This window comes from Erythrolamprus reginae, chromosome 4 (assembly GCF_031021105.1).
Source record: "Erythrolamprus reginae isolate rEryReg1 chromosome 4, rEryReg1.hap1, whole genome shotgun sequence".
NCBI classification, from domain to species: domain Eukaryota; kingdom Metazoa; phylum Chordata; class Lepidosauria; order Squamata; family Dipsadidae; genus Erythrolamprus; species Erythrolamprus reginae.
Window position 1 is genome coordinate 34382547 of NC_091953.1, and position 60948 is coordinate 34443494.

Sequence of the window (60948 nt, forward strand, 5' to 3'; positions counted from 1 at the left end):
ACCTAACTGATCTTTTCTGCAACCTGCACCCATTTTGAACAATATTATAAAAGTTGCTAATGTGACAGGCTGATGTTTTATTGAATTGCAGGAGGAGAATTCTGTGAGTTGGGAGACTTGCACATGTTACTATAACATTAAAAAGATAGAAAGGCCTTTGTGGGAATCTGATTACAAACTCTGAGATTTTCTGAGCAGAATGGACATTTTATGCCGACATCCTGCTAAGAAAGAAGGGGATCTGGAATCCAATCATGCTAACATTTTCCTTTAAATTATGAAATAAATTATATAACAGATAAATTAGTAAGGAAAGCATCGTTCCTGACTCCTCCTTCATTTTGAGTTTTTGCAGTAATTTCTTAATGTCTTGCAGTTCTCTGAGTTCCCACAAGGTGTCCCAGTGGATCACAAAGAAGCAGTCAACATTCTTGAAAAGTGAAGATCAAAACAGACAAAGCTTTATAAGCTGAAACCATTGCACTGAATTTTTCATTATGGAAACTAAAGCGTGAAATGGAAACTGTGACTAAACAAATTGCTCAGCTTGATATAGTTATTTATATCCTGTTTTCAATACAAACAATAAGGATTTCTTCTAGGAAATACTTATAAAACCATATGTAATAATAATATATGACCCTGCCTAAAAATATATAAAGTAATATTTGGAAATCAAACAATAAGATTTATTTTATACACAATACTGGCATAATACCTACATTCCAGAGCACTTTGCTGAAGCATATCACAATCACCTATCTGTTTTTCTGTATTATACCAAGTTTTGAAAAGTAGATATAAAATGTAGAATTTGTAATGCCGATAAGTATTTCGTGCAACCTGATGTGAAGTGAAAACAAATTGGGTTCCTCTTGTATCTAATTAATGAAGCTTGTTTTGCAAATTTTCCTGATCTTTAGTATCAAACGATAAATGCAGGTCATCTGTCAAAGAACTTGCACAAATGTCAGTTTGCAAAATGCTTGATCTCTTAAGATAAGTAGTCAAAACCGACATACAGAAAAAATACTGTCTCTGTACTACATGTACACAAACTTCTGTGTTCATTGCAATCATCGCGTTAATATGCATAAATATCATAAATTTCTTTTAAATGAAAGTTGTCCAGCAGCAGCTGCAGCCCATGCAGTACAGGTGAGTTTGTTTGTTTGTTTGTTTGTTTGTTTGATTGATTGATTGATTGATTGATTGATTGATTGATTGATTGACTGACTGACTGATTTCTATGCCACCCTTCTCCTGAAACTCAGGGCAGCTTGCAATAAAGATGTAAGAGTTGATTAGCTTTCCAAGCAGCAGCCAGAGGCAGGGAAGTTCCCACGCATTATTATTATTATTTTTATTATTTATTAGATTTGTATGCCGCCCCTCTCCGTAGACTCGGGGCGGCTCACAACAACAATAGAACAATTCAAGACAAATCTAATAATTTAAAAACATTTTTAAAACAACGTTAATAAAGCAGACATACACACAAACATTTGCCACCTCTTGTGCGAGCACCCTGCAAACACGTTTTCCCCAAAATAAGCCCTAGTGCTTATTTTGGAGCTCCAAAAATATAAGACTGGATCTTATTTTGGGGGGGAAATACTGTATTGCCGCAGAAAAGCTACTTCACCCCATACACATGTCCACATTTCTTCCCAAAACATGGAACTATAATTGTTTCCGCTTGCAAGAGCAAGTGGGTTGAATAAAGGATGGGATCGTGAAGATGGACTGAAGCAAAAAGAGCTGACAAAAATCCAACTGACTCCAACCCGGCGGCAGCAAAGAACAGTGGCCATCTTGTGCGACAACTTTGAATCACAGAAGCTGCTGGCCTTCCACCTGCTTATGTCCTTCAATCCAGCAAAAGAAACCTGGATGTTATGTCCTGCCCAGAGATTAGTAAAAGCAAGCTTGGAGACAAGTTGTTTATTGGGTGAACCCAGGTTACTGTTATTGGTTGATTGTCGCCGTTGCAAGGGCGGCAAAAGTTATGTTACCCAATTGGTGGTTGCCTCAGCCGGCAGGGGATATATAACACCTGTCATCAGCTCATGGTTGATGATTATCTTATGTAATGCCTTTCCGACCTCTTCATTAAAGTACTGTTGACCAATACTAGCTTCTGCCATCCCATCCTCGTCGCCAGTGAAATAGTCGGAAGCTAGTATCAGTCAACAGTACTTTAATGAAGAAGTCGGGAAGGCATTACATAAGATAATCAGCAACCATGAGCTGATGACAGGTTTTATATACCCTGTGCCGGCTGAGGCAACCACCAATTGGGTAACATAACTTTTGCCGCCCTTGCAACGGCGACAATCAACCAATAACAGTAACCTGGGTTCACCCAATAAACAACTTGTCTCCAAGCTTGCTTTTACTAATCTCTGGGCAGGACGTAACACTGGAGGTCCTATATAACCCAGTTCGACCGCTTCCTAGAGGCCAACAACCTCTAGGAACCTCTTGGTTTTCAGAGGGCGCTTTTCCTCAGCCGCTGTGGGCATGAAGTATTCGACATGGACAAGTCCCTGTCACAGCCAACACCAGTGCAGATGGTTCTTTGACAGGTACTTGCTGAAGACACACTAAGTCCTGATACCATCCAAGGTTGTGCAGCAACATGAATTCCACTGCCAGCAGTTTGGCAGTTCGAATCTAACAGGCTCAAGGTTGACTCAGCTTTCCGTCTTTCCAAGGTCAGTAAAATCAGGAGCCCGAGTGTTGGGGGCAATATGCTGACTCTGTAAACCACTTAAAGAGAGCTATGGCATCGGACCAGAATATCTCCGAGACCGCCTTCTGCCGCATGAATCCCAGCGACCGATTAGGTCCCACAGAGTGGGCCTTCTCCGGGTCCCGTCAACTAAACAATGTCGGTTGGCAGGCCCCAGGGGAAGAGCCTTCTCTGTGGTGGCCCCGGCTCTCTGGAACCAGCTCTCCCCCCCAGAGATTAGAACTGCCCCTACCCTCCTCGCCTTTTGTAAACTCCTTAAAACCCACCTTTGTCGTCAGGCATGGGGGGACTGAGATATCTCCCCCGGGCCTATACAATTTATGTATGGTATGCTTGTATGTATGTCTGTTTAATAATGGATTATTAGATTTGTTATGAACTGTTTTTATTGTGTTGTGAGCCGCCCCGAGTCTACAGAAAGGGGCGGCATACAAATCTAATAAATAATAATAATAATAATAATAATAATAATAATAATAATAATAATAATATAAAGCATTGTGAAGTAGGCATATAAGTCTCAGTGCTCTTGCTATCCAGATCTAAATGCTGTCCTCTTGATATCTATTCACTGAAACACCGAGGACAGGCAAGGATTCAATGAACACATGGATTCCCAAACTTAAAGTCTGATATAGACTGCAGTCCAGCTGACTTCCAGCAAAAATGAAATAGGCCCACCTGAAGCTCAGGTTAGACATTTACTTCATATTAATCTCAATGGTTCACTCGTCAACTTCTCTGAGTTTGTTATTGCATGTATGTAAAAAAATACATGCTAAGAAAATATAGAAACATAGAAACATAGAAGACTGATGGCAGAAAAAGACCTCATGGTCCATCTAGTCTGCCCTTATACTATTTCCTGTATTTCATCTTACAATGGATATATGTTTATCTCAGGCATGTTTAAATTCAGTTACTGTGGATTTACCAACCACGTCTGCTGGAAGTTTGTTCCAAGGATCTACTACTCTTTCAGTGAAATAATATTTTCTCACGTTGCTTTTGATCTTTTCCCCAACTAACTTCAGATTGTGTCCCCTTGTTCTTGTGTTCACTTTCCTATTAAAAACACTTCCCTCCTGGACCTTATTTAACCCTTTAACATATTTAAATGTTTCGATCATGCCCCCCCCCCTTTTCCTTCTGTCCTCCAGACTATACAGATTGAATTCATTAAGTCTTTCCTGATACGTTTTATGCTTAAGACCTTCCACCATTCTTGTAGCCCGTCTTTGGACCCGTTCTATTTTGTCAATATCTTTTTGTAGGTGAGGTCTCCAGAACTGACAAAAAGATATTGACAAAATTGAACGGGTCCAAAGACGGGCTACAAGAATGGTGGAAGGTCTTAAGCATAAAACGTATACTTGGGGTATTTTTACTTGGGGTATTTTTAAAAATTAAGTTTGCAGAACATTTGGCTACATGCATTGATGCTTCTACAACAGCATGGATCAATACTGGCATTTGCTGTTTTATAGTTTGTAATTTGAAACCTGAATAAAGGCAAACAGCAAACAACATCTACTTAACAAACAAAGTGCTTTTCACATATCTCCCCTGTTGTACATTCTTTTATGCAATCCAATTTCAATTTGGTTAATATGTGTTAATTTGTTGTCTTATATGGAGAGCAACAAGTAACTTTAATGATGCATTATTATTCATGCTGAGTTACTTTGATCTATTCTATAGTGAACAGTTGGGAAATTGTATCCCAAATTAATGATCGTAGTTGCTGATACGGCTGCCTATAGAGTTACTAAACATTTTTATAACCATATTTTTCACAAAGTATTTAGAATTGGCTGAGGACAAAAATTCTGCATAGCCTGAACAAATACTGTTACTTTTCATTATAGTCTTTTAATGAAAGATTTTGATCTTTATTACCAAATAGGAAACAGCTTAAATATTCGATTTTTATTTTATTTTATTTATAAAATGTATTTGCCACCCATCTCATATCCAACGACTTTGGGCAGCTTACATAATAAAAAACATTGAAAAACATTAAAACCAAATCGGTTAGTTGAATGCTCTGCTTTGAGTAGTCAAATTTGCTCTTCTAATATATTTTAGATTACGGTACTTCTCTCCAGCAGTTTTATGTAATAAAAATGTATCTTTATTGTAAGATTTTTCAAAAGCTTGGGAAGAGTGCTATGGCTAAGAGATAATTGCTGCAGTTACATATTAAGCACACATTTAATAAAATACCTATACAGGTAACAATAGCTACTCTGGACAATGGGACTGTCTCCCAAAATAACTGGCAAGGAGGAAAGTTGTTGGAGATGACAACTTTCAAACCTACTATGGCAGGTTCCCATTATTATTTTTTTATAATTTTACACCATGTTGTGGTTGGCTCTGGCCCAGCTCCTGCCCCAGGGAATGGGAAGGTGGATGCAGGGGAAAATTCAACATGTCACAGGCCTGTGTTATTGCCGACAGAATCAGTGCAGAGTTTAGTTTCCTCGGACGAAGAAGAAGGTGGGAGCGACTCGGCAGAGGAGGGCTTGGCACACAGCCAAGGCAGTCAATCTTCCTTATCTTCTATAGCTTCAGATGATGACATTTTGGATCCACGCAAGCGCAGAATTATGTGAAGAAGAGACCAAGTAAGAACATATTACAGGAAATAAGGGAGGCCACCTGTGTTTGGGTGGGGCTCCAGTAATTAGGGCTGCTGCTATAAATAGCAGCATGTGAGTTTGGCTATTGTGGAAGAATATCTGTTGCAGTTTCGTCAGGAATCTTGTGTGCTGGACTTCGTTGCTTTTTCACGCCTTTGAAACCAAAGCAGAGCAGCGTGTGTGTGTGTCTTCCTTCGTTGGAAGAAGAAGGGGTGTGAAGTTTCTCCCCAGCTGCGGACTAAGTACTTAATGACAGCTTAAGGGACTACCTGGTTGTTTTGGGAAGAGTGCTCTTTGTAATACAAAAAGAGTGCTTAGTTTATTTTGACTTTTATGATAAAGAACATTGTTTTGAATTTTCAAATGTGTGTGTGTCTGAAATTTGTATCCTTGAATTTTCGGGAGGCTCCTATCAGAGAGCCCATCAGAACAGACCATAGGAATAGTATTATGTCCTTCATATCCATATAATTATTACCAGTGAAGGGCTACCAAAATTTTTACTACCACACTGTGGGCGTGGCTTATGCAGGACGCCCTGCATTTTCTTTCAACATCTTTCCATACAAATTGGGTACTCTGGGTTGGAGCTCCATTTTTGCTACCCTACTACATCCCCCCCCCCCTGTCCGAGCAGCAGCCCACCCCTGATTATTACTCATAGCTATAGTGACAAGTTAGAGGACATGGTGGCTCAGTGGCTAAGACGCTGAGCTTGTTGATCAGAAGGTCGGCAGTTCAGAGGTGCAAATCTCTAGTGCTGCGTAACAGGGTGAGCTCCCATTACTTGCCCCAGCTTCTGCCAACTTAGCAGTTTGAAAGCACATTTAAAATGCATGTAGAAAAATAGGGACCACTTTGGTGGGCAGGTAATAGTGCTCTGAGTCTGCCACATGATCATGGAGATGTCTTTGGACAGTGCTGGCTCTTTGGCTTAGAAACTGAGATGAGCTCTGCCTCTAGAGCCGGAAATGACTAGCACACATGTATGGGAAACCTTTACATTTTACGTATTGTGACAAATTAAAATGGAACTGTATAATTATAAAAATTGTATTAAATGAGCATTCTTACTTCAGTAATGTTCTGTCGGGCTCTCCGGTAGAATCCTCCCAAAAATGCACAGATACAATTTCAGACACACACACGTTTGAAAATTCAAAACAATGTTCTTTATAATGAAAATTCACTTAAACCAATCCCTCTTTTGGTATAGCAAAGAGCACTCGTCTCCAAACAAACTGGTAATTTGTACAAGTCCCTTATCAGTTCTGTGATACTTAGCTTGCAGCTGTGAGGCAATTCACAGTCCTTCTTCTTTCACAAAGTGACACACACTTTGCTCTGGTTTAGTTTCAAAGTGGGGAAAAATCAGCACACAAAAGGTCCAAGTCAGTAAAGCAGTCACGAAACACAACGATCAGATAATCCTCCACAATGGCCAAACCCACAGGCTGCTCTTTATAGCAGCCTCACTAATTACCACAGCCCCACCCAACCACAGGTGGCCTCATATTCTTTGATAATAATTTCTCAGTTGTTGTTGCCTATGCATCGCTCTCCACATGCGTGGCTGTATCATTAACTCTTGTTCTGAATCCAAGGAGGAGCTAGATAATTGATCTCCTTCTGAGCTGTCTGCCACACTCTCCTCCTCCCTGTCACTCATGTCTTCTTGGTCAGAGGAGCCTTCATCAGCAGATTCCACCGGGGGCAAAACAGGTCTGCAGCATCTGGATGCCTCCCCCACATCCACAGTCCTTGGGGCAGGAGCTGGGCCAGAGCTAACCACAACAAGTAAGGAGGTAGAAGAGTGTTCTCTGTAGTGGCTTCAGCCCTCTGGATCATCTTACTTCTTGAGATGAGATCTACCTTCCAGAAGAACCTTAAAATCTGACTCTGCTGGTTGGTTTGAAGTCCCAATGGGAAGGCACTAGGCTGGAGGTAGTTGGTTGAGTGATAGGAACAAATGTATCTCCACATTGTCTGTACTCTTGATTTAAACTTTTATTTAATTGTTGCTCATCTTAATTATACTTGTGTTTCATTTTATTGTAAGCTATCCAGAATCAATCAGGACAGTGAGATGGATGACATGTAAATTTATAATATAAATTTATTTCAACAAACAAGAAAAAACAACAACAAACAAACATTTTGGGATCACCATCACTGTCAAAAAACTAGACAACACAAGCATCCCACTGCAAGAGGGAACAGTAGGTTTGCTGGGAAGAGTGGAGGACATTTTTCAGCAATCCATCACGCCTCTCTGTTCTGTGCACAGCCCTCGAAGCGACCCCCCGACTCAAAAGTCTGTTATGGTAAAAATCTCACTCTTTATTGATAAAAGCACATACAGTGAAAAGATTTAAATGACAAGGACCCTGTTATTTTTCTCTCTGGAATGAAGCCTCAACAAAGTCTGAGAAAGGTGCCAAACTCAGCGTAAATGGCATTCCTTTTATCCATTTATTAGTCCATTTATCATTCAAGAATATAAATCAGCTCACCAAAGTCCCGGGCAAAAGTCACCCAGCAGCGAATGTCTTTTTCTGAGGCAGAAATCATGGTTTTTGTTGTGGTTCAGCCTGAGCCAGATGAAAGACCAGCTGCGTCTCTGCTGGCTCCATGCCCGGGGGAGGCTGAGAGTGGAGAGGAGAGTTCTTGGCAGTCAGACAGCAGTCACGAAAGTGATGCTGATGAAAGGCCTGGGAGCCCTGGGGAAGGGCTCTCTCCAGCAAGTAGCTTTGATTCTCTGGAGTCCCTGGATGACGACGCACAAGCTATCATTAGTATGCGACAGAGACGCATAGATCAAAGGAGAAATCAACTGAATAGATATTATTAGCGTTGAATGAGGAACACCAGTGGGTTGGGTGTGGTCCTCATTAGCAGGGAAGGGTTTATAAGGCAGGCAAATCCTTTCGGCAGCGTGGAGTGTTATCAAAGGGGAGTTGGAGTTATCTGCCTTTTCTCTCAGCGTTTTTGTTCCTGGCTCGTGGCCCAGCAGCCTTGAAGGCTGGTGGGAGGTGTGTGTGTGTGTTTGTTAGCTGAACAGCCTCGTCTGGCAGTAAGAATCCTGTGTTCCTGTATGAACAATTGCCTTCGTGTATCTATTTGGAGTTCCAGTGTTTTCCTGATCTGTAAGGACATTTTCTGTTGGCTTCTTTTCTCTTTATCATTATAAAACTGTGTTTGGATTCAACTGGTGTGTCTGGCTTATCTTTTTGGGTTGGTCATAGCCTCCGGAGTGACCCAGACAGAACAGTTTTGAAACCTTTTTCAAGCATACCCTTACTCTAAAACTTCTTCCACTGAACAGCATTGAAACCCCATACCCAATTACTCCCAAACCTTTACTTTTATACTGCTAGGAAGTGACATCACACCCCAAAGAGGCTAAGGTTGTAAGCTAATACCTTTTGCTATGCAAGTCCTCTTGCCTTCTCCTATATCGAGAATCTATCCACGGACTATCCACTCTAATATCTTTCTCATCCTCTGACTGGTACCACTCCCCCATTGTCTTATCAGCCCCCTCTAGTGCTTCCTCAGGTTCACTCAGCTCACTTTCTCCTTCACTCTAACTCTCTGCATCAGCTGGCAACTCCCCTGGCCCAGGGTATCCAGAAGGGCCTGGCTCATCCTCCTTAGAATCTGACATGACCTGAGGTGGATAAGGGGCACTCAGAACACTCTCATAGATTTCAAATTACAGTCCCAATTTTATTCAAAAGAATAGATTGCTATCTTAATTTTTTTCAACTTCCCTTCCTGCAAATAGTCTTGTTTTTTTTCACAAAAGTATCTTGAAGACAGAAGGAAGTATAATATTGGTTATATCTTCCCATTAAATGGGAACAAAGGGTTTCTTTTTGAATAACCTCATGAAGAAGCAACTCAAGACAATCCTTTATTGTTAGAGATAGCAAATGTGCATTGATTTTCGAGGTTGTTCTGTGTGCTCAGCTATTACTCAGAATGGCAAGACCCGGTTGGCCAACAATTCTCTGAGAACTTGATTCATCCACTTACAATTATGTCCATGTCCATGATGTCCCAATATCTGAAGATAAAACAATCCCCCCTGCTGCCTTCATGGTGATTAAATGGCCAGTGTTTGGACAACGTTGCCAACTGTAGAATTCCACCATTCATGGCCAACAGCAAGGCAAGAAAAATTCCTTGGCACCATTTCATCTCCCAGCACTTCAGATATTTGGAGAGGGGAAGTGAGGACTTGCTATGAGAATGAGGAAAGAAAGTGATGGAATGAAGTGAAGTGCAGACGAGAAGATGCTGCTGAGGAAAGGAAGGTGAAGGAGAAGAGAAAAGAGCAGAAGAACGGGAAAGTGGGAGTAGTAATGTAGATTTTGCTAAGAGAGGAAGGAGGAAGAGTGAGAAGAGAAGGAAGAAAGAAGAGTTATGGGTGTCCAATTGTCCCCATAGTGCTATAGCTTGGAGAAGAACAACAATCTCTGTATAGGTTTGTCCATGTTATCCATGAACCTGGACCTGTTTTAGAGGTGAAAAGGTCTAATATAAAATGTTTTGTTTTTATTTTCCTCAAACAGGCATCCTGAATTCATATCTTATGGGAAGGAAAAGAAGGCTTGTAGAAGGCTGTCCCTGGAGTAGAACCATCCTCCTCCCGAAACAGACCATGTGTGTGTCTCTGTGAATAGGAGCCCAAGACTAGCAATTAAACTGCAAAAAAAGCAGAAGTGGGTATATGTGTACATAATAAACGGCTTAATGTCTCATACTTTTCTGCGCTAAGTTAAAAACAATGGTGCACTCACAAAAAAATTGCAGGTAGGTCAATGGGAGAAAAAAGGAGCCTTGCTATAGGTTTGCCAACCTGATCCAATGCTTGCCAAGAGAAGAGAGCTGACTTTCAGAGGAAAGATCCTTCTACAGAAGAATGTGGCGCACTTGTTCTTTTATGTTGTTGTATTCAGGGATATACTGGGAATGTTCCCCATTCTCCACTAACCAATCTTTTGGATGGTACACGATGGAGGAGATGAGACTGCAAGAATTTATTATTCTTAGTCAGTTTGATGATAGAGAACTGATTTTGGAAGTTTTTACTAAGTGGAACAAAAGTCTTTGCACTTGTTTCGTTGTGAGAAAGTAAACAGATGAGTGCAAATATCTTTCAACAACCAACTCTTCCTCAAGTCCAAAGTGAGGAACATAAGGAAGGACATGGCTTTAGAATACTATTTCTCCTAATGTGAAAATGATTAGAAACATCCATTCATGTGTCTGGCTCGCTTTGATGAAGAGCGTTGAAAGACATCTGTGTCTTTAAAGGACCCTAAGGAAACATTTTTGAGTGTGAGCCAGAGGGTTTATGAGAAGTTTCTAACAAATAGAGTACCAAATCACGTTTCACATTTCATCAGATGCAAGAAATAGGCCTACTTCTTGCATCTTCTGGGGTATGAAGTCTTAGAGGATTCTGTAGTTGATGTTCCTGCTTATCTATCCACAACTTAACTGGTTCTAAAGTTAAATTTAAAGTTTCCAATTTTAGATTCTTCCTTGCTTACCTGAAAATGAGCCTTGCATTATGCCAAGATGATCTTTTTTCAGCTAATATCTCCAAAACAATTTTTGTTGTTCTCTAATGAGTTCCAAACTATTTACTTGGGATGTTACAGAGGAAGAGTCTGTTGGTTGGTTAGGGTACTCATGTTTCTTTTTTGTCTGCTACCTGCCTGTCACATGTCCAAAAGGGTTTTGCCCAATGGCAAATAAATTCACATGGGCAGGATGTGTGAACTATATGAATCAACCAGTTCATTGCATGTACATCAACTGACAACTCAGATAACAGGAATACTACATAGATACATTAAAAAATACCCTTGTAGTGATTATAGAAGTTACTAGCTTGCAAGAAGTTTTTGGTGGGCCAAAGGGGAAGATGGAGAAACAACTACTGGATTTGGGGCAAATTTTCCATTGCTTCTCTAGTTAGATTTCCCTCTTCCCAATGTGTCTTCGTTAATGAAGAATGGACACTGAGATTTGAAAACTGCCCATACGTGTTTCACTTTGTAACTAAAGCCAGTCTTCCTTGTTGTGCTCACTATGAAAAGCTGCATTGCTCTACTACTGGCTTTTTCACAAGTAAAGAGTCTGAAAACTTTCCAGGAATCTTCTGAGTTTAGTCTAATTTGGTGACTTCCTTCTTTTTTTCTGTCGTATTTCTTCTCTTGCTGTCTTCCAAGATTTCACAAAGATTCCTCTTCTTGAGTAACGGCAGTCAGATTAGATCAGAAACTAGAAAAGCAGCCCAACCCGATCCCTTCCTAAGAGTTATGCAAAGAATTTGCTACATTAGGACACGGATGGTAGACACGCTGGTGCACTTATGCACGCCCCTTACTGGCCTCTTAGGAATTGGGTGAGGTCAACAGTGGATAGTCTAAGGGTTAAGTTTGGGGGTTTGGGTGATGAAAGTACAGAGTCAGGTAGTAAGTTCCATGCCTTAAGTACTTGGTGGCTGAAGTCGTTTTTTCTACAGTCAAGTTTGGAGCAGTTTATTTCGGTTTTGTATCTATTGTGTGCTTGTGCTTTGTTGTGGGTGAAGCTGAAGTAGTCATTGACAGGAAGGACGTTGTAGCAGATGATTTTATGAGTTATGTTTAGGTCGTGCCGAAGGCGACATAGTTCTAAGCTTTCCAAGCCTAGGATTTTAAGTCTGGTTGTGTAAGATATTCTTTTGTGAGTAGAGGAATGGAGGGGTCTTCTCATGAAGTATCTCTGGACACTTTCTAATGTATTTATGTATGAAATGCGGTGCGGGTTAGAAACATAGAAACATAGAAGACTGACGGCAGAAAAAGACCTCATGGTCCATCTAGTCTGCCCTTATACTATTTCCTGTATTTTATCTTACAATGGATATATGTTTATCCCAGGCATGTTTAAATTCGGTTACTGTGGATTTACCGACCACGTCTGCTGGAAGTTTGTTCCAAGGATCTACTACTCTTTCAGTAAAATAATATTTTCTCATGTTGCCCTTGATCTTTCCCCCAACTAACCTCAGATTGTGTCCCCTTGTTCTTGTGTTCACTTTCCTATTAAAAACACTTCCCTCCTGGACCCTATTTAACCCTTTGACATATTTAAATGTTTCGATCATGTCCCCCCTTTTCCTTCTGTCTTCCAGACTATACAGATTGAGTTCATTTAGTCTTTCCTGATACGTTTTATACTTAAGACCTTCCACCATTCTTGTAGCCCGTCTTTGGACCCGTTCAATTTTGTCAATATCTTTTTGTAGATGAGGTCTCCAGAACTGAGTTCCAGACAGATGGGCTGTATTCAAAGATTGGTCTGGCAAAAGTTTGTATGCTCTGGTTAGTAGTGTGATATTACTGGGGAAGCTACGTAAAATTAGGTTAATTAATTATTATTAAAATTAGACTTCTCAGGCGCTCAACTACTGTCAGGCTGTGGGTGGCATACAACATATAGAATAGAATAGAATAGAATAGAATAGAATAGAATAGAATAGAATTTTTTATTAGCCAAGTGTGATTGGACACACAAGGAATTTGTCTTGATGCATATGCTCTCAGTGTGGTACAACATGCAATGATTGTCATAGGGGTCAAATAAGCAATGAAGAAACAATCAATATTAATAAAAATCTTAGGATACAAGCAAAAAGTTACAGTCATTCCTAAGTGGGAGGAAAATAATAAATAATAATATAATAAACAATATAAAAACAATCTAAAACCCATAGAAAACCAATCATCTCATTTAAAGGCCAGAACAGGTGTTATCAATTCACTCCACAGCCCCAGACCTGCCGGCAAAGCCAGGTCTTCATGGCCTTCTGGAAGGCCAGTAGAGTGGGAGCAGTATGGACCTTGGGAGCAGCTGGTTCCAGAGAACCAACACCATCACAGAGAAGGCCCTCCCCTATGACCCCGCCAACCGACACTGTCTGGCCAATGGGAACTGGAGAAGGCCAACCCTGTGGGGTCTAATAAGTGGTCACTGGGAGCTGTACGGCAGGCGGCGGTCCCAAAGATAGTCTGGCCCTAAGCCATGTAGGACTTTATAGATGAAAACCAACATAGATGATTAGGTGATTAATAACTCTTGAAGCCTTTTTGGTGATGTAGTTGCAGTGGGCTTTGGCACTTAGATCATTTGATATGAGTATTCCAAGGTCTTTTACAGAGTGAGGATTGTCTGCAAGGTCTTGTCTATTCAGCTGTGTTATAATTCTTTTTGCCAATGTATGGGACAGAGCATTTCTTGGTTGAGATTTGGAGTTGCCAGCTGTTTGACCATTCTGACACAAAGTCAAGGTCTTTTTAGAGGGTAGCAGCGTTATTGGTGGTGTTGAAGAGTTTTATATCATCGGTGAAGAGAACGCAGTTGTTTGTAATGTGATCGCAAAGGTCATTTAGAATATGAAGAGTGTTTGTCCCATTACACTGTCTTGGGTCACACAGCTGTTAAGAGGAACAGGATTAGATAGAGCGCTCCCTATTTTAACATTTCTGTTTGATAGGAACGCAGTTATCCAATCATGTAGAGGTCTAGTTGTCTTGGTGTGCAGTGTTCTATAGCATTGTTTTGAGGATAGGAGTTGAAACAATTTATATCCCGGATGTGGGGGGGTCAATAAATATTTCCTCTTTTTGACTTGTGCAGTATACAAGTCCTCAAAGAAAGGTAGATTGGCAGTAATTGGTTTTTTTCCTGCAGTTCTGATAGGATTTCCTATTCTTGAAATTCTGTTTGCTCCTTCCTTCCCAATTCCACAAGGGTAGCAGGATAACCAGAGAACAAAAATACTTTTGGAAGCTCCAGCTCTCTGAGTGATTAGACTTGCAATCTTCTGACCATCTACTCGGGCTCTAAAGCCTGAGAAACCTAATAAATTGCAATCCAAATCCATTTATTCCAATTCCTTTTCCTTATTTTTTTGCCCCCACCAACTTTTTCTGCTGATGTTCTGTCTTTTTGTTCTCTCTATCACAACAGGTTTTCCTTTCCCCCCAAAACACCTTTTTAAAAGCTGTACAACTTCCTGGACATTTATCTAAGGTCATGTTCTCCAATGTTCTCTTCTTCTATCCCTTGCCTGATATTTACTACTACACGTTTTTATTCTCTTTAACTTTCAATTTGTATTGGACGGACTAACTAACTAAGTAACCAACCAACCAACCAACCAACCAACCAAACAAACAAACAAACAAACAAACAAACAAACAAACAAATAAATAAATAAATAAATAAATAAATAAATTCCTGATCATTTGCAAGGAACAGCCATATGCAAATTGTCCCAAGTGTGTCATGCTTGCAGAGCACATATCAGGGCAAACATTAGATTGTTCTGAACAACGAGCAAGTGTGTGCAGCCTGATCACAAGTAGAGGAACTTGTGTGTTTCCCATCAGACCAAAGAGACTCTTCCTGCCCGGATGGGACAAAGGTTCAGGAGAGTCTTTGTTTGTCCTCCGTCTCTCCTAGAAGCAGAGAGTTTCTGGAAGGGCAGCAAACAGAGATCATTGTACAAAGAAAGGTGTCTAGAGAGTTGACTTCTTCCTGGACTGACTTCCCAGGAGAGTCACACTGAGCACAGAGGCCAATTAGCTTTAATGAGCTGGACAATCCCAGGGCTGGCTGGCTCCAGAAGACCAGGGTTGCTGCAAGAATTGCCACTGTCCCCCAGGGCCGACAGGTCCAGCCTCTCCTTTGGGCCCTAATTTGATAGAGAAAACTTTTCTGGATGTTTGTGAGACAAGTTGGCTCTCTGACTTGCACCTACCCCGTTTGAGTCCCAGCTGATATTTCCCCTCTGGCTTTTGCTAAAAGTCTGTTAAAGTTTACTATGAGTCAAGAGAGCTCCTGGTGCAGGCTACTGTTGTGGTTAGCTCTGGCCCAGCTCCTGCCCCAAGGACTGTGGATGTGGGGGAGACATCCACATGCCGCAGTCCTGTTTTACTCCTGGTGGAATCTGATGATGAAGGCTCCTCTGACCAAGAAGACATGAGTGACAGGGAGGAGGAGAGTGTGGCAGACAGCTCAGAAGGAGATCAATTATCTAGTTCCTCCTTGGATTTGGAACAAGAGTTAATGATACAGCCATGCATGCCGAGAGCGATGCATAGGCAGCAACAACTGAGAGATTATTATCAAAGAAAATGAGGCCACCTGTGGTGGGGTGGGGCTGTGGTAATTAGTGAGGCTGCTATAAATAGCAGCCTGTGGGTTTGGCTATTGTGGAGGATTATCTGATCGTTGTGTTTTGTGCCTGCCTTGCTGACTTCGACCTTTGTGTGCTGATTTTTCTCTGCTTTGAAACTAAAGTGTGTTTCACTTTGTGAAAGAAGAAGGACTGCGAATTGCCTCAGAGCTGCAAGCTAAGTATCTCAGAACTGATAAGGGACTTGTGCAAATTACCAGTTTGTTTGGAGATGAGTGCTCTTTGCTGTACAAAACGAGTGCTTAGTTTATTTGAATTTTCAGTATAAAGAACATTGTTTTGAATTTTCAAATGTGTGTGTGTCTGAAATTTGTATCTGTGAATTTTCGGGAGGAGTCTACCAGAGAGCTAGATGGAACAGCTACCATGGAAAGTAGGACTTTGAAGCAGATGGAGAGGAGGGAGAACTTTTCTAGGGGCAAATTCCAGGCACAGATGTGTGAAAACAGCAAACAAAAAACCTTGAAGATCAAGAAACCATCTCACCCTTTCATTTGGTGAACATCAATGGATCTTCATTGGCCATTATGTTCTCCATTTATCCAATTTACTTCCATCACTCTTTCTGCATCCATTTGCAAAATGTTTCCCTAAAGCTCAGATGCCTTTGGGGACATGTTTTCCCCCAGATGAACGTTTTGTGGAAGCATGTCCTCTCCTTCTCTCTCCAAGACTTAGCAGGGAATTTGACGCTTTTTAGAAAAGGAACAGATCTTATGATGTTCCTATCTTATTTTCTTCTAGACAAGCTTTAGAATTTCTTACTTTTGATGCTTTTTGGACTGCTAGTGCAAAACACGGATGGCTATTATAGAATATCCTGTTTTCCCAAAAATTAGACAGCGTCTTATACTAATGTTTGCTCCCAAAGATGTGCTACATCTTACTTTCAGGGAATGTCTTATTTTTTTTCAATGAAGAAAAAAAGCAGCTTAGAGGGAACAGTGTCGCTGATGCGTGTTTTATACCATATTTATCTTTCTGATCCTTTCTAAGAATTGACATGTCCATTCTTAATCCGAAAGACACAGCAGACCCCCTACAGTATTCAAAACTGTGGTATACAGTAGGGTGTTATCCTGCTGTAGGAAAAACGCATCCAAACACACAGCCGTATGTGTTTTAAATCTGATTGATGCAGCATTTTGGGATGCAATTCATGGACAGCAGTGGTATATATGTTCTGTTTGGGAATGCTGCGAAACGAAACGTCTCCTACGTCTTACTTTCGGGGGATCTCGTATATTAGGCAATTCTTCAAAACTTCTCCTATGTCTTACTTTCGGGGGTGACTTATTTTGGGGGAAACAGAGTAGTCATTTAGTCACTGTTTGAAGTGATGATGAATCTAACAAAAGATATTTTGCAATCTGATTTCAAAGTTATGTTGGCTGCACACACATAAACACATGCACAAACACACTACAGTCATGTGATTGCATTTTAGCTGCTTGGTAACAAGATCATGTTTGATCTTGCAATTTGCGGTGTTCCGCAGTCACATGACTGCAATTTTTAATGTTTTTGCCTGTTCCTGATTCCACCAAAAGCTGCCATTGCTTATAATGGATTTGTTTAACACTGCAATTTTTTTTTAAAAGTCAAAAAGTCTAGTCCTGTCATTTAGTGACCCACTTAATATCCATAATGACAACTATCATTCTATTTTCAGTTACTCATCTATTTTGGGGGATTGTCATTTCACACATTCCACAGCCAGGTTAACATTAATCCAGATTTAATGTATGTATGCCCAGGTTCGCCTGGTGCACCAGTTGCGGCCCTATTTGGACCGGGACTCACTGCTCACAGTCACGCCCTCATCACCTCGAGGCTCGACTACTGTAACGCTCTCTACATGGGGCTACCTTTGAAAAATGTTCGGAAACTTCAGATCGTGCAGAATGCAGCTGCGAGAGCAATCATGGGCTTTCCCAAATATGCCCATGTCACACCAACACTCCGCAGTCTGCATTGGTTGCCGATCAATTTCCGGACACAATTCAAAGTGTTGGTTATGACCTATAAAGCCCTTCATGGCATCGGACCAGAATACCTGCGAGACCGCCTTCTGCTGCACGAATCCCAATGAACGATTAGGTCCCACAGAGTCGGCCTCCTCCGGGTCCCGTCAACTAAACAATGTTGGTTGGCGGGGCCCAGGGGAAGAGCCTTCTCTGTGGCGGCCCCGACTCTCTGGAACCAGCTCCCCCCAGAGATTAGAACTGCCCCTACCCTCCTTGCCTTTCGTAAACTTCTCAAAACCCACCTTTGCTGTCAGGCATGGGGGAATTGAAACATCTCCCCCAGGCCTATATAATTTATGTATGGTATGTTTGTAGGTATGTCTGCTTAAAAATGGGGTTTTTAAACTATTTTAAATTTTAAATTGTATATTATTAGATTTGTTATGAATTGTTTTATTGTGTTGTGAGCCGCCCCGAGTCCAAGGAAAGGGGCGGCATACAAATCTAATAAATAAATAAATGTATAAATGTGTTTTAGGAGCACAGACAATATACCTGTCTGAAAATGCTTATGTATAAATATACTGTATTATATGGAACACACATATAAATAAAGTGATCTCATCTGCAGGAGTTTATCCAATGGTTTTAAAAAATGATTTAAATAAAATCCACGAGGTGGCAGTATGGCTCATTTACCAAGATTCCAGTACAAAATACATAATCTGTTTTTTTAAAAATATCAGATTTATTGTACATTATATTTAATTTGAATCACCTAATGCCGCCACCATTTTACACCAGTTATTTAGTCTCTCTCTCTATCAAGTTTCTCTATTATTGCTGCATGTTTTCACAACACACTTCAGTATTAAAACCTAACCTCAAATTTCTGTATATTATCCTTGCCTTTGTGGTCTCTCCTGATATATATATATATCTCAGGAGAGATATATATATATCTCCATCCCTCTTCCCAATCCTCTTCTCTCAGAGAGAGGGATAGAATTATTCTTCGTTGAATTTATCACCATCTTGGTCAAGTCATGATTTAAATAAATATATATCTCTCGCTGCAGTTAAAGATGGCTAGGAAATTATTCAAATCATTGACTGGCTCTTCAGCCATTCAAACCATTCATTTGAACGCCACCATTCTGCTAAACAAATAATTCCCTCAACACTGTCAAACTATTTACTAAGTTTACATTTCTATTACTACTAGTTTTTTCTCATCATTCCTATCACCATTTCCTCCCACTTATGACTGTATGACTGTAAATTGTTGCTTGTATCCTTAAGATTTTTATTAATATTGATTTTTTTCTTCATTGCTTATTTGACCCCTATGACAATAATTAAGTGTTGTACCTCATGATTCTTGACAAATGTATCTTTTATTTTATGTACACTGAGAGCAAATGCACCAAAGACAAATTCCTTGTGCGGCCAAAAAAGAAATCTATTATTCTATTCTGTTCTGTTCTGTTCTACTTTACTGTATACTATTCTATTATATTCTATTAAGACAGCAGGATATGTTGTAATTCAAAATGATATCTTTTGATCTTTTAGAAAAATGAATACATGGCTTTTTCCTCAGGCTCAGGGACTCATGTTCCAGAACTGAAGGCTGAAGGCGCATAGATCTCTCCTTCCCTGATGCAACTCCCAGCTCTCTTGGCTGCCTTCTCTTGGCCACCAGAATGGGTTGCATCACCCAGTCAAGAAGAACAAACACAGCTGGTCCAAAGGCCTGACTGGTATCTTCCTAGCACGCTGCCAAGGAAGCCACAGCTCTGGATTTGCTTCCAGGCTGGATGTGGGCAGCCCCAAGCATGGAGGTACAGCTGGAAGGCTCATTTATCAGTCACAAGGCAGAGTTATTCCAGACTTGCTGCGTTCCTCAATTGTCCTCATAGCTGTGGTCCAGGACTGCAGGGCCAACTGTGAGAGAAGAGAGCGTATGCAGAAAACTCTGAAAGGGACCCAGAATGCTAAACACATAAATAAATAAAAGTCCCTTGTGACATACCTTCCCAATCAGATTGTTTCCAAAGGAATTCTGCAGCCAGCTGTGCATGGCAGTTTTACAGGCTAGAAACCCCAGAAGATCTGGAGAGCCAGCCAAGTATGGGACAATTTATGGGGAAGTTGTCCCGGACAGGCCTGGCTGGGCCCACTTTGCCTTCTTCAGGACACTCCCTCCCATAGTTTCATTATGTGTTTCTGTTGGGATTGGAAGAATCTCTTGACCACACCATCTTCTGCCCCAGCTGTTTGCTTGAGGATCAATTCAAGCAAGGCAGCTTTTGCGGTTTTGATGAGGAAATACTTCTGGGCTCTTTCTAATCTCTCTAAGGTCTTGCACTAACTACTGGGTGAAAGCTGTGAAGCTGCTTGCTCCCATATTTTTTACGTTAATCATATTCATATGCATGCTCCATCTATGAAGCCTCTGTACTATAATCCTTTTTCTCCTTCACTCTGTGTGTGTGTGTGTGTGTGCGTGTGTGTGAATCATGACAAATGCATGGTGGTTAGCAGCCATCTCCCTCCTTAAACCAACGTGACCAGAGGTCCCGCTTTTGGCAGAATAGTCCTGATTTTTAACTATTTGTCCCATGGCGTTTTTAAAAAGTCCCAATTTTTAGAAAGAATGCAGTACAAGCTAGGGAACTTCTCCCACCGGCGAGAGAAAGGAAGCGCTTTATTTGCTCTGGGCAGTCCAGAGGAAATAAAGAGTTTCCTTTCTCTGGGCACTGGGAGAGGGAATAAACTTCTCCCAGCGCTGAGAGAAAGGAAACACTTTGTTCTCTCTGGATGGCTCAGAGTGAATAAAGCACTTCCTTTCCCTGAGCGCTGGGAGAGGGAATAAACTTCTCCCAGCACTGAGAGAAAGGAAACACTTTGTTCTCTCTGGATGGCTCAGAGTGAATAAAGCACTTCCTTTCCCTGAGCGCTGGGAGAGGGAATAAACTTCTCCCAGAACTGAGAGAAAGGAAACACTTTGTTCTCTCTGGATGGCTCAGAGTGAATAGAGTGCTTCCTTTCCCTGAGCGCTGGGAGAGGGAATAAGCTTCTCCCAGCACTGAGAGAAAGGAAACACTTTGTTCTCTCTGGATGGCTCAGAGTGAATAGAGTGCTTCCTTTCCCTGAGCGCTGGGAGAGGGAATAAGCTTCTCCCAGCACTGAGAGAAAGGAAACACTTTATTCTCTCTGGATGGCTCAGAGTGAATAGAGTGCTTCCTTTCTCTGGGCGCTGGGAGAGGGAATAAGCTTCTCCCAGCACTGAGAGAAAGGAAACACTTTATTCTCTCTGGATGTCTCAGAGTGAATAGAGTGCTTCCTTTCCCTGAGCGCTGGGAGAGGGAATAAGCTTCTCCCAGCACTGAGAGAAAGGAAACACTTTGTTCCCTCTGGATGGCTCAGAGTGAATAGAGTGCTTCCTTTCTCTGGGTGCTGGGAGGAGGAAGCTTCTCCCAGTGCCAAGGGATAGGAAGTGCTTTATTTGCTCTGCCTCCCCAACCCCGGAAGCTCTTTGGAAGCCAAAAACACCTCCCAGAGCCTCTGTCCAAGCCAAAAATCAGCTGGCTGGCACATTGAGGGTTATGGCTCACATGCCAGTAGATATGGCTCAGTGTGCCAACTGTGGCATCCATGCCATAGGTTCTCCATTAGTGGCCCAGGGCCTGGTCCAGCCTCATTGTTCTTATAGAAAAGTCAGAAGATTGTTTTTGTTTACAGGAGAATGTATGGATTTATTTAATAGCAATTTTCCTATTCCATTCCAGCTTTGAGTCTCTGGATGGTTAAATTTGGAGTCTTTGAAGATGTGGTAGCAACAACACCATTAAACTCAAGATAATGTGCTGTCATTTGCAGGTGTCTCTATGTTATCCATCTCCCTTCAACAGTCCCTTTTGCAGAGCCTTGGCAGAAGGAAGGTGTAGGATTGGCCACTTTGACAACCACTTTTTAATGTCTCCCTTAGATCTGGAGATGTTCCTCAGTCACCAGCTTAAGCAACAGTAGCTATTTTTGCACCTCGGTACACCCATATAACACCTATGATCCGCAAGCTGCACTTGATACCTATTCTTCTCCAGTCACAATTTAAGGTGTTGATTATTATCTATAAAGCCCTACGTGGCTTAGGGACAGACTATCTATAGGACCGTCTCCTGCCACATACTTCCCAGAGACCAATGCGATCACCCTCTTCCAGGTCCTGTTGACTAAGCAATGCAAGTTGGTGGGGCTGCGGAGGAGAGCTTTCTCTGTGGCCACCCTGGTTCTATGGAACCAACTCCCCCCGATGTCCATACTGTTCCTAACCTACTGACCTTCCGAAAGGCTGCAAAGAGCTGGCTTTACTGGCAGGCCTGTGGGCCATGAATTTGACATCTGTCATGGCCGAAATGTACTGAATGGTATGCATGTGTGTTGATTGGATTGTTTGAGTTGTGGGTTTTTAAACTGGGGTTTATAGTTTTAGATATATTTATATTGTTGTAAGCCACCTGAGTCCTTTGGGATTGGGTGGCATAGAAGTCTAAGTAAGTAAGTAAGTAAGTAAGTAAGTAAGTAAGTAAGTAAGTAAGTAAGTAAGTAAGTAAGTAAGTAAGTAAGTAAGTAAATAAGACCAAGGGCCATATTGAAAGTGAGTAAAGTTTCTCCAATGTCTAATGAGATAAAATGTCCAGGGCTTAATTACTGGGCTACCACACCCAACTCTCTGGCTAAACTCAAGTTGGTCACTTTGGTCCAGCAGCCTCTAATGAGAGCCAGGCTATTAACTGTTGCAAAAAAACAAACAACAGCACACTACCTCCTTGGGGTCCCACTTAAATGGTGAGCAAAATTTGCTGGCCTCAAGAGGGTTGGTCCGCTACCAAGCTCTCCCAGGTGAAGAGACAGATCCCTGAAGATAGCCATCCGGAAGACCAGAGGAGCAACATATGAAATGACTTTGTTTTCTATATCCATCCAAACAAATGAGATTAACAATAACTAAATAAAATGTGGAGGCTCTATTAATGAAATGAGTTATCTGTCTCCAACTCACCACCCTGTGTGGCCCCTTCACACAAGGGCTGTTGAAGACCCTGGACAAGTTCTTATCACGTAGGAAAGGATATATATTTGAAACACCATATCAGCAAGTTGCCCTGTCCTAGCCATGTACACCTCCCCAGGGACAGGGCTGACTGTTGAGTGCATTTTGCAACCCCATTTTGTGAAGATGATAGCCTCTTCTTGCTTGCCACCAGAGGGGAAGTGCCAGCGGGGCTTTCTGCCCGAGGGAGCCATTTTTAGAAACAAGGCTGATGCAACTTTCCTTTTCTGTTGCTGCAAGTTGAAAACATGATCTTGTAAAGGCCTGCAATTATTTTGCGTATCTCTGCACGTAAGCTGATTTACAAAATGGGAGTCATTTGGAAATGCATACATGGGCGTTTGTGTCAGCACTGCAAAACATTTTGTATATCCCCTCCCCAAATACACTATTATATTTATATCTCTGTGTCCCTCCATTCATCCGTCCATCCATCATGCCACTGGGCAAGAATATTGCTAGTGGGAAAGGTTTGAAAGCAAATAGGGGGGAAATGAAATGAATGAGGTTATGGGTAATAGGAGAGTACAACTGGGAAACTGAGTCAGTGCCGTACTGATACTACATACTGAGTTTTCTGGGTAGGAAACAAATGCTGGATATAAGTCTTCCTGCTTACTCCTTGTTGTGGTTAGCTCTGGCCCAGCTCCTGCCCCAGGGACTGTGGAGGTGGATGCAGGGGAAACTTCAACATGTCACAGGCCTGTGTTATTGCCGACAGAATCAGTTCAGAGTTTAGTTTCCTCAGACGAAGTAGGTGGGAGTGACTCGGCAGAGGAGGGCTTGGCACACAGCCCAGGCAGTCAATCTCCCTTATCTTCCTTTGATTCGGATGATGACGTTTTGGACCCATGCAAGCGCAGAATTATGCGTAGAAGAGACCAAATAAGAACATATTACAGGAAATAAGGGAGGCCACCTGTGTTTGGGTGGGGCTCCAGTAATTAGGGCTGCTGCTATAAATAGCAGCATGTGGGTTTAGACAATTTTCTGGGTTGGGTGCTTGCAGTGATGGGCTGCATCTGGTACAGGTGCGATCGGCGATCCATTAGAAAAAATGGAGATGTGTGTGCATCTCCATGCCCTGGATGCATGCACGAGTGTACAAGTGTGAGATTTTGCTTCTGCACGTATGCCCAAAGTGAAATATCACGCGATTTTGGTGATTTTTTGCTTCTGTGCATGTGCAAAAGCAAAAATATGGTGAAAATCGCTGAAATCTTGCAAGATTTTGCTTGGGCGCATGCGCAGAAGCGAAATCTCATGGCAGGGGCATGCACGCCCATGCTGGCCCCAGAAAGCACTGAGGAGGTGTGCCAGTAGGGGCCGGCGATGGGGGCCCTTTATTGGGTGCTTGGATTGATTACACCAAACTTTTGCCAAGAGATGAAGGAAGGGGGAAAAAATTACAGCAATGTATGCTACTTTCCTGTAGCCATACTTGAAGAGATCATAATGCTACCTGGAGTATGAGGAAGAGTAAAAAAAAAAGACTGTGCACAAATCAATAAATGAAACAGCAGCATAAAACCAAGTCAACTGACCAGAGAATCACTGGAATGTATGATACAGCAGCAGTTTTTAAAATGCACGTAAATAAAACACAGATCACTGTTCTGTCGGGCTCTCTGGTAGACTCCTCCCAAAAATTCACAGGTACAAATTTCAGACACACACACGTTTGAAAATTCAAAACGATGTTCTTTATAATGAAAATTCACATAAACTAAGCCCTCTTTTGGTATAGCAAAGAGCACTGGTCTCCAAACAAACTGGTAATTGGCACAAGTCCCTTATCAGTTCTGTGATACTTAGCTTGCAGCTGTGAGGCAATTCACAGTCCTTCTTCTTTCACAAAGTGAAACACACTTTGCTCTGGTTTAGTTTCAAAGCGGGGAAAAATCAGCACACAAAAGGTCAAAGTCAGTAAAGCAGGCACAAAACACAACGATCAGATAATCCTCCACAATGGCCAAACCCACAGGCTGCTATTTATAGCAGCCTCACTAATGACAACAGCCCCACCCAACCACAGGTGGCCTCATTTTCTTTGATAATACTCTCTCAGTTGTTGTTGCCTATGCATCGCTCTCCGCATGCGTGGCTGTATCATTAACTCTTGTTCTGAATCCAAGGAGGAGCTAGATAATTGATCTCCTTCTGAGCTGTCTGCCACACTCTCCTCCTCCCTGTCACTCATGTCTTCTTGGTCGGAGGAGCCTTCATCAGCAGATTGCACTGGGGGCAAAAAAGGCCTGCAGCATGTGGATGTCTCCCCCACATCCACAGTCCTTGGGGCAGAAGCTGGGCCAGAGCTAACCACAACACAGGGTAAGCAAAAACCACCAAAAACAAGATAGCAGCACATGTATAGTGGCAAAAAATCAGCTCCGTTCATGCACAGAAGCAAAAACCAAGAAAAAAATAGCCCAAAAATGGTGGTGTCTACGGACCAACACCCACCGAATTGGTTGTGTGATGTCATTGTGATGTTACCAGTGGATTGCTACTGGCTCTGACAAACTGGTCCAAACCAGGAGGAACCCTCCGATTCTTATCTTCCAAGTGATAAAGCAGGATAAGTGGCCAAGCAAGTGGACCCAGAGTGAAAAATAAGGGAGAATCTACTAAAATGTTTTTTGCTTACTGTTCTGCCGGGCTCTCTGGTAGGAGCCTCCCAAAAATTCAAGGGTACAAATTTCAGAAACACACACGTTTGAAAATTCAAAACAATGTTCTTTATCCCAAAATTCAAAATAAACTAAGCACTCTTTTTGTATTGCAAAGAGCACTCGTCCCAAAACAACTGGGTAGTTTGTACAATTAACCTTAAGCAGTCATTAAGTGCTTAGCTAGCAGCTGTGAAGAAACTTCACACCCCTTCTTCTTCCAAATAAGTGAGACACACACACACACACGTTGCTCTGCTTTGTTTTCAAAGGCATGAAAAATCAACAAGCAAAGTCCAGAAACCAGCAACCCAGGATTCCTGACGAACTGCGATCAGATACTCTTCACAATGGCCAAACCCACACGCTGCTATTTATAGCAGCAGCCCTAATTACTGGAGCCCCACCCAACCACAGGTGGCCTCATTTTCTCTAGTAATAATCCTTCAGTTGTTGTCTCCTATGCATCACTCTACGCATGCGTGGATGTGTCATTAATTCTTGTTCAGAATCCAAAGATGATACAGATGATTAATCTCCTCCTGGGCTGTCTGCCAAACTTCCCTCTTCCCTGTCCCTCATGCTGCCTTGGTCAGAGGAGGCTTCATCGGCAGATTCCATCAGGAGCAAAACAGGCCTGCGGCATGTGGATGTCTCCCCCACATCCACCTGCACATTCCTTGGGGCAGGAGCTGGGCCAGAGCTAACCACAACAGCTTACTAAGGAATTATGCCTACACTTAGCAAGACTAAGGGAATTATGGGAACTTTACTTTCCATTTAAGTAGGTCTATCAAAAGAATGATTTGCTCAAAAAACATTTTTTAAAGACCGTATTGATGCTTTGAGGTTTTCAAGCCAAACCCACACTTAATTGCCACTAACCCCTGCTGGCTTGTAAAATCCCTCAAGGTGCTGGAAATAGCAGCATAAGTATTTCACCAAGAAGTGCCAGCCCACATTGTTGCAGAAGTGACCAATCTGACTGGCCAATTTGGTAAGTTAAATGGGTGAGTATCTTTATGGGATGGAATTTTAGCAAACAGAATTCAGGGGAATGGGTCCCCTTGCAAAAGTACAAGGATCCTGGCCAGATTTTGTTTACACAAAAGCGGGTCTTCCTGCTGTGTTCCATTGCCCAGGTCAACAGCCTTGCTTCTTGCTCTGGTTTCCTTTATCATAAACTGATTTTTTAAATGGTTGCCATGGAAGTGAAACTGCAATAGGGCTGGGTCTCAAGAGAAGAAGGTGGTCTGGGAACCAAAGAGCTGGGGCAGCACTTGATGGTGGCAGACCTCATAAGATGCTGATCTGGAGACCTGCAATCAGTTTAATTGAGCAGGGCACCGTACGATATTTTAAAGGCAGTTGCTGTGCAAGATTTCCAAAACCATGGAATTGTGCCAAGTAATTCATTTGTGTGGTTTCCCATTATGGGTTAGGGTTAGGATTAGGAATGCTATATATTGAAAAAAACATAGATTTCAATTTTCAGATGAATGCATCTGAGTTTTTTATCCAGGTTTTTCCCTTGAAGGTCCACATTTTAGTATAAAAAGATTCAGTATAAATCTGCATCTGCTAGCATTGTTGCTTCCAGGACTGGCTACCCATAGGTCTCAACAAAAGCCCATGGATCAAACTTACCTTCCTTTTCAAAGGATTGTTCTTTACCTTATTGGGATGGGGCATGACATATGTTGGGCATTTTGTTTTAACGTGATGCTCCTTCAATTCATTTTTCCCCACATTGTTTGGGTCCACATATCTATCTAGCAGTCAGAAAATGTGGCATAAGAGTAAATTTGTAGAAAGACTTTTTGTGGGGTGTTTGATGAATGATTGAGGGCACAAGGGCTGTTAATAATATACTGCAGTGTTGATGTGATGATTTAGATACAGAAGTTATGGCAACTCAGTAGAGAATCAGAACAGGGGCTTCTAAGAAGGCGATCACAGTTATAGGTGAGACGGGAAAGCCATCTTTATCTACTTTCCCTTTATTTTATTTATTTTATTTATTTATTTTGTCCAATACACAATGAGGGTTTTAGTGGAGATATATATATATATATATATATATACACACACACACACACACACACACACACATAGTAAAATACATGATGAAGGTTATAGAGGAGATACTCATAGTAAAATATATCTAAGAAAGAATAGAAAAGAAGATATAGTAATAGAACATATCAATGAAAGAATAGAAGAAGAGATATGGGAATAGAAGAAAGGTATAGGAGATATAGGAGAGCAATAGGACAGGGGACGGAAGGCACTCTAGTGCACTTGTACTCACCCCTTACTGACCTCTTAGGAATCTGGATAGGTCAACCAAAGATAATCTAAGGGTAAAGTGTTGGAGTTTTGGGGATGACACTATGGAGTCCGGTAATGAGTTCCATGCTTTGACAACTGAAGTCATATTTTTTACAGTCAAGTTTGGAGCAGTTAATATTAAGTTTAAATCTGTTGTGTTCTCTTGTGTTGTTGTGGTTGAAGCTGAAGTAGTCGCTGACAGGCAGGACGTTGCAGCATATGATCTTGTGGGCAATACTTAGATCTTGTTTAAGGCGTCTTAGTTATAAGCTTTCTAGGCCCAGGATTGAAAGTCTAGTCTCGTAGGATATTCTATTTCGAGTGGAGGAGTGAAGGGCTCTTCTGGTGAAGTATCTTTGGACATTTTCAAGGGTGTTGATGTCTGAGATGCGATATGGGTTCCAAACAGATGAGTTGTGTTTGAGGATGGGTCTGGCAAAAGTTTTGTAAATTCTGGTAAGTAGTGTGAGATTGCCAGAGCAGAAGCTACGTAGGATTAGGTTTACAACTCTTAAAGCCTTCTTGTTGCAGTGGGCTTTGGCACTGAAATGTTTTGTTATTAGTATACCAAGGTCTTTAACCTAGTGGGTATTTCCTCCAAGCAAGATGAGGCTAGCAAGATGAGTAGATGGATAGCTCCATTATTGGAAGCATATGGACATACGAGGAAAGCTATGAAGACCTGGATTTGACTCCCAGGAAAAATTTGGATTAGTGGAGTTCAGGTATGGTTATGTATGATAGATGTGCAGCATATGGATTTTAGTGATCTAATCTAGCTGCTATAATAGATTAGATTAGATTAGATTTATTGGATTTATATGCCGCCCCTCTCCGCAAACTCGGGGCGGCTCGCAACAGGGTAAAAACAGTACATAATAACAAATCCAATACCCATATTGGCATGAACTAGCAAATGGAGAGAGAAAAGTGAAGAAGAAATTCAGTTGAAGGACAATTCTGATGCCACAGGGGTTCATGACTAGCCAGAACTGTTACAGGGAGATATTGAGGTAGCTGACTCATTGTTCTGGTATTAGAGGTTGACTCAGTCTTGCAGCCATCTGAGATTGTTAAAATGAGGACCCAGATTGTTGCGGGAAATATGCTGATTCTGTAAACCACTTAGAGAGGCTGTAAAGCAATATGCATCAGTATATAATACTAATTCACTTTTGCTAGAGCCTGGAGCCCTGCAGGACATCTGTCTCTTTAGCTACTAGAGCAGCGGTCCCCAAACTACGGCCCATGGGTGAGTGACAGCACACCAGATTTTACACCTCCTTCCAGCACCGCTAACAGTCCATTGCTGGGGGGGCGGGGACCAGGAGAAAAAAACCCAGCCCTCACCTGTTTTAGGAAATGGTTCAAGAGTTCACACACACACATGCACATACACACACAAGGGGGGAGGAGACAGGGATGGAAAAAGAGAGAAGTGAGAGGGGGAAGGAATGAGAGAAAAGGGAGGAAGAGGGAGAAATGAGAAACAAATGAGAGAGAAAAGGAGGAGAGACAGGAAAGGTACCCAGAATGAGAACAGTGGTAGAAATTTGAGGAGGGATGATTGATTATTAAATACGGATTGACTATGGAATATTGGTAAAAGATATATTTAGGTGTTGTTTAATATTAGGATGTATTAATTCATAAAATTGGATTAGAGTTTTAGAACTAGTTAGAATTACATAGGTAAAATTAATGGAAGATACATATGGTAAATAAAGGGTTTATGATATGTACTGTATGGTTTTATGAGTTTGCATTATGAATTTTAAATATACTTGGAAAAGTAGAAGATTGAGGAAAGTTAAGAATAGTAAATGGTACGTGCCTGAAAATTAATTGAGCTTGGAAATATTGAATGAAATTATAGAAAAGTATAATTTATTGAAATAAGTGCAGTGTGCACAGGGATTTTTTCATAGTTTTTTTTTATAGTCCGGCCCTCCAACAGTCTGAGGGACAGTGAACTGGTCCCCTGTGTAAAAAGTTTGGGGACCCCTGTACTAGAGAATACAATGTTGATCTGACCCAAAATTGGAGAGAGAGAGAAAGGGGGGGGGAAACATTTATTTATTCATTTTTGTTTGTTTGTTTTGTCAAGTATATATTGGTGGTATACAAAAATATAATAATATTTATATACATGATACTAGCAAAAGAGAAACATTAGGACAGGGGATGGTAGGTATGTTGGTGCATTTATGCATGCCCCTTACTGACCTCTTAGGAATCGGGAGACGTCAACTGTGGATAATCTAAGAATAAAGCTTTGGGGGTTAGGTGATGATACTATAGAGTCTGGTAGTGAGTTCCATGCATCAACTCAGTTACTAAAGTCATATTTCCATCAGTCGAGTTTAGAGTGGTTTACTTTAAGTTTGTATCTGTTGTGTGGTTGTGTATTGTGGTTGAAGCCTGAAGTAGTCGTTGACAGGAAGGACATTACAGAACTAGATGGAGAGAAAAGTTGAAGTTACATGAGTGTGTAGATCAGTCATCAGTGAGGTAGAACAAATATCCATGAGTGGCGTACCTGAATGGAGGGAAACAAAAAACCCAAAGAGATGACATCTACACCCAAGTTGGGAACAAAGAAAGGGTTCATTGGTCAACAGCGAAGTCCTGGTCTATGGAGAAAGACTGGGTAGAAGACCTTGAAAGAGATTCTTCTCCCAACAGAGAAGTAGAAGATGATTCTCTCAGTGGTTCCAGGAGAAGTCAAGTCACACTGAGCACAGGACAGTAAAATCCCAGCCCATTGCTTTCTTTTCATTCTCTCTTGATAATCCCAGAAACAGGGAAGGGGGATGGAGAAGAGAGCCAGTGAGAGAGATAGAAGGAAGTAGCCTCTGGGGGACAGTTGGGATGAAATAAAATACCAGGTGAACCACAGGATTGTGTTATATATGCCTGTTGTGGATCCTTGCTGTAAATAGCCTTGTCATGAATTTAAAAGGCATAAAAGCCCCCAATGTCTTGTTTTGTGTGTTAATTGCCACCCTTGCAAAATAACATACACTTCCAGTTCAAAAATAATCCCATCAGATTTATTTATTGGTTTATTGGTTGATTGGTTGATTGGTTGATTGGTTGATTGGTTGATTGGTTGATTGGTTGATTGGTTGATTGGTTGATTGGTTGATTGGTTGATTGGTTGATTGGTTGATTGGTTGATTGGTTGATTGGTTGATTGGTTGATTGGTTGATTGGTTGATTGGTTGATTGGTTGATTGGTTGATTGGTTGATTGGTTGATTGGTTGATTGGTTGATTGGTTGATTGGTTGATTGGTTGATTGGTTGATTGGTTGATTGGTTGATTGGTTGATTGGTTGATTGGTTGATTGGTTGATTGGTTGATTGGTTGATTGGTTGATTGGTTGATTGGTTGATTGGTTGATTGGTTGATTGGTTGATTGGTTGATTGGTTGATTGGTTGATTGGTTGATTGGTTGATTGGTTGATTGGTTGATTGGTTGATTGGTTGATTGGTTGATTGGTTGATTGACTTATTGATTGATTTATTGATTGATTTATTGATTGATTTATTGATTGATTTATTATTTATATTTATTTATTTATTTATTATTTATATTTATTTATTTATTATTTATATTTATTTATTCATTCATTCATTCGTTTGTTTGTTTGTTTGTTTGTTTGTTTGTTAGAGTTGATCACTCTCACCGTCAGAAAGTTCTTCCTTATTTCCAGGTCAAATCTCTCCTTGGTCAGCTTCCATCCGTTGATTCTGGTCTGGCTCTCTAGTACCCTGGAAAACAGCGTACATGCCCCCTCCTGTACGTGGCAACCACTCAAATACCTGTATACTGCTATCATGTCTCCACTGGCCTTCCTTTTTACTAGACTATCCGTGCCCAGTTCCAGCAACCTCTCTTCGTATGTCTTTGTTTCCAGTCCGCTTATCATTCTGTTTTCTCTAGAGTTTCAATGTCCTTTTTGTAGTGGGGTGACCAAAATTGAATGCAGTACTTTAAATATGACTAGGGCATTATAGAGTAGTATTAGTACCTCCTTAGTCTTGGAGTGTATCCCCCTGCTGATGCAGCTTAAGATTGTGTTGGCTTTTTTAGCCACCGCTGCATATTGCTGGCTCATATTCAGTTGGTTATCCACCAAGATTCCGAGATCTCTCACACAGTCACTGCTGTTAAGTGTGATTTCTCCCAATCTGTATGCGTGTCTTAGGTTTTTCTTACCTAGATGTAAGATTTTGCTTTTTCAACATTAAATTTCATTTTGTTAGTTTGAACCCACAGTACTAATCTATCTAGCTCTTTCTGTATCCATCAGATCCATCACACTGAGAAAGCATTTAGACTTGGTTTTTAAAACAAGTTTTAAAAATTGTATTATGTTTTAATCCCAGCGACCGGTTAGGTCCCACAGAGTTGGCCTTCTCCGGGTCCCATTGACTAAGCAATGTCGTTTGGTGGGACCCAGGAGAAGAGCCTTCTCTGCAGTGGCCCCGATCCTCTGGAACCAGCTCCCCCCCAGATATCAGAGTTGCCCCCACCCTCCTTGCCTTTCGCAAGCTCTTTAAAACCTACCTCTGTCATCAGGCATGGGGGAATTGAAATTTCACTTCCCCCTAGGCTTATAGAATTTATACATGGTATGCTTGTATGTATGAGTGGTTCTTTAAATTGGGTTTTTAAAGATTATTTTTAATATTAGATTTGTTTTCATTGTCTTTTCATTGTTGTTAGCCAACCCGAGTCTTCAGAGAGGGGCGGCATACAAATCTAATTAATAATAATAATAATAATAATAATAATAATAATAATAATAATAATTATTATTATTATTATTATTATTATTATTATTATTATTATTATTATAGTTCACTGCCTGGAGTTTCATTGGTTTAGGTAGATAGTGGTATAAAATTTTTAATCAGGCAAACCAATAAATAAACTTTAAATATTCATGTTTCCAACTGCAGGAATGATGGTCTGCCCTGGGATGTGTTGATATGACCTCTGCTTTCTACAACGTCTGTCTCAGCCCATCTAGCTTCTTACTTATGGGCGTTCCTCAACTGGAAGCAATCCATGCATGGCTGTCCATCCCTTTTGGCTCCATGTACATCATGGCAGTGTTGGGGAACTGCACCATCCTCTTCATCATCAAGGCAGAGCCCAGCCTCCACCAGCCTATGTACCTCTTCCTTTCCATGCTGGCTGTCACTGACTTGGTGCTCTCCTCCTCCGCTCTGCCCAAGCTGCTAGCCATCTTCTGGTTCAATAGCAAGGAGATTGGCTTCCACTCATGCCTGCTCCAGATGTTCACCATTCATTCTTTTGCCACCGTGGAATCAGGGATTTTCCTGGCGATGGCTTATGACCGTTATGTGGCGATATGTACCCCATTAAGACACAAGACCATCTTAACCCATTCGACTGTTGTTAAGATTGGGGTGGCAGCTCTCTTGAGAGGCATCCTCTATATCTCGCCACTCCCTTTGCTTGTGAGGAGACTGACTCACTATCGCACCAACATCATTGCACATTCTTATTGTGAGCACATGGCTGTGGTGATGCTTTCCTGTGAAAACACCTCCATCAGCAATATCTATGGCATGGCAATTGGCTTTCTGGTACTCATCATTGATTCCCTGGGCATTGGTCTGTCTTATGCATTGATCCTACGGGCAGTGATGAATTTAGACACAGCAGAGGCCCGGCTCAAATCTTTTAGCACTTGTAGCTCCCACATTTGTGCCATCTTAGCTTTCTACATCCCCATAGCAGTCTCCTCCCTGACCCACAGATTTGGCCACAAGGTGTCTCCTCCAACTCATATTCTTCTGGCCAACTTCTATCTCATCTTTCCCCCTGTCTTAAATCCCATTGTTTATACTGTCCGGACTCAAATAATGCAGAGGAAGTTAGTCAAGATGTTATCCTGGGCTCAGAGGCTAATCAGGGGCCATTTGTAAGCTTTTTAGAAAGGTTTTGTTTTGGTCCTTTAATGACTTTAATGAATTAATCACAACCCTGAGCTGTCCAGATAATAATGTCAATGTCCTGATATGATGCCTGGAGGTTATTTGAGTCTATATTTATTTTATTTATTTTATTTATTTTATTTATTTTATTTATTTTATTTATTTTATTTATTTTATTTATTTTATTTATTTTATTTATTTTATTTATTTTATTTATTTTATTTATTTTATTTATTTTATTTATTTTATTTATTTTATTTATTTTATTTATTTTATTTTAAATTCATTCATTTATTCATTTATTCATTCATTTATTCATTTATTCGTTTATTCGTTTATTCGTTTATTCGTTTATTCGTTTATTCGTTTATTCGTTTATTCGTTTATTCATTCATTCATTCATTCATTTATTCATTTATTCATTTATTCATTTATTCATTTATTCATTTATTTATTGGATTTGTATGCCGCCCCCTCTCCGTGGACTTGGGGCAGCTAACAACAGTGATAAAAACAGCATGTAACAATCCAATACTAAAACAACTAAAAAACCCTTATGTATAAAACCAAACATACATACAAACATACCATGCATAAATTCTAGAGGCCTACGGGGAAAGAATATCTCAGTTCCCCCATGCCTGATGGCAGAGGTGGGTTTTAAGGAGCTTACGAAAGGCAAGGAGGGTGGGGGCAATTCTAATCTCTGGGGGGAGTTGGTTCCAGAGGGCCGGGGCTGCCACAGAGAAGGCTCTTCCCCTGCGTCCCTCCAAACGACATTGTTTAGTCAACGGGACCCGGAGAAGGCCAACTCTGTGAGACCTAACTGGTCTTTGGGATTCGTGCTGCAGAAGACATTCCCGGATATAATCTGGTCGGGTGCCATGAAGGGATTTATAGGTCATAACCAACACTTTGAATTGTGACCGGAAACTGATCGGCAACCAATGCAGACTGCGTTGGGATGAATAAGCTCAGGGAACTCAGTTTGCCAATGCCAAGTAGTTTTAATTATTTGGACTCTCCTGAAAAAGGAGATCTTGGCATCTTGGGTGGGGTGCTACTTCCCTATTCAAACTAGGGACTCACTGTGCCTGCTTAGGAGCCTGTGGCACTGTAACTTAAAAAGTCCAACTGATCCAACTGGTGCACCAATTGTTCCTACTCCTAGAACAGGAGACCTTCCAGATTATCACTTATATTCTAGTCACGCCATCACTGAACTATTGCAATTGATTCTATAAGGGCCCTGCTCTTGAAACTATCTAGAAGCTACAGCTGATCCAAAATGCAGTGATGAACACCATGATGCCTTACTGTAATCAACCTATGTATTATTTGTGCTTCATGAGTTGCGTTGTTTACCATTCCTGGGTGTAATTCAGTGTTCTACTTATCAGATATAAACAATTGACATTCAATGGATGATAGTTTCAACATGATTAGAAGTATATCTGGCCAATGGAGTCTCTTTTAAGTTAAATTCATCCTTATCTCTTCCACATCATTAAGCCAGAGCAATTTCTAACTCTGTGGTAACAATGCCCATAAAATCTGGACATTCTGAAGTCAATGTTTTGGTTTCTAAGTCTTGCAGGTTTTTCTTAGTTCACATTCCCACTGGCAAAGCTGTCTGAATATTTCTGGGAGTTGAAATCCACAAGTCCTAAAGTTGCCAAGACTGGAGACCGCTGCACTATTTGACCCTAGCCCCTGTTGTGGTTGGCTCTGGCCCAGCTCCTGCCCCAGGGAATAAGGAGGTGGATGCAGGGGAAACTTCAACATGTCATAGGCCTGTGTTATTGCCTACAGAGTCAGTTCAGAGTTTTAGTTTCCTCAGATGAAGAAGAAGGTGGGAGTGATTTGGAAGAGGGGGGCTTGGCACACAGCCCAGGCAGTCAATCTCCATTATCTTCCATTGATTCGGATGAAGATGTCTTGGACCCACGCAAGCGCAGAATTATGCGTAGAAGAGACCAAGTAAGGACATATTACCGGAGATAAGAGAGGCCCCCTGTGTTTGGGTGAGGCTCCAGTAATTAGGGCTGCTGCTATAAATAGCAGCGTGTGGGCTTGGCCGTTGTGGAAGAATATCTGATCGCAGTTCTTCAGGAATCGTGCCTTGACTTTGTTGATTTTTCACGTCTTTGAAACCAATGCAGAGCAAAGTGTGTGGGTGTTTCACTTTGTGGAAGAAGAAGGGGTGTCAAGTTTCTTCACAGCTGCTAGCTAAGTACTTAAAGTAATTAAGAGAAATTGTACAGACTACCCAGTTGTTTTGGGACGAGTGCTCTTTGCAATACAAAAATGTATTTTGAATTTTGTGATAAAGAACATACATTTTCAGTATTATTTGTTATTCTGGACTGTAGCACTGGGAGACTGGAATAACTTGAAAGTAATTATGTGGTGCCTAGCACTGTGGACATAGCAAATTTATCCCACATGTTCATAACAAACAATACTGAAAATGTTGATTCTTCCAATGGCAATCTCCACCAATGAGGTTTGGAGGAGCCAGAAATGTCACAAAAATGGCTTTGATTTGGCTTCGATCTGAGATTTGAATAATAATAATAAAATGGTTGCATTCACATGATTATCCGGCCCATTAATTCATAACAAACTATTAAGAAGGGTTTTTTTGCAAATGAGCCATAAATTAACTTCAACTAGAATAGTTCATTTAAAAAAATAGAAATTCATAGACAATACGATATGAATTTCCTTTTTTTAAAAAGCAGTTAGCTAAAAACCTCTGGTACTTAACTGAGGAAGCTGACCATAAACACTTCAGTTATAGGAAGTGTTAATCTAGCTGGCCAGCAGTGGCTTTATTACAGTGCTGAACAATTTTGCAAGGGGCCCATTGAAAGGGAACTGGACATTTAGCTTAAGTTGCTGGACAAAGATCCCAAGGTAAAGATCTTATCATTAACATACTAAAAAGCACACATAGGAGTGGCGAGCTTACAAATTAAGTGCACACAGACATACACACCCTATGCATATTATAAGATGTTAGCCTTAAATTGCATGTGTCTTCAGCAAATTAGGAAGAAGTAATGAAATATCAGAACATTCTGATGTGCATATGTGATTTTGATGCTATAAAAGCAGACTTCTGAATACCAGCAGGAATGCTTGATTTGGACTTTAATTCCAAGTGTACTTCATTTTAATTCACAAATAAGTTGTGCAGAACCTCAGTTTCCTCTCTCAGCATGATCATTGACTGAAATTGTGCCAGATAAAAGGAACCCAGTCTCGGACTGGGCCAACACACACAAGATGATTTCTTTGTTCAGAAAACAGGTGCCTGGGGTGGCTTTAAGTCTTCTGAATAAACAGTTGCAGCACCAAAACTGATTCTATTTTTTTAAAATGGGTGAATTGAAAACCATGCTCCTTTGGGTTTTTTTATTTCCAAAGTCATCTTCACTTGGTGAATTGAAATGCCGAAACTGCAGCCATGCCAGTACCATCATCCTGTTCAGGAAGGATTTGCCTTAGGTTGCAGGAAATTGCAGTCCCATATGGCACCAGGCAAAATATCCTTGGATCATGAAAGCAGAAGACAGAATTGGGTTGATGTGAGATTTCAGAAATTGGGTTTTGGATTTCCCATCATTCAAAACCGCTTAAATCCTTTTGAGGTGGGGCTCAGGGCCATAAAGTGGGTGGGATCACCACCAGATGGGGAAGTTGGCTATTTTAGGGTAAAGGTATGCCATTTGGCTTTGGTAAACGAATAGTGGTTTGCTGAGCTTAAGCCAGCTACTCAATCTTAATGGACTTCCTCTCTCATGGTGGTAAAAGATCTAGTTACCGTATTTTTCAGAGTACAGTATAAGACACACCTTTTTCCTCCCTAAAAGCTTTTTTTCCAGCCCTAACCAGGTGCTAACAATCTTCCCAGCTCTTACCTTGCAGGCTTTTTCATTGTTACTCTCTCCAAAGAATGCTTTCCAGACCTAAGTCTTTGCAGGCTTTTTTTTCATTGCTCTACTTGTTCCAAATAAGTTTCTTTCCAACCCTAACGCGGTGCTAACTATCTATTCAGCTCTTACTGGCTTGCAGACTCTTTCATTGTTACTCTCCAAATAAGTTTTTTTTAAAGTCCTACTCAGGGGATGAAATAATGTGCTGAAGCTGACCAGACTAAGGATGCTAACCAGATGACTAACTGCTAGGCAGATACCCTCTATTTTCCTCCCCCAAAATTAACGTGTGTCTTATAGTCCGGTGTGTCTTATACTCTGAAAAATTACAGTAATTGTGATACACCAGTTCTCAATGCAATTAGTTTTGCAAGCAATAGATAACATCTCTACAGTGATTGATAGAAATTGTGTAGCAATGCCATCAAGCAAAGGACTGAGAATGATGCCAATGACTAAAATCACACCTGTCTGAGGGAATGGCATGGCTGAATAAATAGAAGAAACTTTCTTTCCTGTTTTTGTTATGACTGTACCTGCCACTGAAGAGTGAGGTATGTGCTCCAACCACAGGCCTTGTAGCCATGGGATGTCTCTTTGACAGCCATGTTTGTTAGATTGCACAGGAATGAAGAGTCAAGATGTAGGACAGTTCTGCACCTTTAATTGAAATCAACTTGAACTAAAAAGCTGCACGGAAGCCGCTTTTAAGGGTTTCCCTGAAACCAGCCAGCCAGTGGCAGCAGTTTATTTCTGCCACCACTACATCAGCCAATCAATGGTGACTATGCAAATTTACTCTGTATGTTAGTATGTAACAATATTTCTCCTGCTTTCTCTCACAACGGACACGTGCTGCCCAGCTGTTGGGCTTGGATTGGGTCCTCCTGCAGAAAAGGGATACTCTGCTGTAGCCCAGTCATCCCCCCAAGCATCAGGAAGCATAGGAGGAGTGTTAGCATGAAAGGAGCCCAGCAAGAGAGAGATCTTTACTTTTGGATCACACAGTCTAGCAATGTTCCAAGAGATGGACACTCAACTGGTCCCAACTGTTTTGGTCCAAGCTTAGTGCTTTTCTCAATCAAATAAAACTCCACACAAATGAATAAATCATACAGATTACATTTATTGGCTGGAATCTTCATATAAGTTACTAAGAGATAAAATTCCTCAGATCTTATGTCCATAATCTGTCCCATTACACATAGTTGAAGAGATTCATTTCTCCTCTGCTGGCTGCTATGTGGTTTTTTGTAGGACTTTAAAATGGCTGTTTACCATGGCACAATTACTCAGATGCCTAGGTATAGTTCAATGGCCAATAAGAACACACAGATGAGATCACATGTCCTGGACTACATTGCCCAGAGTGCAATCTTCAGCTACATTCCCCTAATGCAATCTCTTAAAGAAACAGCTCTTAAACTCTTCAGATTTTCATCACACCAACTGCTTCCAGTTCTACAGCCCCAATGAAGTGTTCAATAGAAACAAGATTGTTCAGAGTGTACAGCAGCTGTTACCCTCTTGTCTGTCTCTTATCTTTTGTGTCTTCTTGCAAGAAAGAGAATCCATAGTCAGCCTAACCAAGACAGGAGTGTGTGGAAACAAATGATAAATTACCAGCAGCTTAGCCCTTCAATGGGGACTCTGTACTTGATTCAGTAATTGTTCTGACCTTCCTCAGCTTGTAACAGGCACCCTTTGGTTATTCTGTTATCTCCTGGCCTTACAGAAGGTCTTAAAAACTCATCTGTGTTGGCAGGCCTGGGGTTGTTGAGCTTTAACATTTTGCTCCGGCCATTAATTTGAATCTGATTGCAGCATAAATGAGTGTGAGTGTGAGTGTATGGTATTTTAATGGGACTTTTAGATTATTAATTGGGCTTTTAGATGATTTAATATTACACTTTTTTGAATCTATTTCTGTATCTTGTATTTTTATATGTTGTAAGCTGCTCTGAGTCCTTGGAGAGTCCTCTGTTGTTTCTATTCCTAACCCCAAAACCTTTAACCTCAAATTATCTACAATTGACCTCTCCCGAGTAATGGGCAGCCAAAAATTTTACTGCCACACTGTGGGTGTGGCTTACTTTGTGGATGTGGCTTAATGGTCATGTGACTGGGTAGGAGTGGCTTGCCGGCCATGTGACCAGGTGGGAGTGGCTTGAACAATCATCATCGTTTAAGCGAACTGTTAAGTCCTTGACTTATAACCTTACCAGTGTCACTCACTGGGGTGACAATTTGCTTCACGTTTCCCATGCTCTCCTTCCTGGGTTGCCCTCCCTACCTCAGACTGGGTAGCTAGGCGAACGGGTGCTGCCAGAAGCATAAATGCTGCCAACACCACTTCCACCCACGCCTTCTGCTTGCACCTCAGGCGGGAGGTGGCCACGTGATGCTGGGGGGGAGACGGGCAGGAGAGAGAGAAGCTCGTCCAAGGCCAGGAAGGAGGAAAGAGGAAAAAAGCAAGGAGTGCAGACACAGCTGCAGCAGCAGGGGAAAAAAGGAGAGCTGAGCTGAGACTAGTAATCCAGGAAGTGACAGCTGCCAATCAGATGGAGCTGCGCATGCATCTTCATTTCCGCCGGTGGAAATGTGTTCCACTCCATCCTGCCTGCTGCCCAACCCTGCCTCTCCCCCTTTCTAAGAGGTCTGTAAAGGGTGTGCATAAGCGCACCATTGTGCCTACTATCCCTGTCCTACTGTTCTATTGTCTTCTATCATTACTTTTTATCATTACGTTTCTAATGTTTTATTTATACAAATTACCATCCTATAATTGTTTGACAAATATATATATAAAAATAAAAAAATATAAGTCAAATAAATAATAATAATATTGTAGCACTCGCAAATTACCCAGATGGTGCCAACTTGGGAAAGACTAACCCTGACAATGAGTCAGAGACTGAGACAGTATCAATCATTTTAGATTTTATTTTTTATTCTTCTTTTATATAGCCTAGAGGATAATGCTCTGCCTTACAAGGCAAAGGTTGCAGGTTCAAGTCCCAGTGGGTATGGCTAGCTGATGAGGCCAAAATAAGGCCAAAATAGATCTATCCTAGTCTCCCTTAATTTTCAAATTCAGCTAAAAAACATGTGACATATATAATAGTGAACATACTTGCTGCACTTCCCTTTCTCTATGTTTCCCACAACAACCCTGTGAGTTGGGTTGAACTGAAAAACAGTTACTGGACCAAAGTCATCTGGTCAGTTTTCATGCCAAGGCTGGACTAGACTTCACCATGTCCTGATTTCTAAGCAGCACCTTCACCACTACACCAAACTGTGTTAAATTAATTTTGCATAACCATTCAGGGAAAGAATAGTAACAATGCAATTTTAGAGCTCAGCCCAATTCTATACTGTTATATCATCAACATTTGTCCTTTTTTTTGTAATAAACTTTATTAATTTTTGATAAAAAGGACAAAACTGACAAACATACATTTAACATAAAATTGGGGTTGCAATTTCCCCACTTATTCTAGAAGTCAAGTTTCCATACAGAAAAAAGAATACCTTATTACTACTTTAAATCAACTTATTGCTGTTCTGTTCGGGTCTGTGAGACCCGAAATCAAGGTTTGAGACCCTGTAAAAAAATTTCCCTGCATATCTGAAACTTGAAATTTCATGACTTTTCATCATTTCAGGGGTTCTCTCTATGAGAATTTTTTTTGGGGGGTGGGAGGTTTCTTTCTTGCTGAAAAAAAAAAACTCCCTAATGTTATGTTCCCGGGTCACCCTGACCGAAAACTCTTCATTTGCAGTGCTTATGTTTGGTCTTTTTGAAAGCTTTTTTCACTTGGAAAGTAGTCTGAACATTTCTTCACACAATGGAATGAAAATTGAACTGAAAAAATTAATCCTTATTGGTTTATTTTGCCCATAAATGTGCCTCCCCCCCCGTTTTTGTGAAAGTTTTTTCAATTTATGGATAGTTTTGCTTGCAAAATGCAGTCTATTTTACTGGAGTTGGTGTGGGAATGGTACCTTGAACATTTCTGAATATAAGAAAAATATAAAGGAACTGAAAAAAATGATTCTTACTGTTTTTTTAACATCAGAAATAAGGCCTCCCCCCCCCCCTGGCTGCTTGCAACAATTTTCACTTTTTATTTTTTTATGCTCCAAATCCGAAATATTCTTTAAAATCTTACGCATTCATTTACTCAATTTAACAATGCTGATCATCAAAAAAATATTTGTGGGGGTGGGGGAAAAAAATTTTTCTTGGCAAAAAAAAAGTCACATTTACTCTGTTCGGGTCATATAGACCCGGATCAAAATGATTTTTTTTAGGTACTTGAATTTGGTCTTTTTGAAAACTTTTTCCACTGGAAAACTAGTTTGAACATTTATGAACATAATGATATGAAAATTGAACTGGAAAAATTGAGACTTATATTTTTATTTTGATCAAAAAGCCCCTCCCCCCATCCTTTTTGAATTTCGTGTCAATTTATATTTTTTAAGGCTACAAATCCCTAAGGAATTTTCCCCCAAAAGGTTTGATATACTAAATTGAACAATCCTGAACATAAGAAAAATATAAATGAACTGAAAAAAATGACTCTTATTGGTTTATTGTTTTATACTCGAGTATAAGCCTACTCGAGTATAAGCCTATTTGAGTATAAGCATGGGGGCCCATTTATGAGCAAAATAAACCAATAAGGATCATTTTTTCAGTTTAATTTTCATATCATTATGTTCAGAAAGGTTCAAGCTACCAATCCCACACCAAAATAGAATAGTAAAATAGAATGCATTTTGCAGGCAAAATTATCAATAAACTCAAAAGTTTTGATATACTAAATTGAACAATCCTAAACATAAGAAAAATAGAAATGAACTGGAAAAAAATGATTCTTATTGGTTTATTTTTGAATATAAGACCATATCATTTTATACTCGAGTATAAGCCTACTCGAGTATAAGCCTATTTGAGTATAAGCATGGGGGCCCATTTATGAGCAAAATAAACCAATAAGGATTAATTTTCTCAGTTCAATTTTCATATCATTGTGTGCAGAAATGTTCAAGCTACCAATCCCACACCAACTTTAGTAAAATAGAATGGATTTTGCAAGCAAAACTATCCATAAATTGAAAAAACTTTCACAAAAACGGGGGGGGGTAGGCACATTTATGTGCAAAATAAACCAATAAGGATTAATTTTTTCAGTTCAATTTTCATTCCATTGTGTGCAGAAATGTTCAAACATGTTTCCAGGTGAAAAAAGCTTTCAAAAAGACCAAACATAAGCACTGCAAATGAAGAGTTTTCGGTCCGGGTCAGGGTGACCCGGGAACATAACATTAGGAACTTTTTTCGAACAGAACAGCAGGGTTAAATGAAAAGAATTCTTTTTGTTTAACCTTGTGTAAAAAAACCCTTCATATATAAACTAAGTAAAACACAAAATGTAAGTCATAACCATACTTCTACGTTTCTCACATAAGTTTTATTTTTACTTCTTCTTATCTATCCATTTATACACATCATTCCAAATCACATAAAATTCTGATTCCTCTTGGTCTTTTAACATCTGCAAATCCTTGATAGATCTTTTGAGTCCAGCTGCATTGTTACATTCTCCAGGTTATTTATCTTATTTGTTTGCTTTGTCAAGTACGTATTGGTGGTATACAAAGATATAATAATATCTATATACATGATGCTAATAAAAGAGAAACATTAGAACAGGGGATGGAAGGCACTCTGGTGCACTTATGCACACCTTTTAGGTTGTTGGAAGATTTAGTAGCAGAGTGTTAAAGCTTGTAGATCTGAAGTTTCAAAGTATTCTGAGAAGAAAGTTCTGAGAAGTAGGCGATGGAAGGGAAAGATCAGCAATTTATCCAAGGTACCCTTTAACAAATGACCTGAATATCAACATTTAAACACGAACATTTAATTCAATTCAATTCAATTTATTAGATTTGTATGCCGCCCCTCTCCGAAGACTCGGGGCGGCTCACAACAACAATAAAAACAGTATAACAATGGAACAAATCTAATAATAAAATTACATTAAAAACCCCCAACAATTTAAAAACCATACAACACATACATACTGTTCTGTCTGGGTGCCCCCAGACTTCAGCACCAACTGGAAAAAACATCCAGACACGCTGGTAGAAACAAAAGCACTTTATAATTTGAAAATAAACACAGAGGAAAACCTGTTCTTCCCCACAGGCAGGCTATGAGCCTTCACAGCAGACCTCTTGCTGGCACACCCACCTTTTCCCCTCAAGGTTTCAGTATTCAAAGTCACAAGCCAGAATTCCAAGACGCCAAAGATCACAGCCAGGTCTCACGACTCCCAAAGATAATTCTCCACAAACCAGGAAGGGTGGGTCTGCCTTTTTAGCCTTTCCGGAGAGCACCACACCCAAACCCAGCTGTTGCCCATTCAGTGCTTGAAGTACCTGGCTAATTGTCCCCTTCGTTGGGTTGCCCTTCTCTGCCGGAAATCTATTATTCCTTGTGCCTGGTCATCTAAAGAATTCAGGCTGCTTGCTGGGGAGAGCTCCCCCTCGGGCTGAGATTCCTCCTCCTCGTCTCCCTCCTGTTCCTCATCCTCCCCCCCTGAGCAGAGAGCCGGCAGAGGGTCAGCCATTCCCTGTTCCTCATCCTCCCCCTCTGAGCAGAGAGCCGGCAGAGGGTCAGCCGTTCCCTGAGGGGCCTCAGACGGAATCACAACACATACCAAACATAAAATATAAGAAAGCCTGGGGGAGATGTCTTAGTTCTCCCATGCCTGGTGATATAGGTGGGTCTTGAGTAACTTGCGAAAGACAAGGAGGGTGGGGGCCGTTCTAATCTCCGGGGGGAGTTGATTCCAGAGAGCCGGTGCCGCCACAGAGAAGGCTCTTCCCCTGGGGCCTGCCAAACAACATTGTTTGGTTGACGGGACCCGGAGAAGGCCAACTCTGTGGGACCTTATCGGCCACTGGGATTCGTGCAATAGAAGGCGGTTCCGGTTAATACCTGCAAGGTCTCCTTTTCACCATCTAATAATTGGAATCAAGACTCAAACTGGGTTGCAAAGAATGGCTTCAGCATTTGCTGGCGGAGTTGCTTGGTTTTCATGCCATAGATAATGGGGTTCAGCATGGGGGGCACCAGAAGATATAGATCCGCCAACAAGATGTGGATATGTGCAGGAATCTTGTGTCCCCAACGCTGAGTGTAAAAGGAGAAAAGGGCAGGTGTGTAGAAGATCAGGATGACACAGATATGTGAGCCACAAGTGCTAAAGGATTTCTGCCGGGCTTCTTTGGAAGATAGTCCCTGGACTGTTCTGAGAATAAGGACATAGGAGACCGCAATGAAGATCGAATCTGAGCCCACCACAAAGGTGGCTGCTGTGATCCCATAGATGTTGTTGGGTGTTGTATTCCCACTGGCCAGCTTTACCACAGCCATATGCTCACAGTAGGAATGGGCAATGACATTAGGCCCACAATATGGGAGATAGTTAACCATGCAAGTTAAGGGCGTCATGAATCCAATGCCCCTCATGAAGGCTGCACATCCAATCTTGGCAATGACAGAACTGGTGAGGATGGTGGTGTAATGTAAAGGGGCACAGATTGCCACATAGCGATCAAACGCCATGGCAAGCAGCACACCTGACTCCACAGCTGAGAAACCATGAATGAAGAACATCTGGATCACACAAGCTTTGAAGCCAATTGTATGGGAGTTGAACCAGAATATGCCCAGGACCTTGGGCACAGTGGAGGTGGTCAGTACCAAGTCAAGGATGGCTAACATACAAAGGAAATAATACATGGGCAAATGAAGGCTTGGTTCCCTTCTGACCACAAAGAGAATGGTGATGTTCCCCACCAAAGAGACCAGGTACATGGAGCAGAAGGGGAAGGCAATCCAGAAGTGAGCACTTTCTAGGCCTGGAATCCCCATTAAGACAAAAAACGAAATGCCTCTCGATTGATTGTAACAGGCCATGGCATCTAGCTGGCCTCAACAACCATTTCATTACCTGCAACAGAGACAAGAAGATGGTCAGAGAAAGGGACACACATTGCAGAAACTTTACAGTTGGAGAAATCCATTCCATGGAATGCCATCAACCCTTTTCTTTCCCATCCTTCACAGTCCTTGAAAATTTTATTTTAAAATTCTTCCTGACTTATTATCATTGGGATTGGGTTCTACATTATACATTTGTTCTGGTGGTTTGTTCTGGTGGTTGAATCTTGTCACATGCTGTAGATTATTAAAACATACAAGATTAAGATAGAATTCTTTATTGGCCAAGTGTGATTGGACACACAAGGAATTTGTCTTTGATGTATATGTTCTCAGTGTACATAAAAGAAAATATACATTTGTCAATAACACAAAGGATAGAAAATGATTGTCATAGGAGTCAAATAGGCAATCAAGAAACAATCCATATTAATAAAAAGCTTAAGGATACAAGCAACAAGTTACAGTCATACAGTCATAAATGGGAAAAGATGGGTGATAGGAATAATGAGAAAAAATAGTAGTAATAGTAGTGCAGACTTAGTAAATAGTTTGACAGTGTTGAGGGAATTATTTGTTTAGCAAAATGTTGGCGTTTGGGAAATAACTGTTCTTGTGTCTAGTTGTCTTGGTGTGCAGTGCTCTATAGTGACATTTTGATGGTAGGAGTTGAAACAGTTTATGTCCAGGATGCGAGAGGTCAGTAAATATTTTCACATCCCTCTTTTTGACTCGTGCAGTATACAGGTCCTCAATGGAAAGCAGGTTGGTAGCAATAGCTTTTTCCGCAGTTAATAAGAAAATGAGGACCAAGTTGCCTGTCCTCAAATATGTACATTAGGCGTTGCTGTTGACTTCTTAGGGGAAGATTTTTTTTTTACCTTTGTCTCATGAAATTACAAATTGCCAAAGCACATACTTTTGCTGGGAGCATCCAGCTCAGAAAGGGAAGGGTGCTGTGTTCCTGAAGGATCTGACTATGATGGGACCACTAGGCTGATTCCGATAGTTATCTGAGATTATTTCACCACATCCTTAAGGAGTTGATGAAAAAGGTCTGTCCATCTTAGAAAGTCCATCTTAGAAAGTCTTTGTTACCAATCAAATATATTTATTTATTTTATTTTATTTATTATTTGGATTTGTATGCCGCCCCTCTCCGAAAACTCGGGGCAGCTTTGATTGGTAACAAAGAACCTGGTTACAGCCTTCTCTCAAGATAGTGATGCCTTCTAGAAACATAGAGGGAGCATATGCAAACAATCAGAAATTAGTGTGTGTGTGTTTGTGTGCATTGATGTTGTATGGCATAGAAAGACAAGAAAAGTAATGGTCTCTCAGTGGAAACTAAGCTTGGCAGAACTTCTCTTTAGCAAAGAGATTTGCACACTGGAGAGGAAGTCCGGGAAGCCCACAGTCCAATGGGTTTGGAGGGACATCAAACTATTCCAGTTACTGCCTATAAAAACTGTGTACTGCCTCATCTCTGATGACCAAGTAAAGCTCACATCTCTTTTAACTCTTGTCCCATTTATGAATATCTCATGTGCTACCACAACCCAGAAGAACGTGGGCACTGTCCAATCATGACAAAGGATGGAAATCTTCAAAATGGATTTTTAAAAAATCAATGAACTTTTTCTTGCTTTCTTCCTCCAATCCTAAAGTGGGATTGCCTTGCTAGATCCACCCCATCTTTCCTGAATGAAAAGATCATTATGTTTTGTGCTCTGGATGATTTCCTTCCTTCCTTCCTTCCTTCCTTCCTTCCTTCCTTCCTTCCTTCCTCCCTCCCTCCCTCCCTCCCTCCCTTCCTCCCTTCCTCCCTTCCTCCCTTCCTTACATAGAAACATAGAAGTCTGACGGCAGAAAAAGACCTCCTGGTCCATCTAGTCTGCCCTTATACTATTTTCTGTATTTTATCTTAGGATGGATATATGTTTATCCCAGGCATGTTTAAATTCAGTTACTGTGGATTTATCTACCACGTCTGCTGGAAGTTTCTTCCAAGGATCTACTACTCATTTAGTAAAATAATATTTTCTCATGTTACTTTTGATCTTTCCCCCAACTAACTTCAGATTGTGTCCCCTTGTTCTTGTGTTCACTTTCCTATTAAAAACACTTCCCTCCTGGACCTTATTTAACCCTTTAATATATTTAAATGTTTCGATCATGTCCCCCCTTTTCCTTCAGTCCTCCAGACTATACAGATTGAGTTCATTAAGTCTTTCCTGATACGTTTTATGCTTAAGACCTTCCACCAATCTTGTAGCCCGTCTTTGGACCCGTTCAATTTTGTCAATATCTTTTTGTAGGTGAGGTCTCCAGAACTGAACACAGTATTCCAAATGTGGTCTCACCAGCACTCTATATAGCGGGATCATAATCTCCCTCTTCCTGCTTGTTATACCTCTAGCTATGCAGCCAAGCATCCTACTTGATTTCCCTACCGCCTGACTGCACTGTTCACCCATTCCTTCCTTTTTTAATTTCAGGATGATCAGCACTGTACTGGGAGCCTTTTTTCATTTCTTTTTTTCTTTTTAAATATAATTTATTGATTTATTGAAAGGGGAACGGGGAGCAGGGAGTACAAAAAATAAGAAGGGTAAGAAAAAGAAAAATACACATATCCAATTAGCATCTGTAGTATATATAACTTAATGTATATCAGTTCATAATATTAGGCTAAGCATAGTCCTATTACATTCAAGGTTTACAGTTGAAATGAGAAAAGACATATGTCCAAATAAAATCCATAGCTTATATTACTTAATGTTTGTCAATTCAAAGCAATGGACTATAAATAGCCGTATTACATTCAAAGTTTAAACTGTATAATTTTTTATCTAATACATATAATGATTTAAAGGTGAGATTAGTAAAGTATTATAGTTATTAGTAGATATGTGAGAAGATGAGATTTGGGTGGGGGAAGGGAAGGGTAATAGTACCTGCAGATTAGCAGGCGTTGGTGTTTTGACGACTAGTTGTTTGTGGCATGTGTCGAATGTAAGAGATAAAGATAAGTCAGAATTAAGTTGTTAGTATTTATGCATGAGTATCAGTAGGATTAAGCCCAGACAGTATATGGAAATCAATATTTTCAATTGTATGTTAGTGTTATTGGTTTTCTTTTTTGATGTTTAGTTTTGGATTTTGTTGTCAAGTATTGAATGAAAAGTGAGTAGTTTGGTCGTTATTTTTTGTTTTGTTGTTGTTGATTTTGGATAGCCATCAAAACCACTTCTCCCAGGCCTTATAAAACTCTGAATCGTTTTTGTTTTGTAGTTCCATCGTCATTTTAGACAACTCTGCGCATTCCATATTTTGGGTGATGATGGTTAGGGTCGTCGGGATAGCATCCTGTTTCCAGTGTTGGGCATATGTTATTGTACTGGGAGCCCTCTTTTCAACTAAGTCATTTTATTAAAAGGCAGAAACTTTCACAAACTGTATCTCACGTCATCCGATAAGTGGAGGGGCTGAACTGATGTAGAGTTTAAATTAGGATATGTAAGGAAAGAAGAGGAAGAGAAGTAGGTATGCAGATTTAGATTCCACAGGTGAGAGTTTTAATTGTATTAATTGTAAAGACTGCAGGTGTACTACATTAGGAACTTATTATGATCGATAGTAACTCTTTCGGAATCTCCAGATACATTTAAGCAGTGTTTCTCAACACTGGCCACATTTAGATGTGGGAATTTCAGTTCTCAAAATTTCCCAGCAATTTAAACCTTAAAATCTAGGCAGCCTCCAAGTGAATCTCCCACGTACCAGGATGTCACAACATCAGCAAAAGCTGCTGTTTGGTCAGAACCTAACAAATTCTACTTTAAAACCTAGCTTCAATTAAATTTAACTAAATTGGGTATGACTAGAGCTACCATCACCCATAAGCCCTGGACAAATACTAGTCCAGCAAGGGGGCTAGGAGGAATGGGGCCCCTTGGGTTGAGCACATGTAGCATGGCGTTTGACCATACACCTGGTGTGACTGAAGCCACCCAGGCTGATCTCCTCCATCCCTCAACAATTATTCATCCTCACCTTTCTGGGCCTTAGTTTCTGCACCCCTAAAGTGTCAGATCCAACTACCACAATTCATTTCTTGCACAACAGAGCCACTATTAGCCAGTGTTCCCTGTAATTTTTGGGTGTGTGTGTGTGTGGAAAAGTATAGTGTCTGAGCGGCAGTCCCTTTGGGACTGGGCGGCACACAAATAATAAACAAACAAACAAACAAACAAACAACCCTGTTTTGCCTCAGAGAATTTCAAAATAAAATACTGTACTGTGTGTCTATAACAGTGAGCTCATAATAGGGCATCTCTATCAATATCAAAATGCCACTTAAATAGTTGAGCTAGTTTCAAACTAGATTTTGATTTTCTTTCTCTCTTCCTTACTCCCATTCTTTTTCTTTCTCTTTTCCTTCCTCTCTTTTTTCTATCTGTTTCTCTCTCTTCCTCTCTTCCTCTCTCTCTCCTTCCCTCTCACTCTTTCCCTCTCGGCTTCTGGGCAGGTTTGAAAAACTCTGAGTTGATGATGATTTTTAAGTGAGCCATTGCTCACTGCTCAGCTTAGAGGGAACTGTGCTATTAGCATATTATCAGACCCAGAGTTGCAGTAAATCATAATTACCTGGAGCTTGTTCCTGGGTCACAGTCAGGGGTCTACAGATGTACACATCAAACTGGCCACAATAAAACTGGGAGGAAAAGGGTGCCTTAATAACGTAGCTCCAACACCTGTGGGATCAATAGTCCCCGCACATTGCAAGAGGGAATACCATGACTGAAATCAAGATGTCTGGTAACTAACGCAGGAGGGAATACAGAAGGCAATACAAATCCATGTGGGTTTGGTAGAAAACAAACTTTGGGAAAGCCCACAGGATGCAATGGATTTGTTGGGGACCTCATTGAGAAATTCAAATATGGATTCCTTCAGGCTATTTGCTTCAGACTAAACCGTATGTCCCAAAGGTGATTTTTCAGGAGGTGGTTGGATTTTGTTTTTTTCTTTGAAGACGTTTCGCTTCTCATCCAAGAAGCTTCTTCAGCAATGACAGGATTTATAATCCTTGCCAACATCTGGGCGTTTGAATCCTTTTTTAGAGCAAGGATGTCAAACTTGTATTGTCACAGCATCATCATGTGACATATTGTGGCTCCCCCCACCCACCCAGTGAAGAACTGTAAAAATATTTACTACTACACTGTGGATGTGGCTTATTTTGTGGGTGTGGCTTGCCAGCCATGTGAGCAGATGAGAATGGCTTGATGATCATGTGATCGGGGGGGAGGCTTAAAGGTCATGTGACTGGCTTAGAGGTGGCCAACGTGATGTCACCCACATCAAGGGTTTGGGTTAGGATTAGGGTGCCTGGCCTCTCCTCGCCTCAAAGAGATACAATTTCCCTATATATTTACTATTACTGAACATCCAAAATATACTATTTAATTCTATGTATATATGCCATATGTGTACATACATATTACATGCAGGCACACAAAAATATACATTATCTACTGTATAAACTGTACACACACACAGGCACAGCTCTTCTAAAATTATATACATTCAACCTCGTTTACTGCAATAGGAAAAACATACCCAGAGCCCAGAAGGGGAAAAAAAGGGAAAAAATTCAAAACTTTTCTACCAATTCTGCGTACTTTACTCTACTGTAGGAGCCCATCACTGCCCCCACCCTTCTCTAAACCAGGCATGGGTGTGGCCAGCGCATGATACATCCGGCCTGTAGGCCACAAGTTTGATAGGCCTGTTTTAGAGGGTCGTTAAAGCATTTGGAGGTTATCTATGTCCTCAGGGTCACTTGAGTAGTGCTTCCGGTTCCTGTAGTCTTCAATTTTCCCCCCTCTGGAAATCCACTCCTAGTCCCACACCATTCAAAGGGCATTCATCCCAAATTGTATAGCTAAAAATCTGTAGATATTCTCAGACATCCAGGTCATGGTTGTCCCAAAGGTTCTTTTTCAGGAGGTGTTCTGTCGGGCTCTCTGGTAGACGCCTCCCAAAAATTAACAAGTACAAAATTCAGACACACAAACGTTTGAAAATTCAAAACAATGTTCTTTATAATGAAAATTCACTTAAACCAAGCCCTCTTTTGATATAGCAACGAGCACTCATCTCCAAACAAACTGGCAATTTGTACAAGTCCCTTATCAGTTCTGTGATACTTAGCTTGCAGCTGTGAGGCAATTCACAGTCCTTCTTTCACAAAGTGAAACACACTTTGCTCTGGTTTAGTTTCAAAGCGGGGAAATATCAGCACGCAAAAGGTCAAAGTCAGTAAAGCAGTCACGAAACACAACAATCAGATAATCCTCCACAATGGCCAAACCCACAGGCTGCTATTTATAGCAGCCTCACTAATTACCACAGCCCCACCCAACCACAGGTGGTCTCATTTTCTTTGATAATAATCTCTCAGTTGTTGTTGCCTATGCATCACTCTCCGCATGCGTGGCTGTATCGTTAACTCTTGTTCTGAATCCAAGGAGGAGCTAGATAATTGATCTCCTTCTGAGCTGTCTGCCACACTCTCCTCCTCCCTGTCACTCATGTCTTCTTGGTCAGAGGAGCCTTCATCAGCAGATTCCACTGGGGGCAAAACAGGCCTGCAGCATGTGGATGTCTCCCCCACATCCACAGTCCTTGGGGCAGGAGCTGGGCCAGAGCTAACCACAACAGGAGGCAACTGGACTTCCTTGTTTTTTTTTTCTTTGAAGACGTTTTGCTTCTCATCCAAGAAGTTTCTTCAGCTGAGAAGCAAAACATCTTTAAAGGAAAAACAAGAAATCCAGTTAGCTCCTGAAAAAGCAGCTTTGAGACAACCATGTCCTGTATGACTGAGAATATCTACAGACTAAACGGCGTGCTTTATTGTGTTTATTATAACAATGTTATTTGTTTGCATACCTCTTGCCTCCCTTCCTCATCTGTCTATCAAGTTGCTTATTGCTGACAACAACTTGACGGCACATAATACTTCAATCAATTTGACACATGCTCTGAAAAGCAAAGAGTCATCCAAATCACTCCCAAACAGAAGGAAGCTTTTCTTTCAAGATGTAATCATAGAACTAACAATATTCTTTGGGTTTTTTTCCACTTTTACTGTCAACATCTCTGCATTTATTTTAAATAGCTTCCACCCAGGTAAACCCACACATTCTCAGCCAGAATAATAATAACAATAAATTTATTGTCATTGTCAAAACAACGAATCGTCATTGGCAACGAAAGTCGTGTGACACCCAGAGACCAGTCCCACCATACATAAAATTAGAATAGGTAAATTTAAAAATAGAATTAAAAATAGAATAAAAAAATAGAATAAAATGCCCCACCCACTACAAATTCCCCACCCTAAAGCACTCAACCAATGGGTTATCAACATCGAATGAACCAAATCAGCCCAATTTGCAGAAAACAATCAGATTTCCAAGGTTAACACCTGTCAAACTAAGAAGTGATGTGTCTGTGGCCACTGGGCCTTTAACTGGCCTAGTTAAAGTAGTTGTATGAACTCAGCCATGAAGTCTTGAGTCCAAGATTTCTGGAAGGTAAACCATCAATTCTAGAATCCAGCAGAAATGTCTTTTCCAAAATGGGGCAGGTCATAGCGCTGAAAGTGTTTTATTTATTTATTGGATTTGTATGCTGCCCCTCTCCGTAGACTCGGTTTTCATTAGATTAGATTAGATTAAATGGTTGTCCAATTTATTGGAAAGTTAGAAAGCAGAACTTTATCTCTTGTTCTTCTACTGAGTCAGAATATGCCTGTGTTTCTGACTGTTGCAATGCTTTAACCTGTGTTTCTGCTCTTGTTGACAGTATTTGGAGTGATCCTATGAAACAAATTGTTATAATGGAGGACAATCTCTACGTTACCTTCATATCTGAAACTGAATATGTTGGAGCGCGTTCACGGCACATCGACATAAGATATAAGAATGCCAGAGAATATGTGAAACAAGGATTGGTGAAACTACATTATCTGCCTACAACTGAACAAATTGCTGACGTGCTGAACAAACCACTGCCAGCTGACCAACACGAATACTTCTGCAAAAGAATGTGCCTTATGTGAACAATGTCACTGATGACTGCCAAAGAAGGGGTGTCACGCTGCATATTGACAGCCCCTCAGAGACATTTAGTAATGAAAGAGTTAACTATGTGTGCCTTATTGGGTCCTCCTCTTATGATGTAATATCCTGCCAATCTCACTTCACTTCCTCCTTCTTCTTCTTTCTTCTTCTCTTCCTAACCTCCATGATGTAAGACGTATATGTTATGCTGTCCCTCGAGACAATATTTTATTTGTTTATTTCTGTTTTTAAAATAAATATATCTTGTTTAAAAGGATTGATGCTTCTATCCATCGACCTCCACGGGGTTACGGTCAAGGTCCTAACAGATCATTAATTTCCCTTCTCCCCACGACATAGATGACACAAGGTGGTTATTGATGGGCAAAGATCATTTATTGGATGGATTTGCAGAACATACATAATTTATTCATATCAGTTAGAGGAAAAAGGCAGGGGCTGACATTGCTTCATTGCAGTCCTTGAGTGGGCAGAAAAGTAAAATCCAATGTCACAAGCAAATAAGATGTAAAAGTTAAGAACAAGAATTATTATCTTGAGACTCTAAGAAAATTATAATAGGGATTATGCACTGGACATTTGGAATTGATTATAATGAGAGGGGGAGATAAAGATAAGTAAAGATACTAGGAAGAAAGGAAGCAATAATGCAGAAAATTAAGAGGCACAAGAGATTATAATTAGTGACTAAAATTAAGGAATTAAGAATAAAAAATGAATTAATTGGTGGTTATGTGTATGGCTGCCTGATGAGAGCAAATAAACTCAAAATAGATCTACAGTAGTCTCCCTTCCTTTTCATTATCAGCTTGTGTGTGTGTTTGTGTGTGTATGATATTTTAAGGCATACAGTGTTCTGTCGAGCTTTCTGGTAGAATCCTCCCAAAAATGCACAGATACAATTTCAGACACACACACGTTTGAAAATTCAAAACAATGTTCTTTATACCGAAAATGCAAATAAACAGAGCACTCTTTTTGTATAACAAAGAGCACTTGTCTCCAAACAAATTGGTAATTTGTACAAGTCCCTTATCAGTTCTGTGATACTTAGCTTGCAGCTGTGAGGCAATTCACAGTCCTTCTTCTTTCACAAAGTGAAACACACTTTGCTCTGGTTTAGTTTCAAAGCGGGGAAAAATCAGCACACAAAGATCAAAGTCAGCAAAGCAGTCATGAAGCACAACGATCAGATAATCCTCCACAATGGCCAAACCCACAGGCTGCTATTTATAGCAGCCTCACTAATTACCACAGCCCCACCCAACCACAGGTGGCCTCATTTTCTTTGATAATAATCTCTCAGTTGTTGTTGCCTATGCATCGCTCTCCGCATGCATGGCTGTATCATTAACTCTTGTTCTGAATCCAAGGAGGAGCTAGATAATTGATCTCCTTCTGAGCTGTCTGCCACACTCTCCTTCTCCCTGTCACTCATGTCTTCTTGGTCAGAGGAGCCTTCATCAGCAGATTCCACCGGGGGCAAAACAGGCCTGCAGCATGTGGATGTCTCGCCCACATCCACAGTCCTTGGGGCAGGAGCTGGGCCAGAGCTAACCACAACATACAGTATGTGTTTTGTTATAAAAATATAAAAAGGAATTTGTAGAAAGGAATACAAATTAAAAAAACTTAAAGCTCCTGTTACAACTTTATTCCACAGGTCCCTCTGGTTCTCTGTAGGCTTCTGGGTGCAATTTAAGTGCTTTTATTTACCTACAAAGGCCAACATGGCTTAATGTGTTCAGAAACTAATCCCATGTGAGGGAGTGCAACTGCAGGGGGGTATCATCTCCTCCTTGACCCACCCTCCTTTCAGCTGAGGAAACTCCCATGAGAAACTTCCTGATGTCCAGCTTCATCCTCTGAATGATCTCTACAGACTCCTATGCAGCTGATTCCAGGTGATTCTCAAGGGACATTGTATCTTGAAGGTCTATAAACCTTCTATTCTTCAGATAAGGGCAGAGAGATTGTTTGGCAGGGATTTAGCAGGTGTTTTCTGAGCTTCTACAAAATGGGTCTGGATACATGAAGGAGCTGCAGCTGAGAATTCAAAGGTAAATATGTAAGAATGTTTTTCAGGGATGTAGCATTCTGTTTTGATCCTTCAGCTTGTCTGTTGCATAAATTGAGCATTCCAGGCAATTATAGGGAAGCCTGGAGTCTGGACTTTCCTCAGACAATTTCTCCCCTAACATTCGGGCCTGTTGAGTCATATTTGGAGTGCTTCTGGGAATACACAAAAATTCATCATTTTAATCATTACTTCAGTTGTTATGCTCTATTTTTTTTTAGAGAGAGAGATCACTTTGGTGGCCTTTGTCATAATTTGGCTAATTTGTATTTGTGAATGCATGTACCCGGGAAGACGTAGTAAAAGTACACACAGAGCTATTGTCTACTGCAGAAAAAACAATTGCTGCCAACCTGCCTTCCATTGAGGACCTGTATACTGCACGAGTCAAAAAGAGGGCGGGGAAAATATTTTCTGACCCCTCACATCCTGGACACAAATTGTTTCAACTCCTACCCTTAAAACGTCGCTACAGAGCACTGCACACCAAGACAACTAGACACAAGAACAGTTTTTTCCCGAACGCCATCACTCTACTAAACAAATAATTCCCTCAACACTGTCAGACTTTCTCCTAAATCTGCACTTCTATTCTACTAGTTTTTCTCCTCATTCCTTTCACCCATTTCCACCCATGTTGACTATATGACTGAAACTTGTTGCTTATATCCTAAGATTTTTATTAGTATTGCTTCTTCATTGCTTATTTGACCCCTATGACAATCATTAAGTGTTGTACCACATGATTCTTGACAAATGTATATTTTATTTTATGTACGCTGAGAGCATATGCACCAAGACAAATTCCTTGTGTGTCCAATCACACTTGGCCAATAAAAATTCTATTCTATAAAAAAATTCTATTCTACTAGGTTTGCTTTCACTATGCATCCTTCTTTTCTCTATCACACAATACTAGAATGAGGGGACACTCCCTAAAGCTCATAAGTAAGATAGCGAGGACAAATAAAGGGAAATATTTCTTCACCCAGAAAGTCGTCGGTTTATGGAATTCACTTCCAGAAGAGGTCGTGACAGCTGTCAGCCTTGATAGCTTCAAGGCAGGATTAGACAGATTCATGGATGCCAAGTGTATCGGTGGTTATTGAAATGGATGTCCATGTGCTGCCTCCATGTTGGTTGATTCCCTTGAGTACCATTTGTTGGAAGCCAAGGGAAAGGGAGGGTTTTGCCTTCTCTTTCTGCTCAAGAGCCCCATGTACAATTGGTGGGCCACTGTGTGACACAGAATGCTGGACTCGATGGGCTTTGGCCTGATTCAGCATGGCTCTTCTTATGTTCTTATCCTAAAGCAGGATGTGCAAATGGGACAGAAGTTCAAGACCTCATCAGACAAGCAAATGAATAAACAGAGGTATGCTGCAATTTATGAAGGTTATTAGAGTAGTCCATATAGTCCACTTCCCCTGAAGCTTTCAGAGCACAGATTTTAGATTATGTCATGCCTGCGCATACAGGACTTTATTTGTTTGTTTGTTTGATTGTTTAATGTCTAGGCTGCCCTTCTTGCAAGACTCAGGGCGGCATAGAACATATTAATATATAACAATGGAAGAAATTGAAATTAAATAAAACACTATAAAGCATCACTATAAAAAATTCTTAACTTAAAACATCTTACAGACAGCCCACCTCATACAACTCTGTCGTATCTCCAACAGTCATGCAAAGCAATTAAGTGCAACAGCCCCAAACAGTAAGACTTTACATGACTTTCATCAATCTTCTTGGAGAAGAGGGTTAAAACCTTTATTTTTGCTCAATGCATATCCTGTCTGATATTTTCAGTTACATGAATACCACGGTTACCAGTTTAAAGTTATTGAAAATAATCAGACTTGATCATCTTTCTTTATCTCTGTACTACAAAAGCTTTGGAAAGTGGACTGAATAAACCAAGGGGTCTCCAAAATTGGCAACTTTAAGACTTTTGGACTTCAACAGTTGAAGTCCACAAGTCTTAAAGTTGCCAAGTTTGAAGATGTCTGGAATAGACCTTTCTGAGAGCTTCTAAATGTCCTTTTCTGCAAGCTACTGAGTGAAGAATCTGGACAGCTCCCATAGCTAACCCTCTGTTTATAGTTACTCAGGTGCAAAGGTCTGCAACTTTAATTCTTAGAAGAAGGTTTGAAACTCATAGAATAGTTCGAGCCTACCCACACCTGGTGGTTTCCAAGAAAGATGAGACTGGTAACATGGGGCATCATGGTAGATAGTAGAAGTACACATCTTGCAGGAATTAATATGGAAACTGCAGTTTAATGTTTCCAAATGTAAAATACTGTAATGCACTTGGGGAAAAGGAATCCTCAATCTGAGTATTGCATTGGCAGTTCTGTGTTAGCAAAAACTTCAGAAGAGAAGGATTTAGGGGTAGTGATTTCTGACAGTCTCAAAATGGTTGAGCAGTGTGGTCGGACGGTAGGAAAAGCAAGTAGGATGCTTGGCTGCATAGCTAGAGGTATAACAAGCAGGAAGAGGGAGATTGTGATCCCCTTATATAGAGCGCTGGTGAGACCACATTTGGAATACTGTGTTCAGTTCTGGAGACCTCACCTATAAAAAGATATTGACAAAATTGAACGTGTCCAAAGATGGGCTACAAGAATGGTGGAAGGTCTTAAGCATAAAACGTATCAGGAAAGACTTAATGAACTCAATTTGTATAATCTGGAGGACAGAAGGAAAAGGGGGGACATGATCGAAACATTTAAATATGTTAAACGGTTAAATAAGGTTCAGGAGGGAAGTGTTTTTAATAGGAAAGTGAACACAAGAACAAGGGGACTGAAAGAGGATATCAATAGAATGTTAAATATACAATGGACAATCACTAAGGAAATGGCAGTACTAGTAAAAAGTAATGCGATGGGAGAATGTAGAGAAATAAAAAAAGCAGCAATAGAAAGCGCGCAGGCAGTAATAGTTCTGGGTTGGAAGGATGCTACAAAATGGACAATGCAAAATTGGTATAGGTACATGGTGGACCATATTCAATTTGAAATTATGGAAAAAAGGATAAATTTGGATAATGAAACTGAGTTGGGACAGCTGATGGGACGGTGGGACAAGGTAAGACGATATATGACGAGCAGAATCCGAGACCAAGCTACAAGAAATAAATTGGAATCACTCTATAATATGTAAACAGATATATTGCTCTTGGGTTAAGTGGATTGTACAAGAAATACCCCCAATTTGGTGGTGGGGAATGTGTGTATGTCGGGGTGGTGGGCACAATTCACTACGCACTGTTTTATGTTGTGTGATGTTAAATTGTTAAAAATCAATTAAAAATATTTTTTTTAAAAAACAAGAACAAGGGGACACAATCTGAAGTTAGTTGGGGGAAAGATCAAAAGCAACATGAGAAAATATTATTTTACTGAAAGAGTAGTAGATCCTTGGAACAAACTTCCAGCAGACGTGGTTGGTAAATCCACAGTAACTGAATTTAAACATGCCTGGGATAAACATATTGTATATCCATTGTAAGATAAAATAGAGGAAATAGTATAAGGGCAGACTAGATAGACCATGAGGTCTTTTTCTGCCGTCAGACTTCTATGTTTCTATGTTTGTGAAAATGAGAAAAAATGTTTAGAAAAGATATTCTATTAAAGTACTTGGAATGAAGCCTAACATTAGTTTGATGTATTCCTTCTGTTTCTCTTCTCAAATATTTTAACTCCAGGGTGTCTCATGTGCCCTTTCTCTTCCCACGATGGCCCTAGTGAATGAAACTGACTACGGTGTCATGTACTTTTTCTTGAAAGGGGTCCCAGGTCTGGAACACGCTCATCTCTGGATCTCCTTCCCATTTTTCTCTATGTATCTCATCGGCATGTTGGGGAACTGTGGACTTCTCTACATCATCTGGACTGAGGAGGCCCTTCACAGGCCCATGTACTTCTTCCTCTGCATGTTGTCTGTCACGGACATAGTCATGGGAACCTCTACGATGCCAAAAGCCTTCTGCATTTTTTGGCTAAACCTGGAGGAGATCAGCTTCGGGGCCTGCCTGGTGCAAATGTACATTGTTCACACCTTCACAGGGATGGAATCTGGAGTCCTCATGCTCATGGCTTTGGACCGCTTTGTAGCTATCTGTTATCCATTGAGGTATGCTACTATCTTGACCCACCCAGTCATTCTTAGGGTGGGGGTCCTCACCTTCCTCAGAGGAGCAGTTCTCATCCTCCCCTTTCCTTTCCTAGTCAGAAAAATGATATATTGCAACAGCAGAGTTATTGCTCACACCTATTGTGACCACATGGCAGTGGTAAAGCTGGCTTGCAGCAATATCCGAGTTGATGCTATCTATGGCCTAACAGTTGCCATGTTGATTGGGGGCTTTGATATCTCCTGCATTGCAATGTCTTACTTCATGATACTGAAGGCAGTTGTGGGCCTTTCCTCCCCAGAACAAAGGAGCAAGGCCTTTGGCACCTGCACGGCTCACCTCTGTGCCATTGCTATCTCCTACACACCTGCCTTCTTCACCTTCTTTGCACACCGTTTTGGTGACCACCACATCACTCCTCATGTCCACATCATTATGGCCAATCTTTACCTTCTTCTGCCTCCCATGATGAACCCCATTGTTTATGGAGTAAAGACAAAAGAGATCCGTGAAAGTGTCCTGAGGTTGTTCCATAAGGAAAAAAACATGGCAGCCCCTAACCATTGATGGAGAGAAAAAAAAATTATCCATAAGTATGCCATCAGCAGAATAGATAACTATCAATCCTAGGTCTAGAAAGCTTAGAACTACGATGCCTAAAACACGATCTAAGTATTGCCCACAAAATCATATGCTGCAATGTCCTGCCTGTCAATGACTACTTCAGCTTCAACCGCAACAACACAAGAGCACGCAACAAATTCAAACTTAATATTAATCGCTCCAAGCTTGACTGTAAAAAATATGACTTTAGCAATCGAGTTGTGGAAGCGTGGAACTCATTACCGGACTCAGTAGTGTCAACCCCTAACCCCCAACATTTCTCCT

The 60948-nt window shown here is 40.8% G+C and overlaps 3 protein-coding genes across 3 annotated transcripts; 2 read left to right on the forward strand and 1 right to left on the reverse strand.

Moving 5' to 3' along the window:
* The first annotated feature begins 32765 nt into the window (after window positions 1-32765).
* Window positions 32766-40184, forward strand: LOC139167264 (olfactory receptor 52M1-like). Its single transcript, XM_070751712.1, has 2 exons — window positions 32766-33673; window positions 40163-40184. The coding sequence occupies exons 1-2, from the start codon at window positions 32799-32801 to the stop codon at window positions 40182-40184; spliced, it is 897 nt and encodes a 298-aa protein (XP_070607813.1). The 5' UTR covers window positions 32766-32798.
* A 1295-nt stretch (window positions 40185-41479) lies between these two features.
* LOC139167263 (olfactory receptor 52P1-like) lies at window positions 41480-45662 on the reverse strand. The gene is made up of 2 exons (XM_070751711.1): window positions 44746-45662; window positions 41480-41495 (listed from the first exon to the last, which is right to left on the reverse strand). Exons 1-2 carry the CDS (start codon window positions 45660-45662, stop codon window positions 41480-41482), a joined length of 933 nt encoding a protein of 310 aa, XP_070607812.1.
* A 14032-nt stretch (window positions 45663-59694) lies between these two features.
* LOC139167120 (olfactory receptor 52N4-like) lies at window positions 59695-60627 on the forward strand. The gene has a single exon (XM_070751540.1). It carries the CDS (start codon window positions 59695-59697, stop codon window positions 60625-60627), a length of 933 nt encoding a protein of 310 aa, XP_070607641.1.
* The last annotated feature ends 321 nt before the right edge of the window (window positions 60628-60948 follow it).

Excerpts from the sequence above, each read along its gene's own strand:
- LOC139167120 (XM_070751540.1), top strand. The coding sequence starts at position 59,695 with ATGTACTTTTTCTTGAAAGGGGTCCCAGGTCTGGAACACGCTCATCTC.
- LOC139167264 (XM_070751712.1), top strand. The coding sequence starts at position 32,799 with ATGGGCGTTCCTCAACTGGAAGCAATCCATGCATGGCTGTCCATCCCT. Across the intron at positions 33,674-40,162 it reads CAGAGGAAGTTAGTCAAGAT|CAGGGGAAAAAAGGAGAGCT; the intron begins GTTATCCTGGGC and ends CAGCTGCAGCAG.
- LOC139167263 (XM_070751711.1), bottom strand. The coding sequence starts at position 45,662 with ATGGCCTGTTACAATCAATCGAGAGGCATTTCGTTTTTTGTCTTAATG.